Source organism: Phoenix dactylifera, chromosome 3, assembly GCF_051530095.1.
Source record: "Phoenix dactylifera cultivar Ajwa chromosome 3, Ajwa_hap1_PhDact_Kaust_v1.1, whole genome shotgun sequence".
NCBI classification, from domain to species: Eukaryota; Viridiplantae; Streptophyta; class Magnoliopsida; order Arecales; family Arecaceae; genus Phoenix; species Phoenix dactylifera.
In genome coordinates this window covers 53,638,908-53,710,502 of record NC_143192.1, presented here as the reverse complement: position 1 = coordinate 53,710,502, position 71,595 = coordinate 53,638,908, and the positions used below count along the sequence as shown (strand labels likewise).

Below are 71,595 nucleotides of genomic sequence, written 5' to 3'. Positions count from 1 at the left end.
GGGCTAAGGAAATGGTGGAGGCCGTGCCCTGGTCTTTATTTATTATGTTCTTAAGTAACTGGTTTAGATGACAGGATCCAAGATTTCTCCATGGCGGCGTTGAATAGATGCCATGCACCGTCGGGGTCGTTACAAAGTGGGACACTAGATGGTTACTCGAAGTGGCTGCTGGATACAAGTTTCTTTTTTTTTTTTTTTTTGGTAGATGCTAGATATAATTTTCTAAGTGAGCTTTCATACCATAGAGCACACTTCTGCCACGCTCGCTAAATTAAAACTTTTCCGACTGGTTTATATATGTATATATGGAACGACAAGAGAAGGGACTCAGACTGGACGTTCTCGGTACTTACCGTCCCAGACAAAAATACGCAAGTCGCCAAAAAGAAAGAATTTGTAGGAGAGTTGACCCGCAGATTTTTTTTTTTTTTTTAATGATGTAACGATTGCAAGAATCTGATGGTGACCCCTAATTATTATTTTTTTAATTAGATCCAAATGTGTGCACGGTTTGGATTGGACCGGTTTAGAATTATTGTTGAAACCAAATCGACCTATTTAAAAAAGCCAGTTCACACCTAGCTGAAAATTTTAGCTTCTCTCGGTTTGATTTATCTGGTTGATATTTAATAAGTTGGGCTATATGAACTGAGTTAAATCTAAACATGAAAACTTAATTTTATATAGAACTGGTATTCAATAGGCTAGACTAATGAACTGAACTAAATCTGAACATATAAAAGATTTAAAAAATTGAATATATATGCATATATACACATATGGATCAGATTGAATGGCATCGGTTTCTATATATATATATATATATAGGTCGGATCAAATTGATTTGGTTTGAATGTATATATTTATATATACCTAGGTCGAGTCGGTTTGAATTTTTTTGAAAACTCAAACCGAAATCAAACTAATTTATCTTTTTGATTTAAAACTTTCTCAAAGTGACACCAAACTGAATTTAGAAAAAACCGATATAAACCTATAATTCTCACAAGATGGAGTTCCAGTCAAGAACATAGTCTATATTATTCTTTTTTCGATAATAAGTCAAAAATCATGCATACCATTTTGATAAATAAATTTGGGTGGATGTGTCTCACTTCCTCCGTTATTCCTCAGAAGAAGAAGAATAAGTCAAAATCAGTTCATATTAGTTGGTTTGTTGTTCAGCTTTTTTTCAAAAATGTTGTTTAAGTATTGCTAGATGACCTGAAAACTAGCCAAGATCAGTCTGTTGCAGAGTTTGCTGTCATTAATGGCTTTTTCTTCTCTTGGACTCTTAAGAGATAGAGACCAATTGGTAACAACCACATGTTTTTCCTCTCCTTTTCTATGATTACTCAAGTTTTGTTTTGGTGTAAATAATTTTGAAGATTCCTCCCTTATCATTAATGGTCGGGTGGCTTCTTTTGCATCCCTTATCATCACAAAAAAAAACCCTCCCTAATTATCATGTGGTGATGGAAAAGTCAAAGAGAAGAACAATTGGCCAAATTTCAGACACTCTATTATATTAGAAAAAAAAGTCAAACAGGCCATCTCCTATTAGATTAGAATTGACGACATTTACGTTTTTTTCCTCTCCCTTTCCGTGATTACTCATGTTTTGTTTTGGGGTAAAGAACTTTGAAGATTCTTCATCTTATTTCTCTCCCTTTCTGTGATTACTCATGTTTTGTTTTGGTGTAAAGAACTTTCAAGATTCCTCCCTTACTAATAGCCAGATGGCTTCTTTTGCCTTCCATATGATCACAAAAAAAAACTCACTAATTATCTTGTGGTCATGGCAAAGTCAAGCAGAAGAACAATTAGCCAAATTTCACACTCTATTAGATTCGAAAAGAAAAAAGTCAGGCAGGCCATCGTCTATTAGATTAGAATTGATGGCACCCACATCTTTTTCCTCTCCTTTTCTATGATAACTCATGTTTTGTTTTGAGGTAATGAACTTTGAAGATTCCTCATCTTTTTCCTCTTCTTTTTTGTGCTTACTCATGTTTTATTTTGGGGTAAAGAACTTTGAAGATTCCTCCCTTATCATTAATGGTCGGTGGCTTTTTTTGCCTACCTTATCATCACACACACATACACACAAAAATAAAAATAAAAAAAAATAGAAGTTATGGAAAGGCCGGTCAAGCAGTCCATCATACATATTAGATTAGAAATTTAGAGGCTTATAGCTACCAGCAGAGCCAGAGGGCGATGGAAAATTGAAAAGAGACTTTGGGCAATGCATCGATGTTTCATGATTGAGAGAGTCGTCCGTGATGGAGAAAGTCGTCCCTGATGAAAAGAGTGTCCGTGATGAAAAAAATCGCACATGATGGAGAGCAGAGAGGAGGGGAGGGTGACCAGGTTTGATTGGATACTTTTATAATTTGACAAAAAGTTCAGATCTTATTCAATTGGAAACAGATGAAAAGTTCTAAGAATAGCCATAGGAAAACGGTGCTTCTCGGGATAATGTCTTTTTTGGGTACATATCTTATTCAATTGGAGGGCAGGTTGCTTTGGGTTAGGTCTAGCTTATTTGTCTGATCAACTATATGGTCGTCCATTCTCAGTGAGTTTTTCTTGGGTTCAAATGGATATTTCTATGACAGGTTAAGTTGGGCGGAATTTATCTTGAAGGAATGCTAATCGAGGATGACGAGCAGTCTGGGTTTTTCTTTAACCCGTTTGCAGTCTGGGTTATTTCCACGGAGGTTTAGTCCAATCAAGAATACTTGAGCCGATTGCAGTCTAGGTTTTTCTTTAACCCGAGCTATTTTGAGCCCCACACATTGGATTTTGTTTCCCGCCATTGTGGTCTGCTATCTTAATTTACATCGCAGTGTTCCTTTGCTACGAAATTGCTATCACACTGTGCCGGTTGCTTTCCCTACAACTGGGGCTTTTTGTCACCAAGAGGCTAATCTCGGTTTATTTATTTATTTTTTTAGTACAACGGCGGCTCACCAACAAAATTAGAAAACAAAATACCTATTGGCAAAGATGTGTGGTCCACCCATACAAAGCCACCTGAGTGATGAGCCACAAACGAGGCTACCCAGTCGGCATCACCATTTGCCTCCCTATATACATGCGTAGCCTGGTAGGAGCTGCACTCCTTCAGAAGTCTACAAATATCATGAACTATCGGCCCCAATGGCAAAATGGTTGTAGGTCTCGAGATATTGAAATTAGAGCTAAATATGCTTTCTTAAAGCTAGTTAGAGTCGCAAAAGAATCATGTATTTGTTGAATAGGTCTGTGCGACCATCTTAGACTCACATCAGCTTGTATTTTAGATTTTAGATGGTTTCCAAATTTGCAGAAGGATTTGGTAGCTAGGACATCTACCACACTCCTAAGTGACATCTTTACCAAATTCTTAGGGACTTGGATAATACCATAGAGCACACTTCTGCCATGCTCGCTAAATTAAATCTTTGATGACTGGTTTATATATATATATATATATATATATATATATATATGGAATGACAACAGAAGGGACGCGACTGGACGTTCTCGGTTTGAAATCAAATCGACCTATTTAAAAAAGTCAGTTCACATTGAGCTAAAAAAACTAGCTTCTTTCGGTTTGATTTATTCGGTTGATATTTAATAAGTTGGGCTATATGTACTGAATTAAATCTAAACATAAAAATTTTATTTTATATAGGACTGATATTCAATTGGCTAGACTAATGAATTGAACTAAATCTAAATATATAAAAAATTTAAAATATTGAATATATATGCATATATACATATATAGATCGGATTGAATGGGATATATATATATATATATATATATATATATATATATATATATATATATATATATATAGATCGGGTCAAATCGATTTGGTTTGAATGTATATATTTATATATACATATGACCTGTGTCGAGACGGTTTGAATTTTTCTGAAAACTCAAACCGAAATCAAACTTTTTTTTTTTTTGATTCGAGACTTTCTCAAAGCGACACCAAATTGAATTTAGAAAAAACCGATATAAACCGAACCGAAGAGACCGAATCGAATCAGATTCACAGTTTGGCTAGTTTATTGCATGCCCCTAAGTAGACCCTATTTGGATGCAGAATAACTTGAGGATATCTGCACCCAAGAAAGGCGGGATAATGGATTTATACCATAGAAGAGGATAAATAGATGGTCAAAGGTATAATTTTATTTCATTAGTTTGGAAGGTTAATTCAATTCCAATAATTTTGTGCAATAGAATTACATTATGGAGGAAAGGAAAGTTATCCCCTCGAATTACTTTTTTATCCCTGTCCATTTCTATAAAAAAAAGGTTTAAGAAATAACTCCCTGTATCTTGTATGAATTTGCAAACACCTCCTGCATGCCTAATTACTATAACATGCTGCATTTTTCATATTATTTCATCTTGTTGCAATATGACCCATACTCCTAATTAAGGTTGCAAATAAGTCGGGTTAACTTGTGACCCAACTCAACCTAACCCCGCTTAGACCCAATCTGGAGGATCCATGGGGCTGGGTTGACTTCCAAACTTGGACCCGTTCCACATCTCAAGTCGGATCCCAATTCAATTATTATATGGGTCTAATTTGGGTCTTCCAACTTATTAACCGACCCGACATGACCCGATGCGTCCTGACACAAGTTATGTGGTTTTTATGTTAGCATGTAATTGAACAAACTTTATTTGAGAAATTGTTTAACAGAAAAAATAGGTTAAAAAACTGAAAATCATATATGATGGAATCTTTAATTGCCTTTGTTGTTCGATTTCTTGATCTTGTTTCTTGTTTTACTCCTTGATTTATAAAGCACTAATCATAGAACAAGTTGCACAAGTTTATTTTGATTGATACTTTAACCCATGTATAGGTCCTAGCATGTAAGAAATCTATAAACTACATTCCTAAACTTCATCTATGCACAATATGTTAGAAACAAGATTATAGTGCTTGGAATCTCTAGGAATTGTGTGTCAAATGGCATTCATCACATATTATTCAAATTCTATTCCGATTCCGATTCAGATTCTGGCCACGAACCGTTCCAATTCCTATTGCAATCCATTCTGATTTCAATTCCGATTCCGATTTCCATTACGAATCAAATGTCCCCTTAGAATCTTATAGTTCATGTTTAGGTTTAGGTAAAACTATGTACAAAAACAAGATGAATGACATTTTGGTCTGAAAAAGTGGCAACAACCATTCTTGAGAATATAAAAAAACCCAAATCAATTCTACAAAAAATGAAAATAAGGCAGCCATTTTTGTAAAATATCCTAAAGATAATCTACATAAGAGTATAGATGATACCACAATCCTATCCATTGTGGTTTGGTAGTTGAATCGTTTAACTCATCTACTGGCTTTAACATTGCTAATTCTCTGATCATAGTAAATTACCTTGAGTTGAATAAAACAAATTCACTTTTCCTCGTCACGTCCACTATGGAACGAAACACCTTCCCTACGCCCCCTCCCAAGTCAAATCTTAAATTCATAGAAATTTGTTGACCGGCTTTGGCTTTACTTACGGGAGGACCAGGTTGGCCAGATCGGTCAACGAACGAAGTAGCTAGACTCTACTGCCATTGAATAAGAGCACCTCCTATTTTGATCAAAGCAGGGGGCGTCGCCCTACTCTGTGAACATAAGAGGGGCGGAGGGCGCGGCGCCGGCGCCCTTTGCAGCACCACAGACAGTCCTCCTTCTCCACGAAACTCCTCGGTTGGGCTCCGTTCGATAGGAGAACCCCTTGCGCCACCCCCTCTTCCTATCTCTCTCCTCTCCCTCCCTCTCTATCTCTCTCTCTCCATCACACACTAGTTCTCCCCTCCTCCTCTCCGCCGCTTGCCGTGGCATTGTGCCATGGCGGAAGAGTCTGAATTGGCACGTCTAGTTGGATTTTGTTATAATTACAGTTAAAGATCCCAATACATAACCACCTTCATGATTATGAATATTTTTAATATATGTATGTAATATGTTGATAAGTATGATGTAGAATGGATAATATTATTACTTATTTTCACACCATATTAATAACACTTAATTATAGTATACATGAATTAAGAAAGGGAATTGTTTCACAGCTACAAGAACTAAAAAAAAGGTATTAGACCAGCCATGCTGAGTGATTGCTGGTATATGTTAGATTCTCCTTGGAAGTTAGTATTGTTGTTGTTTCCTTTATTAGCAACTCCTTTCGAATCTAGGCGCGAAACTTCTTCGTTAGATTAGCCCAGCAGAAGCAATGACAGACATGTAATACGGGAGATGGAGACGTTCGCATTCTAGGCCGAGATAAACCATCTCCTCAACCTCTATATCAACACCTTCTACTCCAACAATTCCTCCGCGAGCTCATCAGCGTCGCCTCTGATGCGACTTCTTTTTTTGTTTCCAGACTATCTGTTGATCTTTCTGTTCTCGTGTTTTTTTCCCCTCCGTGGATAAGTAGAGGAGTTGGATAAAATTGGATTCGAGAGCTTGATGGACAGGAGCAACCTGGATGCTCAGCCGAAGCTCTTCTTCATCTATGTCGTGCCTGACAAGGACTGCAAGGCCCTTTCCATCATCAACAGCGGCATCGGCTGGTAACCATTTCCCAGCCCCCCATGCCTTGCACTTCTAGTAATTGCTATGTTCTTTGACACTGGCTGTGCCTCTATGATTCTGGCTTCAAAGTAATGGAAACAGGACCTTGAATCTGGAAAATGCAGTAGGAATCTTCAATCGGGTTTTATGAATCTTTTTGCATAATTAATTACCTGGAATTCTAATTCAGGAGAAAAAAAAAATGTGGAGTTAGGAAAGATCATGGTGTTGCAGTGGGTCCAAGAATAATGTGTCAGACCACATAATAATATGCATTGGCATCTCTGATTTCTTTGATTTATTTCAATTTTGATTAGGTTTCCTTATAATTGCTTTCTTTTTTCTTTGAGAATTTCAGAAGTTCATATGGTTCTGCTCTTGTGGAGACTCTGATCCTCCAGAATCGTCTTTTTTGCGGGATTAGAAAGTTTGGGTTCCAAAATTCTGGTCATAGAATCTTTATAGACGATCAAGATTCTATGTAACAGTAACAAGATGTGGTGAGAACAGATGGTTCAATAAATTGTTTGCTTCCTGCCAATCTCACCAACTAGGGATATTTTCCCCTTGGGTCTCGATCAGCATAAACATTATTTTTCTATTTATTTATTTACAATCGATCACCTTGCATTCAAAAATTAATAGGATATGGATGAAAAAGAAGTAGAGCTTTGTCTTTTATGCAGAGTTTGTCTTTGGTTGCTTCTACTGGGAATTCAACTCATTAGAAGAGGCCCCTTGGGGGAAAAATACCCGGAAAAGAGTTTTGGTGTCAGCTTTGTAATCATTTTTTTCTAAGACAATTTTTTTTTTTTTTTTTTTTTTTGTAATATTCCAAAACTTGTGTTACTCTGGTACTTCAGACCTGGCTCCCAATTTGGGAGCCATTGCGTGGTCTGGCACAGAAGGATCCATGCAAGCACTGCAGGCAGGGAATCCCATTGTCACCAGATACTAAGGGGCGAGCAGCTCGGCAGGGGAACGCAGATCACACTCTATCTCAAGGAAGACCGGGAAAAGTTTCTTTCTATATCTGTAAAAGTTCACTTCTATGATGAACTACTTCATATTGTTGGTTCTTATAAGTAAAATTAAACATTGCATTGCATTGCATTGGAATACTTGGAAGAGAGGAGGCTGAAGGATTTGGTGAAGCAGCACTCAGAATTCATCAGCTATCTAATTTAGTTCTAGACCGACAAGACCACCGAGAGGGAGACCAGTGATTATGAAGATAAGTATACCAAGAAGGAAGAGGAAGGTGATGTGGAAGAGGTTGACAAGGAAAAGGAGACCAAGTCCAAGAAGAAAAAGGTGGAAGGAGGTCTCTCATGAGTGGTCTCCCAACAACAAGCAGAAGCCCATCCGGCTTCAGAAGCCTGAGGAAATCACCAAGGAGGAATACGCTTCCTTCTACAAGAGCCTGACTAATGACTGGGAAGACCTTTTGGCTGTCAAGCATTTCTATGTGGAGGGACAGCTCGAGTTCGAGGACATCTCTTTGTCCCAAGGAGGGCACCTTTCGACCTCTTTGATACAAGGAAGGAGCTGAACAACATCAAGCTGTATGTGAGAAGGGTCTTCAGCATGGACAAGTGAAAGGGGCTTATCCCAGAGTACCTCAGCTTTGTGAAGGATGCTGTGGATTCTGATGACCTCCCTCTCAACATCTCTTGTGAAATGCTTCAGCAGAACAAGATTCTCAAGGTGATCAGGAAGAATCTTGCGAAGAAATGCATTGAGATGTTCTCTGAGATCGCCGAGAACAAAGAGGATTATAACAAGTTCTATGAGGCCTTCTCAAAGAATCTGAAATTGGGAAGCCATGAGGATAGCCAGAACAGAGCAAAGCTGGCAGATCTCATCCGCTACCACTCCATGAAGAGTGATGAAGAGATGACCAGCTTGAAGGACTATGTGACCAGGATGAAATAGGGCCAAAGGACATCTACCACATCACAGGTGAGAGCAGGAAGGCGGTTGAGAACTCTCCTTTCTTGGGCAGGTTGAAGAAGAAGGGCTATGGAGTCCTATTCACGGTAGATGCTGTTGATGAGAATGCGGTCGGACATCTAAAGGCCAAAGGAGTATGATGGTAAGAAGCTTGCATCTGCAACAAAGGAAAGCCTCAGGAGGCAGACGAGGAAAAGAAGAAAAAGGAGGAGAAAAAAAGCTGCATTTGAGAGCCCTTGCAAGACAATGAAGGATATTTTGGGAGAAAAGGTTGAGAAGGTGGTGGTAATCTGACAGGATTGTGGACTCACCCTGCTGTTTAGTAGCTGGTGAATATGGATGGACTGCCAACATGGAGAGGATTATGGAGGGACAACAGCATGGGCTCTTACATGTCCAGCAAGAAGACTATGGAGATCAATCCGGACAATGGAATCATGAAGGAGCTGAGGAAGAGAGCAGAGGTTGATAAGAACGACAAATCAGTGAAGGACTTGCTCCTCTTGGAGACAGCTCTTTTGACATCTGCATTCAGTTGGGAAGACCCTAACACCTCTGCAGGGAGGATACACCGAATGCAGGAGTTGGGTCTGAACATTGATGAGGAGGACGCTGGTGGTGACGACATGGACATGCCGGCTTTGGAAGAGGATGGCGATGAGCAGAGCAAGATGGAGGAGGTTGATTAAAGCTGTTCTGCAGGAGAGCTGGTGATGATAATCTGGATCATGGGTTCCTACTCTCAGTTTTGGGTTTATCAGTGGTTCTGTTAATTTTCCTTCTCCAATACTGATTTTGTGAGTTCATTCTAGCAAATTATATCTGGGTTTTGTAGGAGTTAACTATAGACTGCCTTCAACTGATCAAGAAGTTTCTGTATTCAAAGTTATTTGGGTTTTGTAGAAACTCAAATAATACCTTCCAGCTAGCCATTTTGGATGAGGTCCTGGGTTTTGACAGTTTGGATCAGTCATAATGTTTCCTGAAGGTGAGATATTTTGAGCCACTACTGTCAGGGTTGACAGTTGGACAACAAGTAGATCCGATGTAGTTGAAAGGACATTCTTGTTCATTTCTAGTGTTTTATCATTCGCGGACATATGGCAGCTCATACCATGATTAAAACACCCTTGAGGAGGTATCCATATGTCACTCTATTCCCTCCTAAGGTAGCTGCGAATTTGAAAGGATACTCTTTTACAAGGTTCTAAAATTGAATTTAAATCCATTTTGCTGTACATTTCTTTTTCCTGAAACCTGCATAATCTTCCACAAGAGAAAAGAAAATATCATTCTAGTGCCATGGTTCTCATTTCAGGACCTCCAAAGAGAAACAGATCATACTGCCAATGGAATGTACAGAAACTACAATTTTCACTCAGGATCACATGTAGATTGCTCAACAAGCTATTGGATTACTAAGTTTGGATTGCTTTTAGTAATAGTATGTTACTTTAGTAAAATATGCATTTCTTTTGAAATACACCGACATCAGGTCTGGCAGTGAATCAATAGTGGCAAAAAGAAAGAGTTATTCTAGAAGAAGGCACACAAGTAACTGCCAAAATTGGTAAGATGCAATTATCTAAACGATTCGTCATGCACCAAAGATTTACCATCCAGGATAGATTCATTCATCATATGCAAGAAATGGAATTAGATGATAATCTGTTTAAAAAGTAATCCACACCATCACTCTCTGCAACAATTCAACAAGAAACACAAAGGTTTAGTGGTTCGGCAGTTGGTTACTGAATAACTTATTACATTGCAATCCCAACTTTTTAACTTAAGGAGAACTAAGTTTTGCACATCGGATTATACCTTCAATAAAACTTAAGAAACAGAAAAGAACAGCCATTTCTATGATTTCCTAATAGTAGAGTAATTGAGTTAAAAACACTCTGACAACAGTTGAAGAACATCTTAGAGAATGGCTATAGAGGCCGGGAACCAATTACGAGTACAAAGAAAACCTGGTTGGGATGTTTCTGGGAACACATTGATACATAGTAGAAAGGTTTCCCGCTTGCGGCCATGCATCACTGACTCATTATAACAAGTAAAACATTATTCCTTCTTCTGGTGTAGATATCTTTTCATCCTAGTATTTCTCCATACTGGCTGCATTGGTTATGCTAAAAGAGATTCTCAAATAAATGCAAAGTATTACTTTTAAGACATTCTTTGATCCTTGGGTTTCCAATTACATATTTCTCATCTGTAATTATCCCTGTGCTACATGAATTTTGATTTCTTAATACAATCAGCCTAAATGGCAGACTTCTGTCTCGGAAGCAGTATGTCAGGGCAAACTATTGCAATTGAACTAGAGAAAATAAAGAAAGATGCTTATTTTATTGTTGATGTGACTCCAATGTGTCGACTTGTCATTAGATAAAAGGCAGGCTGCTTGTCAGAATTCACCATTCTGGATGGTGTTCTTGGAGATTTGAAAAACCCATGTGAATCGAGAAAGAAATAAATTGGACATGCAATTGGGACCAGACAGGTTTCTTGGACGCTTTCCAACTCCGGATCCAACGTAAAAAATTTAATTGAATAATAGAGGTGGGTTGGGTTAGGAAAGACCTCAAATTCGATGGAAAATAACAGTTCTAGATGCTTTTCTTGGGGATTTTATCCAAATCTTTAAATCTCAGAGAAAATTAAGGTAGATGGAGAGAAAATGGAACTTACAGTCGGAGTGGACCAGAGAAGGGTTTTGGATGCTTTCCGGTTCTTGATCTCTCGCCATCTCCCGCCACGTCGATCTCTCCGCCGTACCTCTCATTCCAAGAATCGAAAGAAAAGGCATTGGGGTAAGAAGCGAAACGATCAATGAGAAAGAGGAGGAAAGAGGAAAGAAAGCGAATGCGGGCAGCGGTGAGTACCTGATGAGGAGTGCGGGGCTGGAAAGAGATGAGACGCCCCACCCACCGCCGGGCGACGACGCCATTGGCTCGCCGTCGATGGGCAGCGGCTTTGGAATGGCGGAAGGGGGAGGGATGGGGGAGAATTTATAGAGAGCTCCGAGATGCACGTAGGGCTCGGACGTGACGCCGGCCTTTTCCCCTGGTTTCGGCTAACGACTTGCGACCGAGTACGGTGGGAGCGATGGAAACAAGACGACCGTACCGGAGTGACGGCGCGGCGAGCCTTTGGATCCGCGGCGCGTCAGAGCGGGGATTGAGGAGTCAATACTATATAAAAAAATATAAAATATATAAATAAATCCATCTGCCATCTTAAATTTTTGGGATAAATGATAATTTCAATATGATATTAGAATACCGAAAAATCCGACTTATATGCAAAAAAAAAATAAAAGTATATAAAATATAAAATATATAAATAAATTTACTTAATCCTAACAACTTAAGTTGTTTTAGGCTAAGCAAACGATGTACCATCTTACAATGTCCATGAGAGCCATGAGGATGTTTAAGATACCCAATACAACATTACTTGTTCACCCATGCTCTCTTTCCTTTTTCCTATTTTGTTTCTTGATGGGTAAAGAAAGTTTATACTACTAGTCTATCAAGGAGACTGCAGGAGCTATCCTATGTATAATGTCCAAGAGATTTTTTGGGAGGTTGAGATGTCATGAATTCACACCCAAGTTGCAAGTATCAAAAGTGGGGAGCCAGCTTACTGTGTGATTGGGTTGTTGTAGATGTGCATAAAGAGATGGTGATGTGGTTAGTTCATACGATGGGAGGTACCAAGAGCAATCTAATGACCGATGGCAGATGCTAGATTAACAAGATCCAGAGCTAGATTATTACATGAGGTCCACCATATGATTAACAAGCAAAACTAATAATGTTGTTGGTTTGCCGATAGCTTGATGGTGTACCAATTGCCATAAAATATCATAAATTGCTCCCAGACATTGGTGTGGAAGAGGATGTAATTTTTTATCAAGAAAAAAGAAAAATTTGACCTACTAGTCCTCTACTGCACGAGATATGTGGCTAGAAAGAATTGCTTTTGCACATAACTGATTATAAGATTCAATAAAAAAAATTAAAAATAAAAATAGTTCAAGCATATATTGAAAGTTCCTAACACATTTTGTAGGTGTATTCATTTTGTGGGTCTAAATTAGATCACCAAACATTAGATGAGAAAATTAAACTTAGAGGAAATTGGATACAAAAAACTTTGGTAATGTACCCAAGTCACGCGAATTGAGTGCTCCATATTATTTTTGTTTTTTCCTCCCCCCCCCCCCCTTCTCCCCCCCCCCCCCCCCCCCCTTCTCTCTCTCTCTCTCTCTCTCTCTCTCTCATTGTGTCTTCTTGCATAGTATAGCGGTGCTACCACAATAAAGGGTTTTAAGATAATTTACATAACATGTAATCTGGTACTAATCATGTCTCCTATTAGATACTGAAAATAATGTCTCTTTAACATGCATTTCTCAATATACTAAATTGTACGAATATTCTCATAAAATTATTATTTTCATGTATACCTTTATAAAATACTTATTTTACATATATATTTTTATTTTTTTAGAAGGATATACATGCCAAAAAAATTCTTAAAAAAAAACTCATCTGCAACATAATTTTGCGTAGAACAGAAAAAAAAAATTCAACTTCATTAGTTAATATTTTGTACTGGATCCCGTAATAATTGGATTCATTTTTTGATTTTTGGAGAAATATTTTCTCCACCTAATTGTCAAAATACAATATGGTTTATTTTCTGAAATACCAATCCAGGCCAATAAGTAAATATAATGCAACGGAAGTAGATTGGAGTGCAACGCAATAATCTACGAAACTAACAGGCAGCAATAGAAAAGGAGAAAGAAAATTATAATAATTAAAAATGTATTTTTCAAAATCCAAATTAAGTTTTTCACTAGCTTCACCCTTTCTCCTACTCCCCCTTGCTAATCTCACACTCCTTCCTCTCTCTCTTCCCCTCGTCTTCCCGAACCACTCCCCCTTGCTAATCCCACACTCCTTCCTCTCTCTCTCTCTCTCTCTCTCTCTTCCCCTCATCTTCCCTAAACCCTTTCCATCTCAAGCTTCCTCCTCGAAATCCATCGAATAATACGAGCAAGCCAAAAGAATTCGGTAATTATTCCCATTGGCATTCGGTAATTACCAGAATTCCCTTTCATTTTGTTCATGGATGAGTAAGTAACAATCCCTCCCCAAGTACAAGCTCTTTTTCTTTTTCCTCTAAAGATGAAGGAAACAAAAAACACCTCTTTTTCCTCTTGTGCCTTTCTTCCAGATCCGAGGACCGTGATAACGAGCCCAAGGACTGCGACGGGCGGTCAGCGGCGACGGGAGAGGCGAGGAGCACCACGAGCGTCCACGTGACGGCGCTGGACGGGCTGGTGAACGTGAACTCGCTCTTCACCATCGCCGTCTTCGTGGGGCTCTCCCTTACCTCCCCGGGACAGCGGAGCCTCGAGGGCAATCCCGCCTGCGACGCCGGCCCGGACATCGTCCGCAACCTCCTGGTGTTCGAGGTGGTCTCCTTCAGCTTCTTCCTCTTCTCCAGCCTCGTGGCCCAGGGCCTCAAGCTCGCCATCAATCTGCTCAACAGCAACGACGTGGACGAGTCCTTCCGGGCGCACATCAACGCGCGGGTGCTCCGCCTCGGCATGCTCGCCTCGGCGGCGGGTTCGGTGATTGGCTGCCTCTTCCTGCTGCTCTCCATGATCAACGTCATCCAGATCCGCCTGGGGTTGCTGTCCTGCGGCAGCACCGCCACCGGCCGGGCGGTGGCCGCGCTCGTCACGCTTGTCTCCACCGCCCTCGTCGTCTATATCTCCACCGTCTTCTATGCCTTCACCCACTGAGTCGCCCTTCTGCAGCCTTCTACTTCGCGGCCAACCTGGGTTTCATTCTTCTTTTTCACCTTCTATTATTTGAATTGGATTAAAAAAACAAAAACAAAACTGAAAATTGTGAGTGGATCAGACGAGATCATATCGAATGATACGGCGGGATAAGGTAGAAGAGCTTGTGATCTGACCGAACTCGAGTTTGAATCCAGGATCTGGTGGTTGGATTGAGAGAGTTGTTTGGGTTTGTGATTCGTTTACTCCTCAGTCCTCACGATGATTTAATTAGGGTCTAGGATTCTGCAAACGCTAATTATATGATCTCACAATAAAGTACAGGAAGATCCTTCACCAGTCATAACTCTTGAGACTTAAGCATTACTTTTATTTTTCTTATTTTTTATTTTCTGTAATTATTCCGTATCGAATCATTTTGAATGTGACACGACACGACTATGCTAGCGGAAAAACAAAATCAGCGGATTCTGGTTGTTGGTGTGCCGTCGTCATAAACTATTGGCTCCATTGCTTACTAATGGCTCATAGGATCATTATTAGGAGGGTGGCAACCGTACGTATGATAAAATATATGCGAAAAACTGATTTTTAATCGAGGAGAACACCGGTGCCTTTTAATTATTCCTCCGAATTGTGATGCCCTTACTTCACATGCACAGCTGGGGTGCAAGAAAAACTTTTTGACTTGTGATATTCGAACTTTTGAGGAGTCGTGCTAGAAGCGGGCTACGACCATGCACGAGGAAAGAAATACATTGACCGGCATCATCTTAACTTTTAATGAGCCTGGAAAATCAACTAATGTTACTTATTATTATTATTATTATTATTATTTCGCCAAGTAGATGAGAAACGGTTACTATAACAAAAACAGAACAAGTTGATTATGACCAGCCTTCACCATACCTGTGCAAGCATGTAGCGGTATCTCATCAAAGAACAAGTCCATCCGGCAATTGCGCTCTTTTCAGCCATCTGTGCGGGGGTGTTCACTGAACCATCTTCAATCATACATCTCGTTGAACACATCATTGTGCTGAAGTTTATCATTTTGAACAAACGCCTCCAGATTTCACTCATAAAAAAATTAAAAAAAAACGGAACAAAGGCCTCCAGACCGGTATGTAATCTGTAATGTTTGAAGAATTCCATGGAATATGGTTCACAGAGCATGCAATATAAGAATTTACGAGTCACCATCAGTACCGCTCTCTCTTATACAGTTGGCAGATTCAGAAGATAAATGCATGAAACGAAAAATTTTGAGAATAGTCGTGAAACTGCAAAAGCGCTGAATTATGCCCTCTTGAAGCAGTGCAGGACCAATAATAATTTCCGACTCCAAAATTTCCGAGCAATTAGATGTCTTCAAGAGGCGTGCAGGAGAGCACCATGTGGCCTACCTTGGCTTAGTGTTTGTTGAGGATCATAAGCAAAACAAGACAATCGCTGATGCATTAATTACCCTCTCCACGAAACCCATCGTTGGAGAGGAGGTTGCGTCTGTCTATCATCCTCCAGTGCTATGATGCCCAGGAGCAAGGGATCCTCAAGCATCATTTTAGCAACCAAGTAACCAGCAATGGACCAGGTTTGGAACTGTCGAGCTTGCTTCCCAACGTACCTCCCTTGCTTTCCATCGTAATATTCAGGCCAGTTATCCTTCAGCAGCCGGCATTCTGCAAGCTCGACAGCACGTCTTGCTACTTGGGGTCGTCCAGTCTTAATGCATGCAGCAGCTACAAGCCAAAGTAGCACTGAAGGCAAAAAAAAAAAAACAGAAGAAAAAGGTGAAATAACTTTTTGAGGGAACCGAACACTATTAAATGAACAGTCAAACAAATACGCTAATTTTTAAGGTCCGATCTGACTACAACTAACAATGATCGGTTCAGACGTATAGGATAATTTCCTTCACTCCTTGGCACAACTACACATAAGCATTGCCACAAATATCTGATAATCCAAGGAAATAGGCCCCTAAATTGATTTTGGGAAAAAAAAATATTATCTCAGTTCACTATATCACGAGCAGCATGTCAAGGAGGACTGGCATTCATCATGTCCTTGCTGCCCAGGCAAGCACCAAGCAGCACATGATCACGACTTCCAATTTACAGGAAGGATGATCTGTGGCTCATATATTTAAATGCTTTGGAAAGCAGACTTATAAGCTACAAATAAATGCATATGTGAGAATATCTGTACAGAGTATGCCATCGTTTGATAGAGATCTTTTAAGAAATTGGAAGTAACCATAATCTATTATCCGGCAAAACCTATTCTAGAATATGAGACTAAGAATGATTTGCATAACAGACACAAGAAAAATGGTGTTTTGTGATGTATCAGTATAAGAAAAGTAATCATGGGATACAATTTCTGGAGCTTATGAGTCAATATGTGGTATGAACCGGCAGATGTTAATATCAAAGCAATTGGCTCACTGTTACCAATACAAAGAAAAAGAGAAAGAAAAGAAAAGAAGAACCAGCAATACATCAGACCAATTTGGACGCCCAGGAACAATATCATATATGTGATTGTATCAAACATGTGAATCAACTATAGTTATTTGTGGCGCTTGTTAATTGTAGAAGGGATTAATATACCACTTGAGAAATATCAATTATGCATTTGAAACTCACCCGGCCAAGATCCCCCATTGTGGTAGCTCCATCTAGTGTTTTTCGGATCACAACCAGTAACTATTCGCCATTCATGACTTTCTATCGCTGGATAACAGACCTTCATAGGCATTTCTCCAACCAATTCTGCCCAACGTTCTTCCAGAAGATCCATAATAGCTGCAGACTGATCTGGTGTTGCTAATGATGATAAAATTGCCATACAATTACCCAAGCAAAACCAACGGCAGTCCATTCTAGCAGGACTAACATTTCCAATGAAGTAACCACCACGGGTTGGCATAAAATCAAATACCCAGTCTGGAAGAGAGTCAGGCATCACATTGAATTTGTTAACTGCCGTATGAGAATATTCCTCCGTTTTATACCGATAAATGTCATTAAGTTGACGAAAGTCAAGCCAAAAGTAACTTCTCAAGTGATAGCTCAAGGCATGAAGGCGCTTAGCTATCCGATCCGCAAATTCCTTCCCCTCTTCATCATGCTTGAGCAAAACCAAGGCACAGCTTAAGGCCATAAAGAACAGTGCTTGTATTTCAATGGGGTAACCATAAATTCCCTGCAGAATGCGTTTTATGTGAAGTACATAAGTTAGTACACTGGATCATCTTCAGGAAAAGCTTACAACGAGAGGTTTATATTCTTTTTTCCTTAAACTAAACATGAAGACTGTTTTTCAAAGAATAAGACTATACCCCTGTTGCTCACTGCCAAGTTATGTTCAACAAAGCATTTGCTTTTAATAAAATGAAAGAGCAGAAATGAAGTGCAAGAAGAAAAAAAGTTGGATGCTACTTTGTAGGCAATCAAAACACTCGGCAATTAAAAAATTACACATTCGAATTTTAGTAGCAAGTTATCAAGCTGCACAACTAATGTTCTCAGTTCCTCTAACAGCCCCTAGATAGACTCGTTAATTATTCTTCCATATTGCTCAAAGGCCGCATGATTAAAAAAAAATGTATAGCCAATGGCATTTGGACTTATGTATTATATATGTAGTTTTAAAGTAAATTTTTGAAACTAATAATGGATTATGCATAAGCAATGGCATTTGGACTTGTTCTGTTTATTTATTTAAATATCCAAGGCATAAGAAGCTAGAGTTTGTAGATATTTTATCATTTTATAGTCACTCCCCCGCAGAGTTTGAGATCTTCTTTAAATAAAGGGAAAAAAGACTATTTGTAATTTAATTCGAAAAATAATTTTACAATACATTCCTCATAATCCAACCCTTTGTAAATCAAATAGGACTGGACATGGAGCAAAACTCCTATGCTGAAAATTCTCCATGGAAATACGAAGCAAATAAGAGTGACTGGCGAACAAGGTTTCAGAAAGCCGACTCAGGATAGCTTGGACGAGGCTTGATTATGTACTGTTCCATGTTTTCAGTTTGGAGAATATTTTTTTCCATACAGGTTAGTATCACATTAACGAATTGTCAAGTCTAGAATTCCTGATTTTACCATAATCTAATAAGGAAAACAATTCCTCCTACTTTTAATAAGTATTTAAAAAATTAATATTTGATTTGGAATCTGTTGATTCTGCCTCTCATTTATGCGTCTACATTCATTTATGCCCCTCATTTTGGTTCCAAAATTTTTGCTTAACTGCAAATATCATGTTTTGAAATCTTTGTCAAATTTGCAGGTTTTCCCTCAGAAGGAAAGTTTCAACAAGTCAGCGATCCGCCACCAAAAATTAGAAACAAAAAGGATACAAGACAGGCTAATATAACCGGAATCAAGCTCAGTCTTAAAATAAATTTTGACAGATATAGACTTGAGATATATTGGGAGGCTCACCATTCTACGGTCTATCATACAACAGCCATCAGCACAGAGTAAAGTGGGATATGTATCAAAACCTTCAGAGAGACTCAAAGACAAAATAAGCCGCATGCCCTTTTGGCATTCAGGCATTTCAGCCAAGGAAGCGTCACCTGTGGATTTTGTGTATGCACGAAGCAATATGATCCACCAAAAGCCAGAATCAACAGGAGCTACTCTTCCGATAGCAGCTTCCCCAAAATCAGCAATTAAACCTTCTTCTTGACGAACTGGGTCATGCAAAACTTTGAAGCTTGCTGGCATTGCACCTTCCCCTAACTTGAAGCAGTCCACCCTTTTCTCCCGTGATTGAAGTTGGAGTGTTTTCAGGAGGAAGTTTTTGACAATTTCTGGCTCCCCATTCATCAGATATGCCAAGCCACTAGAGACAAAATCCCTCACAAACACCTATCAGATTAAAAACAAAGTCAGAACCACCCAACATATACCTTGGGATCTCTGTAGCTATTGCATCACCTTAAACAAAAACAGTTAATTGAACAAAGTTCAGGAGGATGAAGGCACGACATATCCCATTTGATTAAGAGAATGCTCATATAACATTAAATGATGTAACTTGAGCTATGGTGCCATTTACTCCACTATTATAAACTCTAAGACTACCAATCTAGCTGTTTAATCAGTACTTAGAGCAACTTATATAGAATGAGTAATAGACCGATCACGACAGTCAGACGTTTAATTAGTTACTAAATTTTGGGCATCGATCAGATTTCAGAAGAGCAGACCATGAAAGATTCATGTTAAAAGTTGGACAATTTATAGTTCCACTGAATTCTAGCATGTATTGGTGTGAATTCAACATCTCGGGAAACATTTAAGCCTGACAATAAGAAAATGGAAGCCAAATTGTAACAGTATGCCACCAAAGAAATTAAATGCAGCCGGAAAGTGTGAGACAGCACCAGTCTAGCATCAAGGAAATCAGATCGAAGTATCATAAACAACCACCTAATAAATTGACTGTGGGGGAAGCTCCTTACTTCCTCCATATTTATTTCAATAAAAAAAAGACAAAGAAATCAGATAGAAACAGAAAATAAATTTCAGGTGCAACTAAAAGCAAATCTGCTTTACATGTGACAAAACCAAGGGAACTTGATGAAAGAAAACAAAACCTGATTGTAGTTAAGTGCTTCTTCTGTATGGTCTAATGCAGCAATGGTCCCAACCGGTTGGCCTTGGAAGTACACCAATGAGCGGTTTAAGGCTTCCCAACCTTCTGTCGCTATAGAATGGGACTCGCCACCACTGGATGCCCTTGGAGAGGTCGCACCAGACCTTCCACCGGTAGAACATAGATTATCTTGACAGTCATCTGTCCTTAAGTCTTCGAGGATCACAGAAGGATGGCGAGGTGAACCTGATGCAGAAGACAGCTCAGATAAATTCCTCGCCTCCTGAGACATCCGGCGTTCGACGTTAAGTGATGTAACTTCATAATCAAATCTTGAGAAATCCAAAGGACGTGGATCGCTGTCGGTCTGAGTTGGATCCATTGCAACTGAAGGCACAAGTATGAAAAGCCGCAGCTAAGTTCTGTTCCAAAAGATAAGTAATCTGCACTTGCCAAATAAGAACAAGCAGAATAGAGTTGAGATTCATATCAAGAGAAGAAAACAAAATATTCACAGTAGCAAAGTTGGTACACAGGTAACTCTCTAAGCAATGAGGCCTATGACTACTATATTTCAACAATTTTAATTAAAAAAAAACTAGGACTGTATCATCAGTTGCTAGTTCAGTAACAAATACTCTCAACACTAATTCCAGAAGAAGGAAAGAAAAACCAGGACCAGCTTGAAATCATTACTTTGAGAAGAATGGTATAATGCTGAACAAAAGAAAGGCACCGACAGAATTCACCAAAGCTAAAAAAAAAACCTTCAGTTCAACTCAAAAACTGAAGCACATATTATATCCTGGAGAAGTTCCATAAAAGATCTTGCATTCTTGCCATACTACTGGGATTGTGAAGAGACTTCCAATTTCCATTTTGCCATCTAAAGCATTCTCTGAACCCCGGTGTGGTAGCAGTCAGCATCACAGCAAAGGATAAAATTAAAAGTAGTAATTGATATGATTCCAAAATCAAATCATTTGCCGGAATTCTTAACAGCATTTATGAAGCAACCCGCTTTTTTCGTTCTTCTCTTCTTGCAACCGCACATAAAAGTCAAGTACTAATAACAATAACTGCATACGTCCGAACATCAACCAAAACAAGAAAAGTGCACAAGAATATCTACTGAGATCATACATTAATCCATTAAAACAATATCAACATCATTCAGATACTACGGGTTGAGAAAATTCGGTCGCGACAACCAATTTGTCTATTCTTCTTTTTCTTTTTTTCTCTTTTTTTTTTTTTTTTTGCTTTAACGCCTTATGTCATCAAAATAGACAAGATCCACGTACGAAAGACGATTCATATATTGGAGCCTAAAAGAATCATCAATGAGGATCATAAAAATTCAAGAACGGAAACAAGGATAAATAACACTTCATGTTCTTGATAAAAGGGGAAATAATTAAGAAGGGCAGATATTCCCAGAGAAAACTGCTAACGGTAGTTCCTAAAAAAGCACCAAATGGACATGCATTAGACCTAACTCGATCAAAAAGAAAAGAAATTCGAAGAAACCTCGAAGGAAAGGTCACAAAGAAAGTAGAAAAAGAAAATGAGAACAAAAGGAACGAAGGTTGTAATCGAAACCGAAACAGATTATCTGAAAAAAGAGAACAAGATCGAGTTCTTTAGCTCGATTCACCTGCCTTCGGAACAGGAGAAGAACCGAGATGGGTATGAAAAGAACTCCCTCGCCGCTCGCTTTCTTGGAGAAACCCTAGTTCTTTCCAAGAAGCGATGAGCCGTGGGAGAGAAAGGGGCGTTGTGGGAATGGGGGTTTTGTAGGCATTTAATCGACTCCGGCTCGGAGAGCATGGAGCATGAAACCAAATATCAGCGCTGTAAAGCTGGCGAGCGCGAAGCAACAAATACATGACTACCGCTGGGAGGTAACCGGTGGAGTTGTGGGGACTGACCGGCTAGCGCCGGTGGATTGTGGGGTGGGGGTGCGTCGGTCAGCGGATGGAGCCGGTTCGGTTCTTGGACGGTGGGGCGATCGAGAAGGGACGGCTGGGATATTCTTGTGTCCTGGCTCCAGAACTTTCTCTGGCATCTGGCAAAATATTCACTACACCCAACTGATGTGGCCCACAGAATCACCCAAATCGAATCTTGAGGAATAGGAGACGTGGGGTCTACTCGAAATCACGTCTCGTATCGCCTCAAGGGTGTAAAAAGGAATGGTTTTGGTGGGGCCTCCACTACTGTGGGAAGGACGGGGAGACCAACGGTACGGATCTGCCCTGGAAACACGTGTCGAGTACATGATGGCTCGTCAGAGGGGGCCCTTGGCGCCTCTGGTGAGCGGACGCGCGAAACGGCGGTCGCTCTGAGTTTATCTCGACCGTCTCATTAGTGGGGATCTGAAGGATGAAATGGGTTAGAAGGTGAACGTCTTCCGATGGCGGACGGTTCGTGTCATCGTGTGGGATCTGATGGCGGGCCGGTCCAGGCTTTAGCCCAAGATCAACATATTTTAGTTATATTCGGGCCTGGTCAGGCCCATCCTCCAAGTCTACCTTCTAGGCCCAATCTTGGCCTATCCTTCGGGCCCACCTTTCGGGCCCAAGCTGGCCATCCTTCAGGTCTACTTTCCAAGCCCATGCCTGACCTGTCCTTAAAGGCCACAACATTAAAATTAGGCCAACAAAGTTCAAGATAAGCCTAACGAATATAAAAAACCAAAGATTTATACCTGAGCTACCATCAAATCTCGGTTTGTGTGGAAGATGCCACTTGTGATAAGGGACAGGGCTCAACTTCAAAGGATATCAGCACTCGCTTCAACTGTCATGGATATAAATCTCAATTCTGCAAGCAATAACTCGGTTTGCTTAAGGGCTCTAGGTCAAATGGGGTGGGTACAGAATAGAGGATGGGAAAAAGGGGCCTCCAATTCTCACAAAAAAAAAAAAAAAAAATCTAAGCATTGATCCGAAGCTTGATTTTTGATCCCATAAGTTGGCCTAAATTAGTTACAGGGTCAAAATCAAGCTTGACAATTTCATCATCAAGCTATAATGGGGCAAGATTTAACTCAGCGCAAATTGAATATATTGAACTAATTAGGGTTTGGCACTCAACCTGCAAATTAAAAGCTCAGCAAATTTCATTTACAAGACAAAAATATGCTTTGACATGTTATTGTTTACCTCGTAACATCTATTTAATTTATCTCATATCTAGTGCTTACGCATTAACTTGCATGGATAGTCATTTTAGACTAATTAGCTTTTGGCTAACAACAAAAAGATGATATATAACTTGTAAATGAAATAGCCTAGTCATGCACAAAGCCTGCCTGCATGTCTCGGTAATGCTAACATCTTGCATACACTATGTAATTGATTAAGAGGAATATTCAATGATTGTAACAATGAATGACGATGGGTCTTGTGTTTCTCATAATCATATATATATATATATATATATATATATATATATGGGGTTTCAAAAAGGGGGCTCGATCTTTTCATTAGTGTTTTTGGGTAGAAAGAGGCCTATAGGCGCATGGATTTCTTGGAACTTTTGGTATGAGAGCATCTAAACTCGATCATAGCAGAAAGAAACAAAGATAATGAGTCGTAGAGAGAAGCAAACAAGAGCCGAGCCAGTCTTCAGATACTTGGGAAGAGAAATCTAAGTGCTAGGAGATTTGCAGGGGATTTACACCAATTTTTCTGAATCATGAACTACTTACAATTTTTTTTGGATAAAAAACTGATTGCAACTCAAAAATCAAGAATGGTGTGAAGTGCATCTACTTCTTCTGCAATACATGAAAATCCTAAATTCGATGACTCCTATCATTCACTTATCCTTCCATGTCTGCTTGCAATTCCCTTGAGTTAAGGATGAGGAAGGAAGAAAAACAAAAAATCAAATGGCTATATAATAAGCTGGGACTCCATTTTCTTATTTTTAGTGGTAGCTTTAGGGAGAGATGATCTCACATCTTCCAATCTCTGCTTAAAATTGGATAATAAATAAATTAAAATCTAAAAAATACAGGGCCAACATCTCTTGGCGAAAAGAAAGGGCGGAATTTTTAGATAGTATTGAACAGCAATCGCTGGTCGTTACAACATTCATATTTCCTCCCTTTTATTGACCGACAAACATACCATAAGATAACTGAAACTAAATGATAAGAAAATTAAAGAATCTAAGTAGAGACCCTAATATTCAATAGAGCCAATACAATATAGCCGATGCTTTCAACTAGAAGTCAGCTTAATCCCTTCACTGCTTCAATCCTGAATGGCACCATCAATTTCCAGAGATTAAACAGACATAGCAACTGACTGTTTCCCTGTTTCTTCACTTTGCAAGCTCTGGTAATAGCTAACTAGAACCTGCCATCCACCTGGGCACATAAAACCATCAGGGGGGCTCTCCCCGTTTCTTGCATAAGTGCGCATCTGGAACAAAGATGTAGACAACTCAAACACGTTGAATATAATGTTAAAATAACAAATTACAGTGCAAGGTTATTCTTGCTGCATCAAATTAGGTGATACTATCATTTCTCGAAAGGTTTGAACTGTATTCAGTAAATGGTCATAATAGCAAGCATGTCATGTTTTGAGTGGAAAGAGGCAAATCAGAAGAATATGCGCCGTACCTTGGTTCCTGAGATGAAGAGAAAGTCTTGAGCACGAGAAGGATCAAAGAATGCCATCTTCTTTTCCACTGTATCATATGCTGCTACCTGTGAGCAGTAATACATGTGAAGGGCAACAGTGCCATTTAGAGATTAAACTGGTAGAAGAAACCAAATGCATGGAGATCGCATTTCCAATTCTAAGGATCATGCAATGAGAATAACAGCTTTCTCCACTACTCAGAGAGTCATATTGGCACATTGCATTAGCTTTGTCCAGCATGTAAGCCTGCTGGATGCCATCTGATAATCCACTGATGCATTTGTGTTATGTAAGGAATGAATCCATAAAGGTCAGCTCAAACAAATTCTAACTTGCTTATCGCTTTGATACATACAGAGTACAAGAAGCTCCTATAATAACAGTACCAGATTTACAACCAATAGGTTAAACTGGTTCCCATTCAATGATGCTTTAGAAACCAGTTAGTCACTACAAACCAAGTCTAGCTTGTTTACCAGACCAAAATGGCACACCAACATGTTCAACACACTACATCTGCATGATGTCCAGACTGGAAGCATTAATACACACATGTTGTATCAAAAACAATGTCTGTCGCCATGGATCAGAGATCTTTTTTACCCTTGTTATGTGACAATCCATGTTATGCACAATAACTAAGAGCTATACTTACGAAGCACAAAGCAGAATAGAGGGGGAGGGGCAAACCATTCACAAAAGATAATTCTGCTTCAAAGTGAAACAGGTGATGGATTTTACAGCACAATTAAGTAACAAGCTAACAGAACTATTTAGCTATTTCTGCTTGTTGCAACTAGCAAGAACTCAAACTTTCAGATCATTTATAGGTGAAGGAATTACACCTGTGCTCACGAGTCAACAGTATAAATATCATGCATATAATGGCATCGACAGGTTTAACACAAATGGCATGGCTAAAAAGTAAAACCAGTGATATATGATAACGTACCCTGAAAGGTAAGATATTAAGCTTTTCTAAGCCTGGAGCCATGCTTAAAACCTTTTTCCCATGATCAGGGTCATACAAGTCCCTCTTCTCTGTCGGATGACTCATTCCAGCAGGATCGCGGCCTACAATATAGAAATTAGCCCCCGCATTGACTCTTGCCTTAGCATGCCACTGTACTTCTGTTGGTCCTGCATAATGCATGGGGGAAGGGAATATCGCTACAATAGTAGTCTCAGGGTCAAGAATTCCATCTTCTAGAACCTGTATTTAAAAAAGAAAAAAGTATATCAAAATTCACATGGTCTATAGCATGTAAGCAAACAGTAAAGCCTTGCAACAAAGAAAGACTCAGTATCATATAGACCAGGAGAAAGACCTTGCTGTGCTGTTCCATCCTCACAGCCAGAGGCACATCATCTTCCTTGGTAAAACCACCTAAAGGATGAAGTAGTAGAACAGGATTTTTGTAGCCCATTTCTAGGAGGCGCCTGCGAGTATCATTCATTAACAAAGCATGGCCATTATGTACAGGGTTTCTCAACTGAAAAGCAAATACAGCATCAGCCTGGCGTCTGTCAAATTCCTTGCGGAGTTCTCGAGGAGAGAGCCTGTAGTGATCAAGGCCATCATTATATTTGATAGGTTCTAACACTTCAAGATCTCCTCCGATGAGCCACTTTCCAGCTGGGCTAATTACCTTCTCAACATAAGGTAGCCCAGGAGCTGTTGTTCCCCATGTTCTGGCAATTCTTTCTTCTTTATTATGCTTGTATATTTCAATTCTGCATATGAGAAAAGTACACTTAGTTTGTTACATCAAGATATTGAATGAAACCCTTAGCTAAAACAGTATGAAACAGGAGAAATATCCTAAACTTACTGTTCTGTTGCTTCTGATGCAGTAACATAGGGTGGTGAATTATTTATATCCATGTCCTCATATCACCATCCGCTACCATTATAAAATTAAAAATGCAAAATCTGGACTCTTAGTATGTCTGGTAAGTTCTCCTAATACCCTAGTAGACAATCAAGAATCAACTCAAAAGACTTAGAGACTAGATTCATGCATTGTATGCTTAAACAAGTAATTCAAGTTAAAGGCCTTTAGAATCTTCTCCTCTGAAATAGATTTCTTTGAAATATAGTGCAACAATTGTACCATACATAGATAAGAAGTAAAATAATTGCATATATGCATAAATTTGTTACGCAAGTTAAAGCCCTTTGACTTTTGATTATTTAAACCTATATATTAGCATAGAATAGAACATGTGGATGAATACTGGATTCATGGCTCATTACATATGAATTAAAAGCAAAAAAAAAAAAAATTATTGATAAACATTAGATTTGTTTATTGAAGATAAATATTTTTAAGCATGTTTGCTTTTAAAAAGCAAGAAGTTCGAGTAATAAACCAAAAATAAGGTTAAGCATGTTTAAATCCTACACAACTTTCCTTCTCTTAGTTTCTCCTCTTTTATTTTCTTTCCAACATGGAAATTATCGTATAATACAAGAAACCAGCATTACTCCACTATTTCATACAAGTTAGGGGCAATTCTGGCATCGAGAAGCCAGTATCAGGTTCTGGCATGAACAAGCTAGCTTTTGAAACTTGTATTCACTAGATTAAGTTGCCAGCCTCTACATCATCTATTGCCAACTAGAAACCAACATCTGGCCTAAACCAACCTTTTTGCCTTTAATGCTCCATATATAATCACATAAATATTGAAAGTATACACTTGCTCACTGGGGTAATCTTAGATTGGATGGATCTAGGTACTATGAGTTGGAAATAGTGATGTTAGACCTGTATTTAGAACTTGGAGAACCAACTAATTATGCATGAGTGCCTGGCACACCAATTAATTCATTGAATTATGCAAGTTGAGTTATTTTCTAAAAGACAAACGCCTAAATTGGAACATCTGGGCGTCAGCTTTAATATTTTGCATCATTTTCAAGTATGGAGGACAAGGTGGAATTCTGGATTAGTATCGAGTGTTGCCAAGTTGGTACTTCTCATTGACTTGCTTTATCTCATTTGATATGTTCCACTTTATGGACTATAACTATTTTTTTATATACACCTCATATGTTTTAGTTCCTCTGGATTTATTATTTTTGAAATGACCTGATCTTTGAGCATCTGCCTGACACCTAGGTTCTAGATGATTCCTAGGTGCTTGTCCACCACCACTAGTCTTTTAAAATGTTCAGGTTGAAATATGCCCCAGAGTGGCAGCTCAGGCATGGAATGATTCTTAAACCAAGGGCTCCATACTTAAAACTTTAGAAAGGAGAAAATAAAAAAAGATAAATAGAAAAGGTTACAAAGGTAGAAAGGAAACTAAACAAGCCTTCCTCCCAAGCAAAAAAAAAGCCTCCAATAGATTACAAATGCTTACTTCCAAAGTTATGGCCCAAAAGGAATATCTAAAGACAATAAGATTTCAAATCTCTGTTTGTCTGGAGACTTTCATCTCATTTCTTTCCAAATGCCTCACCACATATCTGGTAGGATCTTTTACCGATGAAACATCCTAACAGAAGAGAGTTCCGTGAAATCAAATGAAAGAAAATCTCATAATATTCTATCATTCTACAAATAAACTAGGCATGCGATAAGTCATATTTGATTATCCCAGTACCCTCCTGTCCAGAAGCTATTGACGATATACATCCATCAATTAAACTCTGTGCAGCTTAAGGCATGCCTCAGATGGCCGCCTAGGCATAGATTTGATCATTAAATAGTACCTCACCAAAACTCCAAAAAAAACCAGCACCACCACTTGCAACCCACTCCCCCTGAAGAAGAAGATATAAGAATATTATACCACAAAAAAAAAACCCTCTCACAAAGTGCCCCATTCAGACAAAAACCCACATCTCATCACCTTTTCCTTCCCTTCCATCTAGTTGCTTCAACTTTTGGAGTCAAAATCAGAGGCAATAGAGTACACTCCACAAAAACATGTCCCAGTTTCAAATCACCAAAACTAAGCACAATACATGAATAGAATTCGTAGTGCTCAAGACGGCACCTTGTATCATTCCCCATCAGAATCAGATTTTTTTGGCAAAATAATTAAACAAAATTAGAGGAAAGAAAGAACGAAGCAAAGACGAGCACCAACCTTCGAAGGATGGCGACGAAATCGCCGCCGGGGCCGACCAAAGCGACGTCGGTGGCGGCGTCGCCAATGGCCTCCTTGTCGGCGTCGTTGATGGCAAGGACGATGGGGAGGGACATGTTGACGACGGAGCCGTCAGTGAGGCGGAGGGAGTTGAAGTGGAGGCTCTGGAGGTACTCCTTCTCCCGCATGAACCCCCGCAGCGGGCTGGCCCACCCCTCCGACACCACATGGACCCACTCCAGGTCCACCGGCCCGATCCTCACGGCAGGCAGCGCCGCCGCCTCCGCCCGCCGCGCCGCCCGCTCCGTCGGGGGCACCACCGCGTCCACCAGCGCGCCGCCGTCGGGGTCGATCAGGGAGCTCCGGACGGCGCCGCCGTGCCGGGCGGAGGGCGTGGAGGAGACCGGCATCGGGACGGCCGAGGCGAGGGAGTTGGAATGGTAGAGAGGGTTCGATGGGCAGAGATGCGTCTTTTGGAATCCAATGGCGCTCCTTCTCGAGATGGGAAAGGGGAGAGGGGAAAGGAGGAGGCGGTGGGAGCCGTGGGCTTTGGCGGTAGAGAGAGTGGAGAGAGCCATAAGGCTTGGTCCGGGCTCGGGAGCGTGGTCTCCGTGCGGGCGATTGGATCCTCTTATTCTGGCCCCGGATGCGGAGGCGGCGTTTACACTTGTATCTTTTTTTTTTTTTTTTTTTTCTGAAAAAAGAGAAGAAAGGAAGGAAAGAAGAGGTGAGTGGGGATTACACGTTTGTCTCATGGGTCATACATGGCGTGCGTTTATCGGCGAATTATGGCCATGGGATGGCATCGGAGGAGTTAGGTTTGGAAGTCAAAGTTGTAAGGGACCCACGGTGGGGATCATGATATGATGTCATGGTCATCCTTTATTCAGAGAGGATTGGGTTGTTAAGGAATGCCATTAAAGCAATTAGGCTAATCTGAATTGCTTTCTATTGTACGTAGACTGAAAAGAAGGTCTTGAATTTGGATTTAGATTTGGATTTGGACGTGCTTTTGTTATTATATAAATTATTGGTCCAATAAATTATTAATCATATAAAGATATATTATTTGTTATTATAAAATTAATATTAATATACTAACGTTTTCTATTGTTCTTAATTTTCAGCTTAAGATCATTGCTTTGGCATGATCTTAGATTTCTGACTTCAGGAATAGATATTTTATCACTGGGTTAGGTAGTGATTTGAGAGATAGAGGTGATTCGAGATCATTACCATATAGGATGACAGTGGTCTACATCACTCTATATTAATATACCAATGTGTTTTATTGTCTTCAATTTTAAGCTCAAGATCACTGCTTTGGGGTAATTTTAGATTTCCAACCTTAAGGATTGGATAGTAATTTGAGAAGTGAGGATGATTTAGAATCATGTAGGATATCGTGGCGCAACCAAATGCGGTAATCTCATTATCTCCAGTCACATCACTCTTGATCTTGATTTTGAGATGATCACTCTATATCAAATGCCTCCTTAAGGAAAACAAAAAAGGATGGGTGTTGAGCTTCTTAATTGAATATGGTTTGGGTGCAATTAGACTATAAAGCCCTTGTTTGTGCTTATGATATTATAAGCATGACTGTAATTAATGAATTTAAGGCTAAGTTTTAGTTTCCTTTTTCTTTTTTTTTTGAGGAGGGATGGTGGAGGTGCTGCGGTGAGTTAAAGGAGGATTGAAAATAGTTATTTTGAGAGAAAATGTATAACCTAAGATTTATTAAACTATTTTTTTCAGAAAATCAATAAAATGTTTAGGAGTAAATTAATTTATTTATTTAGGCTTAATTTATTTTACAACCAAATGCGATCTATAAACACAATGAAGGAGCGTCGTTTCTTAGATTTTTGACGGGGTCCTACTTATTTAGAGTGGTGGCGCCATCACATAGATACTGGTGATTTAAAAAAAAATTGGTCTTTTGAATCGGAAAATATTTAAATTGTTTATAGTTTGTCTAGATCCTATTTATTTGGAGCAGTGCTCATCTATTTTATGGTTGTGGTGCCATCATATGGATACTGGTGATTTAGAAATATTAGCCTCTTGAATCACAAAATGTTTTTAAAATGTTAAGAAGTTTTCATTTCGTATACATCAAGTAGAATAATCTATAATATTTCTTCACCCTAATAACGTGGGGAGAGCTCTATGATGTGATTTAGAATAACCTAGATTTGAGAGTCCTTTTGAAGCCTTTAGGATGGATGTTGTAAGTCGTTCCCTTGCAAATTTCCACTGAAAGCACCTTACACTGTAATGTGCTTTTGCCTTCAGAAGCTTGTATTCAGAAGCTTATTACGAGGCATGAGTTTTGATAAACCTCTCGCATTTTTCTCTCATTCCTGTAGCTTTCACCCCGGCATAGCTTATTCTCGTCACCGTCCAAAGCGATCCAAGTATGCTGAGATATATTTAATTCCACATTTCATTAGCCATTTAGAAGCATGAGGTGATCAATTGTTCAGCCAGAAGAATCATGTTACACTGCACAAGCAATACAGACTTTTCGCCTCTCTCAGTACCGAACTCCATACAGCTACCATTCTATTATACTACCGGTATGTAGTATGATATGGAAGTTGTACGGTACAATATAGTATGTTCGGTATAATGCGGTACCAATCGATATAGTGAATTTTGATATATATAGGGGGGTATTCAAAAATCAAGTGCTTCTTCCTCAACCAACCAACCATCTAAAACCATCATCTTTTTCCCTTCCAGACAACGACCCAGAGTTTTTCCAATTTAAGCCAACTCCCATTCAGCTCAAATCCTTAACTGAAAATTTCACCACCCTCTCGAAGCTTTCTCAACCTCAGCATCCATAACATTTGTTGAAAATATTTTCCTAAAAACTACTATATCTTTATTTAATAAAAGTGTTATAAAGGAATAATCTACTAGAATAAAATTAGAATATTGAAAAGTATTTGCCTGGATCGAGGCGTGTGATATACACTTCTTTAAGAACGTGATTCGTCGCCTACGTGCAGGTCTGCGACGACCTTATCCCTAAAGTACTCCCTGGTTCAGTCCGATCCTCCTCTAACGAGTATGATCACTAGGGAAGCTTGAGCCAACAGACTTTTTCAGATGTCCAGAAAATAAACAAAAAGATAAAAAGCAGAAAGTTGAAGGGTGAAAGAACTCTCTATCTGTAGAAGAAACTTTTGAGAGATAGAGTACCAGTGAGAAAGAGAGTAATCGGATTGTTTTTGGATTAATCCCGAAGAAGTCTATTTATAGACTCTATTCGAAAGACCGAAGATACGTCATGTTTCGGAAACACCGTATTTTTTCAGAAGCCGACGTTCTCTTTCGAAGAGTCACAACTCTTCCAAAAGAGGCGTCTCACAAAAAAATATTTTAAAGCATTTAAAATAACTAAAATTTAGGGGATAAGAAATTTAAATCTTTTTTAATTAAAACTCCAACAATCTCCCACAAAATATTTAACTTTTTTGAAAATTATATTAGAATATCTAGGCAACTTATACCGTGCAATAGGTGGGATGTTCTATGGACTTGAACCTCACTTAGTGTTGATAGTATCTATCTGAAGAAACTAGAGTAGATTAGACTTTGAACTAGATCTTTTGACTCAGACCTCTGCTTATCGCACATACAGTATGAATCAATTGGGTCTTTATATGATTAGTGCTATTTAAAGGCTTTGTGCTTAGTACCTTGATTTTTTGTGAGAAGTTTATTAGGGTTAGCCAAAAATTCTAGTCGCGGCCTATACGACAATTCTCACATAGGTAAGTCTTTCAAGGATATTTGTGACCTAATATTCTACGGATTTTCTATCTTGAACTCATTAAGAGTATAACTCGACCTTTCCAATATATTTTTGTCACTGATAAGAGCACTCATCATAGGGACGAGAGGAGATATACTCCAAAAAATATGCTCTAGCACGATCACTCAATCAGCTTTGTTTCTATCATATTAAACCTCCTTCATAGAATCTCCATTCATAGAGGTTAGAAATATATTATCGGTGACCAAATAGTGGGCTTAGGCCCCATCCCCTTCGATGAATCTAAGACTCTACTCATAGACAAATCCCTGGTTAATTCATCTTTTTATTAGTACTTTTATAATTCGTAAGGTTTTGAGATAGATTATACATTTTGAGATAAATACAATAAAGAGCAATAATATCAATAAAATTAAATAACCATACTAAGAAATACAACAAGTATGTAATATTGTAATTTTTGCACATCTTTCAAAGCAATAGTATATATTATGAGAACATCTAATATATGCACGGTTTTTTAAAGCAACAGTAATTTCTACATAGCTTTTAAAAGTGCAAGAGTTTTCTGCATAAATTTTAAAGATGCAAAAAATTCAACACAAAAATTAAAGATTGTAGAAAATAGATTGCACAAAATTTAAAGCTATAGAAAATCTATATGGATTTTAAAGCTACAGTAATTTTTTACACAAATTTTTAATCTGCTTAAAATTTCTGCACAGACTTTAAAGTTGCAGAAAAATTTTTCAAATATTTTAAATCTACAAAAAATTTCTGTATAGTTTTTAAAGTTGTAAAATATCTATTTGCACAATTTTTTCGGAGTAATATGACTTTCTAAAAGGATTGATATATGTAAAGAGAGAAAAAAAACTTTTGCAGCTTTCTAATTCTATATAATTAAAACCAAATTTAGTCCTATGCAATTGAACAAAATTTGATAAACGATCAAATAGCAATTTTTGGTGTAATCAAAATAACATTCTTAGACTGTTGGAAATATTATGCCTAGAAGCTGCTATTTCTTTATTTTATAAAAGTATTATGAAGAAATAATTTACTAGAATAAAATCAGAATATTGAAAAGAGCTTGTTTGAATTCAGGGGTGAGATATACACTGCCCTAAGAACGTGATTCACTCCCTATGTGCAGATATGTAGCGATCTCGTTCTCAAGGTACAATAATCCGGCTCAATCCGATTCTTCTCTAACGAGCATAATCGCTTGGAAGACTTAACCTGACGAATTCCTTCAAATACCCAAAAAATAAAAAAAAAGATAGAAAGCAGAAAATTGAAGGTCAGAAGAATTTTCTGTCTGTAAAAGAAACTTTTGGAAGATAGGATATCAATGAGAAAAAGAGAGATTAGATTATTTTGGAATTAATCCAAGAGAAGTCTAATGCGTCATGTATTAGAGATACTGTATCTTTTCGAAAACTAATGTTTTATTTTGAAGAATCATAACTCTTCCAAAAGAGGCGTCTCATAAAAAAAATATTTTAAAGCATTTAAAACAACTAAATTTTAGAAAATAACAAAAATTAATTTTTTTAATTAAAACTCCAACAATATTGTCATATATGCCGCTTGCCTGGGCGTCAGCCCCTTCGTCACTCCCACCCAGCTTCATCGTGCCTTCACCCCACAATTGGAATAAGCCCTTGTGAAGCATGATCACTCCTCGGCTCACCTTTGCCATGACCCATTGCTGCCGTTTTCCACTGCTCCTCCTGGTCCTCCACCTCCATGGAGATCTCCATGGACCTTTGCCATGATTTAGCGTTCATCTATCTCTATCATCAATATCATTATAGTATAAAGCTACCGAGGCATCAAGAATATTCAACCAGATTTCACTCTATGGAATAAATTGATTTCATAAATTGATTTCCCCGACGCCCTTACAGGTTTTCCTGTTCTCATTTTAATCACCAAAACTAATTCTAACAAAACAACAACAACAAGAAAAAAAAATATGTAAGAGATTGGTGGCTGTTGGTCTCTGGTGGGGATGCCATGGATGGGTAATGTGCGACGCACTTTGGCCAGTTCGAGGCTTCTTTTTTTCTTTCTTAAAAAAGTATCTTCAATATTTCTGCAATCTCGATCTCCCTTCTTTGCTTTGTTTCCGCTCTTGATACATCTCTTGTTAAGTTTGATACACATTTTGACCTATATTTTATAAATTTTTGAGTCGATTGGTTCGCTAACATGGTATTAAAGCTCAATAATGCATACAGTAATTTTTGTTCTTGAGAAACGAAACATATCCAATAGTAGAGCAGCAAGTGTCTCCTTGTTGTTTCTTAGTAAAAATTGTAGAAGTGGATTGCAGACAAAAAAAAAAAATATTCTCAATAATATTAAATTTGATTTAGTTCGAATATGAAATGTAGTTAAAGGAATAAAGAATATTTTCTATAATATACCTCTTGATTGATGCTGATGCCGTCTTATACCTAAATTTCATTGATGCTATATCTTGGATTATTTTTCAATCTATAGTAGCTTTCTAGAAATAGTTTAGATCCGTATTCATCGATCTCAAACCTTTTTATCCTTTAGTCGGTCTTTAAGGTTTAAGTATACGTCATGTTTCGGAAATATCTTTTCGAAAACCAACGTTTTCTTTCCAAGAGTCACAACTCTTCCAAAAAGGTGTCTCACAAAAAAGTATTTTAAAGCATTTAAAATAATTAAAACTTAAGAAATAAGAAAATTTAATTTTTTAATTAAATAATCTACTGAAATAAAATTAGAATATTGAAAAGAGAATATTTGAATCAAGGTGTGTGATATACACTGCCCTAAGAATATGATTCACCCCCTACATATAGGTCTGCGGTAATCTTGTCTTCAAGGTACAACAAACCGACTCGGCCCAGAGTAGAAGAACTCTCTGTCTGTAGAAAAACTCTTGGAAGACAGAGTATCAATAAAAAAAGAAAGATCAAATTGTTTTTGAATTAATTTTAGAGAAGTCTATTTATTGACTCGATCTGAAAGACCGAAAAAGATGTGATGATTCTGAAGATATGTCATGTTTCAGAAGCACCATATGTTTTCGAAAACTAACATTTTTTTTCGAAGAGTTACAACTCTTCCAAAAAAAATGTCTCGCAAAAAAAATATATGTTAAAATATTTAAAACAACTAAAATTTAAAAAAATATATAAAATATATTTTTTAATTAAAACTCCAACAACATTGTCATATATGTCGCTTGCCTCGGCGTCAGCCCCTTCGCCACTCGCACCCCGTTCATCGTGCCTCACCACTGCCTTCACCCCACATTTGGAGTAAGTCCTTGTGAAGCATGATCACTCCTCGTCTCGCCTTTGCCATGACCGTTTGCTGCCATTTTCCACTGCTCCTCCACCTTCATGGAGATCCCCATGGACCTTTGCCATGATTTAGCCTTCATCTATTGCTATCATCAATGTCATCATAGTATAAAGCTACCAAGGCATCAAGAATATTCAACCAGATTTCACTCTATGGGCTCGTTTGGTTCACGGAAAAAGGAGGGAAAGTGTGGTCAGCGAAAAAGTAATGAAATGCCTTCTGTTTGGTTGGAATTTTCAAAAAAGAGAGACAGAAAAGTTGTTGTTCCATGGAAATAGGATTCCCACGTTTCATGAAAAAGTCTTTCCCATGAGAAACATGAAAAAATTACTTTTTCGTGAGCTAGAAATCACTCCATTTTTATTTTTTTCCAAAAAGTCCTTCAGCATTAAAGAGACATTAAAGACCTAATTTTTATTAAGGGTATAATAGAAATTACACAAAACTTTTTCAGAAAAGTGGATGGTCAACCAAGTTTATAAGCACTCTGAAAATCTGTCACTTTTTCATTGTCAACCAAACATGCCAAATGTATTTGTCCAGGCATCCTCTTTTCAGTAATCTGTTTCATAAGAATCATATTCCTAGGAAGAAATTGCTTCCCTATTGCTTTCCCCGATGCCCCTACAGTTTTCTTATTCTCATTTTAATCACCAAGACTAATTCTAATAAAACAAGAACAATAATAACAACAACAAATGCAATAGATTGGTGGATGTTGGTCTCTAGTTGGGATGCCAAAGATGGGTCAGGTGCGGCACACTTTGGCCAGTTCGAGGCTTCCTTTTCATTCTTAAAAAACCATCTTCAATATTTCTGCAATCTCTCCCTTCTTTGCTTTGTTTCCGGTCTTGATACATCTCTTGTTAAGTTTGTTAAACATTTTTAAAAAGGTATTAAAGCTCAACAATGCATACATCAATTTTTCTTCCTGAGAAAGGAAATCTATCGGAGCCCGGGCGGGATGGAAGGGACCATCCTCTGATTCGAGATATTTAGGCCATGGGGATGGATGAGGAGACCTTTCAGGCCCGACATGTATTCAGGGAGGCCAACGGGGCCGCAGATTGGGTAGCAACTTATGTGGCTAGCCATTCGGGCAGTACTCTATGGTCCCGAGAGGAGGAGCTGCCTAGGGCACTCTGTGATATTTTGTTTTCAGATTTTGTTGGGTGTATTCGTACTTATGTAGTATGATGCGCTCACCCTAGCAAAAAATAAAAAAATAAAAAAATCCAATAGTAGAGCAGCAAGTGTCTCCATGTTGTTTCTTAGTAAAAATTGTAGAAGTGGATTACAGACAAAAAAAAAATTCTCAATAATGATTTAGTTTGAATATGAAATGTAGTTAAAGGAATAAAGAATATTTTCTATAATATACCTCTTGGCTATATAAGATCTCTGATTGATGCTGATGTTGCCCTCTACCTAAATTTCATTGATGCTATATCTTGGATTATTTTTCAATCTATTGCAGCTTTCTAGAAATAGTTTAGATCCGAATTCATCGATATCAAACCTTTTTGATCCTTTAGTCGGTCTTTAAGGTTCAAGTATATGTTAATCAGGTCCATGGCATGTGAATCAGTCGAACTTGTAATCTCTCCAATCTAATTGTCTATTCAAAAAATTTGCAATTATCTATTCTTCCAATCCCTATAAAGAGAGGTACCTATTCCTTATCAACTTAAGTTTGCAGTCACCAATAGAATTTAATGTTCTACACTTCTACCTATTACCATGTATAAAGTTTGATTTCACACGAAGTTCCTAAAGTAATTCTAAGGTTAAAGTAAGGATCCGAAAAAAAAATTGCATGGAAAGCATAAAGACCTAAAAGTAAATTAGTGTGCAAAAGGGGCTCAGAGCTAATTTTCTGGACTTGTAATTGAGTCGAGCTGGAGAAGGCTCGTTTGGTTCGCGGGAAAAGAAGGGGGGAAAGTGTGGTCAACGGGAAAGTAATGAGATGCCTCTTGTTTGGTTGGAGTTTTCAAAGGAGAGGAAGAGAAAGTTGTATTCCCATGGGAATGTGATTCCCACATTTTATGGGAAGTCTTTCCCATGAGAAACATGGGAAAGTTACTTTCCCATGAGGCGGGAATCACTCCATTTTTACTTTTTCCCAAAAAGTCCCTTCAGCATTAAAGAAGCATTAAAGAGGCATTAAAAACCTAATTTTTATTAAGGGCATAATAGAAATTATATATAACTTTCCTAGGAAAGTTGATGGCCAACCAAACATAAGCACCTTGAAAATTTGTCACTTTTCCATGGTCAACCAAACATGCCAAAAGTACTTTCCTAGACATCCTCTTCCTAGGAATTTGTTTTCCAGGAATCATATTCCTAGGAAGGAAAATGCTTCCCGCGAACCAAACGAGCCCAAAGAGGAGAGGAGAGGGGAAGAAGGGAGGAGAGGAGGAATGAGATACGGATTCGACTTTTCATGGGAAACGTCTCATAACTTGCAACAAATTATTTTTTCTTAAAAGAAAAAAAGATTGACAAAATGCTTTAACGATATTTTTTGGGTACAGAGTGGCTTGACGACGTTTAATCTAATGTACTTCGATAAAATCTCACAAGATACTCTCGATTCCCTTAAAAGGAAATATGTGTATGGGAATTTTATTACCAACCAAGTCAGTTCCTTTCTCTTTAAACATGATTGGAAAGTCGCCGTTTGAGGCCCCAACTCGAACGGAGGCATCCTCACCATCCACCAGCAAAACCAAAAGCATCAGCCTTCATACCAACCCAAACTTTTATTGGTCATGATGGCAAAGAACCTACCGAAGGAGAGAGCAACACAATAAGGTGCATGGCTTGGGGACTTGAACGGAATTGATGGAGTGCATGCACCAAGGAGAGAGGTCCCAAGTAACATACGCTGGAAAAGCAGGTGGGCTCAAGAATTCAAAACCTCAACAGTAAAAGGAAAAGAGCCATGTCCAAGCCTACTAAACAACAAAAGTAAGCCCGCAAACAACATCAAACCAACGAAGTCTGGAAGAGTATCATGAGGTTGATATACATTATTTTCATGAAGAGCAGGAAGTTGCCTCTCAATCAGCAGGTTGATGGAGTACCAAGACCACCTCTTTGCTTAGGGAACGTCGCCACCTCCCAAGATATGAGATGTAGCCTCCTCCTCTTATCAGCGGTGCGTCCCCATAAAAATGCTCCAAATATCTTTTCCGAGGGTTGTAATACTGAAAGTGGCACGTACACAGATGCCATGCAATAGATACGCAACAAAGTTAGAACCCAAAGGAGCAAGATTGCTCTTCCTGCACAGATTGCTTCCTCAAAAGAAAGGGGCAAACACCCCCAAGAGGCCCTAATTTCTCTTCTTTTACTTTTTTGAGAATTTGGAATCGGCTGTACTTTATGGGATCTAATTCTCATAACAAGGCACAAATCCAATACCCATTTCTTGGTGACCGCTAATTATTACGCTACGTGCTTGTGAGCTTAAAACAGGGTAACACCAGGGAAGATATTCAACATAAATTGACAGCATGTAAGAAAGCTAACATAGAATGAAAGTAAGAATAAGCGACAATAATTCATGGCATGGCAATAATAGCATACAATCCCAACCAAATGAGCATGCAGAGAATTTACATTTTATGGATTGCATCGGGGTCTGAAGCTGCCAAATCTGGAGACAATGTGGAAGCTGAATTTGTTGGAATCCCATCCTGAACAATGCCAAGAGAGAAGCCAAGCTCCCGTTTAATAATCAATGCTTGCACATCCAACGGCTCAAAGGAGAAAGCTCTCTCTTTAATTTTTCTTTTTCCCAGACAGAATGCTATCCCCTGATTTAAGGGGAAATATAAACCTTGCATTATCAGACCAAAACTCAGGCCAACATGCTGCCGGTCGTTCTTTCTCAACTCCAACATGAACAGGGCCATCAGCATGCGATACCGTATACACACTACTACTCGAACGACAGATTATTGCTGTTGCGAATGCTGCGCTGCTGATCAGCTATTCCTTTTGCAAGGCGAGTTGGTGTTGGGATCATTTCTCCTGGTCTTCTGGCCAAAGTTGAGCCAGTGAGCTTTGGCCTAAACCACCGTCTTAGAGAAAGACCAGTGATTCTCATCTTCCCATATGATTCGTCTCCTTGATAGCGAACTCCCAATCTCCTCAGCAAGGAACCAACTGCCTGACCAACCCTGCATTGCATTTTGAAACAAGTCAATAGGAGCATAAATGACTTATTCAAAATTAACAGTCTATTTATGTCAAATTAACACTGAACTAGTGAATCGTGGACAGATAGCTTGAGAAGATATTCAATTATTTTTTCCAGTGGATTAAAAGAAAAAAATTACATGTTGGAAATGGTTCTGAGAATCATCAGAAAGCTACTAGATTATCATTTTGATATAATGTACAGAAGATAAAAGGAGTGGCTTGTGCACAAGACTCCCGCCATTGCAAGGTCTGGAGAGGGTTAGATATATGCAGCCTTGTACCCCGTGCAAAATGGCTATTTCCATGTTTTAAACCTATGACCTCTATGGCGTAATGGAGCAACTATTCCATTGCACGGAGGCTCAACCTCTATATATTGTATAGAAGATACGAAATCATATTTCACAAAATCTAAGCCTTTGCTCCTTACATGAAGCATTTGCAGCTAAAACATCTTGTAGAAGTAAGGTAACCTTTCTTTCTGGGCATTGAAACACAAGGTGTGGGGCTTTATGTTGAATTAAAATATGCAATTGAAAGTATAGTAGTCACTTCACACCATGTAGCTGTTTATCAACCATCTTTCTCCACCCTACCACATGGATTACATATAACAAAGTTGGCACATTATTTCTATACAATGTAAAGTCTTAGAGGGTGTGACTCCTTCAGATAACTAATAGGAAACACCGAAACAATGCACTCACTATGATCCAAGTTTATAAATGGAATGCCAGGACTGCCTTCCCGAGACCTCAGGCCTTAGCAAAAGCTTTAATGCTGTAAAATTACAGATCTGCAATCTTATTCATTATTACTTCAGACTTTTTACTTGCCATATTCTTCCATTATAATGCAACCGTAGTGAAAAGGCAACTTGTTTACTTCTGGTCAGTCTGTTTATGTGCTTTAGTTCAACATCTCTTGAGAAGTTCAAGTCAGGCATTAATGCAACTTCTTCCTGCCGTGCTTTAGATCAACATCTCCTAACAAATTCAAATCAAGCATTGGCTATGCCAGTCAGTCAACAGAGTCCAGAAACAAATTTCAGATACATTTTTCTCCAAAATACTATGGGCTAAGAGCTCTTTTATATGAAAAGTAACTTCCAGTCACCTTCGAATGCTAATGGTCATTATGTCTTTGAAGTTATGACCAAGTCCTATACTTTATTTGTGTTGTATATTTAGTTTATTATGTTGTCTTTTATTTTTTGGTGATGTCTTCAGGTTTCATCTTGTGACGACCCCATCCTGTCAGCAACTCGGTACCTGTTTCAAGGACAGGAGGCAAAAGTCTTCATTCCAGCCTTTTGACAAGTGTTGCAACAGAAGATTTCGTATGTAGTAACCTGGAGCAGTCTGCGTCCACATACACTGTAAATAGTCCAACACCAGATATGAGATGATGGATATATTAGAACCAAATCCTGGCAATCGGCAATCAGGATGCTGGATTGCAACACTATGGATTTAAGGACTGTCATACTGGTCTTTACTAGGCAGACTATACAATATTGGTCGATTGATACTTGGTATGCCTCTCGATACTGTACCATACTAACATATACTAGTTGGTGTCATCTTCACTGTGCCACGAACAATTAAACTACTGTGTTAGTATGGGACCATATGTACTAGTGCTGTCTTATACTGGTATCCAACTGGCATATGTACAAAATGGTAATGTTACATTATACAGTAGTTCTCCAAAGTTACCAAGATATTCCCTGGCTTTAAAACAATACAACTCAAGAAGCAAGTCAACAAGGGCTACAATAAAACAAGAATTTGATGATGCAAGAAAAGAACTCAACAAGTCTAAAATAAGGATTCAAGTCCCAGCACGACATTCTGTGGGACATAAGGATGGGGCACCATCCCAAGTCCGAGCTTGTCCCACCATGGCCCCAGTGTCTTGTTCGGCATGTCACATCACCTATCCAAAGTGTCAAGATGGGGCAGGACAGATAGTCCTACGGGATTTGAATCATTGCTCTAAAATATGATTTTTCTTGTTTAATAAGGGATTCTAGTCTATACTGTGTGAATAAACAATAAAAATTTCATGGAGTTGACTCAATATAAAATTTCCAACTCAAATAAACTTAATTATTTTATGCTTCGATGTCATCAATAAAGCTATGTTGTTTAATATCATAGATATCTTCACCAAACTTTTTTTTAATGTCCATTAGGTACTTTACATAGACTTCAAATAAATTTCATAGATAAGGATTAATAAATTCTAGAAGAATATATCAAAGAAAAATGTGTTTTACCTTCCAGCAACGATAATTGTTTTCTCTCCTTCGCTAGATTGAATCTGTGTTTTTTCTGTAGGTAACACTATGGTTATGTTGGGTAACCTTGCACCTGCACAAAATCAAAGGGTTCATTACAAGAGCAACTGTAGAAGTCAAATTTAACCTATATACTATCGTTCTGATGGAGAAGATAGGCCAGTCAACTGCTCCTTGTGGCTTAAGTAATTTGTTTGTGCATCTTTTGCTCTGGTTATTACAGGCACAAGAAAAGTTTCTCATCTGGTTATCATCTTCTTTTTTCCTCTTGTCTAAACCTAATCTTCCATATTTAAAATTCATCCCTGAATTACATGTATTTCTATATAATTACAATGACTCTTATTTTCCAAAGATCTTATTTTCCAAGGATCTTCATATAGCAAATTATGTAGCTCTAAAAGCAGTTGAACTAATGAATTTTTAAAAAGAAAATTAGTATAAAAATTGAGGGAGGAAATCAAGCAGTATCATAATAGTATGATTACCAGCAGCCAGCCGATGCTTCAAACCTTTCAAAATTGTTAAGAGATACACCTGACAGATTTTCAAAAATAGAATCAGTTGTTTGATATGGAAATATAATTTTTTGTTGTCTTATAAAATCATCAATTTCCATTTTTCTTCAAATAAAAAAAGTTTCATCAACAAAAGCAATAATTCCAGACAAGCATGTAGTAGTGTATATGATCCACAAGCACCCGATAAAGATAATAACATCGACCCAAAGTAGAGGTACGCACCTTCTAAGTGACAGTTAAGGTTATTCAGCAGGAATAGTCATAAACCGACATAATTCCTACACAACTCCTTTTCTTGTGATGTTAAATAGAAAAGGCATACATCAAGCAAGGATGTTGTAATTAAACTTGTTGGAGAGTGGGATAGTCCCACATCGAATAGGCAAGGAACTTGGTGGCCTTAAATACACATAGGCCCATCCTCTTATCAGATTAAAGTTTTTTGGGCTGGATTGCTAAGTGGTATCGAAGCCAACTATCCCTTGGCTATCCATTTAGTTCCCTTCTCCCCCCTTGCTTTCCACATGTCACCCTTCTTTGGGTTTCGTCCTGTGGTTCTCCACGTGTGAGAGGGTGTTGGAGATTGGAATAGTCCCACATCGGATAGGTGGCCTTAAATACACATCCCATTTCTCCTATCAGCTTAAGCTTTTAGGCTGGATTGACCACAAAAATATCTTACTACACTTTCCATCATCTGGTTTCCTTTGCAACCATTCCCATTAGTGGTATTCTAGATCTCATTTTTCTCCTGAACATCCACAGATTTGATCATTGGTCCTAGGGGCCTCTTCATGTCTTCATTGCACGTCTATACCACTTCAACTATATCTCCATCAATTCGTCCTTCACTGGTACAACTTCCATACCTCCCTTGACATACTCATTCTTCAGTACTATTCCTAAATTCATCACGCGTCCAATTTGACATTATCATTTTGCCATTTCATCTTATTAAGTTAGGCCCTTCTTATTGTTCAACATCCAATACAATGCAACTTGATGATCTTATTTCAATCCTATAAACTTTTCCACTAGTACAGAAAAGCACGCATCTGTCATAGCACCCCAAAAGCATCTATCAACATCATCCACCCGGCTTTCTTTATACGAAAAATGCCTTGATCTATCCCTATATCCTGTTGAACTACTAATCTCAGTCAATTAAAAGCATCATATGATTGTTGTTTGCCCGCCAATTTTGAGTAGGCCTGATTTTCAGTTTTGCAACTCTTGAATTGCCTTAGTATACGTTTATACACCTCTTCACATCTGAGTACCTTGGAAAATTTTACATGACATATTACTAATGATTGCATCTCCCATATCTTCCACCTAATAAACATATAACTTTTCAACTTGACCATAAAATGAATTTTCAAATAAATTTCATTGATGAAATAAATGACCATAGTGCATTATATCAATCTATTTGCTTGAGTAGATAAAGCATAATACTGAAATTAGGAAAAATGAAAACCAAAAACTCAAAATACCAATGAAGATATAGCAGTTTATACATTTGGGAAAATCTTACCTCAACAGTATGTATCTCTAATTTCCTTGCATCGACAAGAATTGGACTTTCCTTGAACGAGACACGTGAAACCACTCCCAGTGAAGCAGCCTCCTGTAGTTCAATAAGTGTCAGATTATTTTTCCGTAATAATTAGATCAATATAAGTTAAAAAGTCACAAGTTTAAATTCCATTCAGTTGTTCACACACCTCAAGTATGGAGAAGGAACGGGTATCATATTCTCCAAATCCATCTAGCAATGAACTTATGTTTGAGCACCTTGAAGTATCCAAGCTGATTCCTAAATTCTCGATAATCTTTTTTCTAAATGAAGAATCACGAGGAAACTGCAAGCATCCCAAAACTTGAGAGAAAACCTCAATTGTGGGTTTTACACCAGCTGAAATTGTTTCACGGTAGACCTTTATTGCTAATGACGTCCTGCCAGCAGATTAACAATTGGAAAATACTGCATGCAGTTATTTTGTTTAGCCATATTCTGTATCATATGATGATTAATAATGCCACTGTACGATATTTTATATCAAATAGAACCAAGACAACATGCTATCACTCTTCCCTTAAAACATGCAAAGAGTATCAAATTACCAGCATTACCTAGATAATTGGCATATGTGCCAGAAGCTCATTCGTTCACGAGTGTTCAATATACTTTAACCACTAAAAATTCTGTCATAGGAGACTTCCACACAATACAATTTGCTAAAACAGAATATGAATATCTTAAAATATGCTGATGACTAGTATAAATTGAGTCAATAATAATTTTACCTAAAAAACTTAGATTTATGCAATAATGGCAATAAAGATAAAAAATAGGCGTCATACTTTAATAGAAGAGTATGGTTCCTCTAGACTAATATGGGATAGTGCTAGCATAATTGGCACGTGTCATTAATTGCAATAAGGTGTTCCAGTAATTTCTACAAAGGTTCTCTAAGACCGGCCTTCCCTTTTTTTGGACCCTTCAACACAAATGCAATCTCTATTTCTGGGCCTCTCTTTAAAGTTGTTCCACCATCATATCATTGAAAACTATTCTATATGGAAATGCCTAAAACTGTTTGAACGTACTGATTTTCTTAGTTTTCTCTCTACTTTCACCGAAGAGCCACCTTAACATTTTTGTTTCCATCAAACTTGTCTGGCCTTTTGGAATCCTCTTCATCATGCAACATTCTGATCCCTTATTTTGAACTAGCATGCATAACTTTGGACATATTTACTAACATGTGAATTGATCCCATCTTGTCATTCATGTTTCTGTAGCATAAAGGCAAAACTGAGAAAAGCAAGAAAACATAAAACATATCACATATCATTATCATCCATTATTGTTTAGGTCAAAGTGCACCTCTATGTTATCATTTTAAGGGACAGTATAGTAGCTTTTATTATGCTAATCTATTATGACATATTCTTGTCGATACACATTTAAGTTTTTTTTTTCAATTTTTTTAATGCGTTTGTGCATGTCCAGTTTACATATAGGTTGCATATATATATGCAGCACTGGTTTCTTCATGAGCTCATTTGTGTTTGCTTTATAAGACAGCATATTTGATTGAATGTGCTTATGAGCTTTGTCGCCCCTGTAAAAACTTTTTTTATGGGAGTGTGGCATCAGAGCTCAAATCTGTTATATATTGTTGATCTCCTCCTAATAGCTTAAAGTTTTTGGTTCAAATTGTTAGTCAACATGGTATCAGCATATAGGTTTGCTGGAGGACAAGAGTTTGAATCCCCTCCATATTATTTATTTATTTAATTATCGTGGTTATAATATTGACTTGTTTCGATTTCAATCATTATGGTGCCTTTACATGCGTCGCCCAAGCCACACGCGAGGGGGGATGTAAAGGCCTGATATACATTATGGGCCGCTTCCCTAATAGCTTAACCTTTTGGGGTCCATTGGTTAGTGAATAAAATCAACATCTCGGGTTTTTTCTGAGGTTTCAAAGAGACCTACAGTAGGAAATAGGCTCAACTATTGCCAATTCCACTTTCTGATTGGATCTATACCATGTAATAAGTATTATTGTGCAACTGAAGGTTCCATTCAACTGGATATTGGCAAAGACACTGCAGGCTGCTGGCTTGCTGACCCAGGAACTTGGGGATTTGGATGTCCTCAAAAGGAGTCCATCGTTAATTATCAGCCACCAATGAGCCACCACTCATACCAGAAGCCAATAAATTGAAGGAGGCCTAATAAATTGAAGAAATTTGCAGGCAGGTATGCATAGGCTCAGATATTGCTTGCTGTTTCTCATTGCCAAGTAGGGCCAACCACTTGGGATGCAACTGATTACAAATAAAAACCTAGATGAAAATTTGCATGCATTTACTAAGAGCTCTAAGAACTTTAAAGGCTTGTGAATGCCCTGACAAATTATCTGAGCAACATTATATGCTCATATGGCGAATGCAATTGGAGAAAAGAAAAAGGCAAGAAGTTCAAGAGGCCAAGGAATCGAAGGAGGCTTATGTTCCTAATATCCCTAAATTTTAGGAACATGGAGAATCACCTTTTCATAAAATTAGTATCCCAAATTTTTGGGACTGAGAGTATCTATAACCTCCCATGATGCCTTTAATTTCTTTTTCCACATGCCCTTTGTTCATCGACTGCCTTTCATATTTGAAGCTTAAGCATGAATAACCTCATCCAGAGTCCAAACAGGCCCTAAACTTTGGTGTCATCAAACCATGTATAGTTCAAAAATTATAGTCAAGAAGTAGTAAACAAATTAAAAAGATAACAGCTAGAACATTAGAAAAATTAAGCATATCACCAATGTCAATGCATCATATCATGAATTCAAGAAGCTTAACAATTGCAGACTGGTTCGAAAAATACTTTGATGAGAGTAATATCATACCATTTATTGTCAATTTGGGGTCTTCCATAGTTGAAAGCCACAATAGGCTCACCACCTGAACAGGCCTTCTCAAAACTACGTAGGCACAAACCTACAAAGAGAGCAATTGTATGATGATTAATCATCAATATCCATGAAAAAATATTGGGACAGACCATAAATGATTAGATATAAGCTCGTTCCAACTTCCATCCACGTAAACAATATAAAGCAACAGTGTCTACAAATTGCCTTCAGGTAATCAAGCATTTTTTTCTTGTAGTAATCAAAAATAATGGTTTAAATAGTTTGATGAATTTACCAGTCAGGCAGCGACACATTATGAGATTAGGGAGAATACCATCCGTTTTGGCTTGTCCAAGGAGTGTAAAACCCAATTCTGCTTCACCAGCCCTTCAAGTCCAGAAGATGAGATTCAGGTAATGATCATTGAAGTAAATGGTAGAAAGTTTAGAACAATTACTTTTCACATTCTACTATGAGGACCGAATATGTGATGACATTTGGGCACACGCCTAATTTTTTCACTTCATCAAGAACTTCAACGGACTTCAAAATTTGGTCACCATCACCTGTAAATATATTATATAATTGGACTTAGAGTCTAGGAAAACCACCTTTCCAATAACAAACTTGAGTGACAATGAAGGCAAAAGGTTTGAAGAATCAGCAGAGGCAGAAGGATTTTGAAATTTTCAAGAGGCATTAGTGGTATATTTCTTGGATCAGAACTTTACGTTATATTGATGAATATGCAACAAGTGATGTCCTGCAGTCCTGCTTAAATTTTGGTCTCCAGGGAAATAGAAATTTCTTTCTGGTTGCAACAGAGATTAGACAACTAGTTCAAGATATCCTTCCAAACATTGGTTTCATGGTAGATTCAATTTTGAGCATTAGATACTGACTCCTTACAGTAAAGATGCCTTAAGAAGCAACTCCATGAACATATCCTATTTGCATCATTAGGTATTTTATGTTTTAGATCACAAATCTTTATAATATGCTGCTAATTTGAATTGAGTGCTTAAGATGTTCAGTCTTTTTTGAATTTTCAGGGCATCTATTTGATATCAATATTTCAGGATGCTTGCTAATGCTTAAGAAACAATTTTCACTAACACTAATTTCACTTTAGCCTTTTCTATCCACAAATGTATAAGAATTAGAATGTGCATATAAGCAATTTGAGTTACTTCACCTCTTGTTGAAACCATTGTTTTCTGATTGCGATTAGATTCCTCAAGATCCAATCAGACGGAAGTTTGAAATTCTTCCTACATCAAAATCAACTACCAAAGTATTGTGTGCCAGTCTGCACAGTACATAGCCATGCTCTGCTAAGCCGTGGCAATGCATGGCACGCAATGGCACAGCAGCAATACCATGCTAGTGCCAGGTGTTGTAATGGTGTTGGATAAATATCACGCCTTGGGATGCTGACAAACACCTACCATACTTACATGTTGATACTTTCAAAGTCTACAATATTTCAACAGCAATAGTTAGCAATAAAATATAACCTCACCTAGGGTATGTTGAACCATGCCAAATCGGACTGGTTTGGGCACCAACACGGTTCAGCCACTAAATTTGAGACACCTCTAATGGTTCGGCCCAAGATCTAAGAAATAATCCCAGTTTAAGCTATTGAACCCCTGGTCCATGCTATTAAGAAGTTAAGGCCTCGGATCACGCTTTTGAGAGGTTAAGACCTCGGTTCATGCTTATTAAACACCCCTCCCCCCTCACACACCCACTCGCGACAGTTTACCTCACTCCACCTACGAGCGTCCCCTCCCACCGCTAGTGAACCCCCCCCCCCAGCCCCACAGCAGCCACTCATGATGGTACTTATGCGTTTCCGGTAAGTCCTCTCTCTCTCTCTCTCTCTCTCTCTCGCTCGCTCCAAGGGTTAGGGTCTTCCTCGACCTTCGCCCTTCTTCTCTCCCTCCCCCTCTCCCAGACCCCCCTCTCTCTCTTCTCCTTTTCCCACTCCCTCTCCCTCTTCCCCTCCCTCTCCAGCTCTCTCTATGTCGGTACACCCCGAAACAACACAGTACGAACCCGTAACATGCTGATTCAGTCAACAGCTGATACCCCCTCCAATACCAGTTCGACGAACCTTGACCTCATCTTTAGTAATAATACTATACCTTCAATATAGCAACAAAGCAAAGTTCACCATCTCAGTACCAAACCCTGCATGGATTTCATGCTAATATAATGTTGGTACACCCGGTACGGGATCGGTTTGGTGTATCAAGACTTGCTAAAGAAAAAATTGGAAAATAAAACAGCAAGTACAAAAATGAGTAATAAACCCCAGTATAGATTGGTATGATTCAATTCAACATTTTATTCATTCGGGTTTGATTGTGTCATAACTCTATAATTCGAATTAGGTTCCCAAAAAGCCAGCCCCGGCCCGGGTCAGCATAGAATGAGGGGAACGGCCCTAATGTTGTATTGGAAAAGAAAGCGGGTTGCGGGCAGATAAAAGCGGACATGGGGACTCGGGTTGGAGCGCAGTGTAACTCGACTCATGATTTAGTACTGATATACGATATGCCCGTTACAGGGCGAGACTCACCAATATGGTGAACCTTGCAACAAAAGACTTAAATACTTATACAGTCATACCATACTATACTATATCATACCGGCAAGATATATCGATACCCTTCATAGTAGTCCATACTGACAAATATTACATCATATCAACTGACAAATGTTACATCATATCATTTTTCTTGTCTTCACACTAGGAGACATATAATGTGTCGGTATTGTAACGCACCATAATGGTAAAGTATTTGTGATAACCGTCACCGTTTCTAAGAAAAACGGGGGGAGGCCATCACACCAAAGGGCAGGCGTTTGGGTTGCCTGATGGTGGGCGGTTACAACCGGCCGCCTTCCCCGGCATTTAGAGCCTACAAAAAGCCCCGATCGGTGGAGCATTTCATCACCCTCTTCCCTCTTCTCTACTGTCTCTCTCTCACAATCCTCTCCGATGGGCAAGACCCGGTGTTAGACCCACACCGCTGGAGCAGAAGGCTGCATCGCCGGAGTAGGAGGCGAACAACCATCTTTAGATCAGGTAAGCTCTAATCCCTTTCCTCTGCAATTTATGCTTTGTAGAGTAGATTTAGTTTAAAAATAAAAATTAAAATGGGAAGGGAAGAAGAGGGAAGAAAGAGAGATGAAGAGGGGGAGGCAGACTGTAGCCACCGAGACTATCGTAGGCACTGGCCGCCGACCTCAGGCCGGCCCTCTCCCGAGCCGATCTCCCTTCGCAAGAGAAGGGGTAGGAGATAAGGAAAAAAAAAGAAAAAAGGGGATTAAGGACTCACCTGGGAACGCCGATCGCGGGCGCCGGCCGCGGCCGCAGACCACCCGTCGCCCGCCGCCCGCCGCCCGCACGGCCGCAAGCGCGACTGCAAGCGCCATAGGCCCGACCAAGGGGAGCCGCCGACCAGCCGGGGGGGTGCTGCCTGGCTTCTCCCGAGCCCTCCTTTTCCTCCGTCACGAGAGAAAAGGAAAAGAAGAAAAAGAAAGAAAGAATGGGGGAACCTTCGAGAAGAGAAGGAAGAAGAAAGAAGAGAAAGAAAAGAAAAAAAAAGAAAAGAAAAATATATATATATACATAATTAAATAGTCAATAATTAATTAGAGATTTAAGATAATAAACAGATATAAATAAAAATAAAATAATAATATTAACCTTCTAATTGGATCAGACCTGAACTAGATATTGGGTCAGATCTAAACTAGAAATCTGATCAGACCTGAACCAGAAAATTGGTAAAACCTGAATCAGGAATTTGACTAGACTTGATCTAGAGATTTGGGTCAGACCTGAACCAGGAATAGATTAGACCTGAATCAGACATTAGACTAGATCTGAACCAGAAATTTGGGTCAGACCTGAGCCAGAAAATTGGTTAGACCTGAATTAGAAATTTGACTAGACCTGAACCAGAGATTTGGGTCAAACCTGAACCAAGAATTGATTAGACATGAATCAAGAATTTGACTAGACTTGAACCAAAAATTGAAATTGAACCAGGTTAAGAACCCGATAACGAAATTGAGTCCTATGGATGGAATGTAAATGGATTAAATAAGAAAGAATGTAAATAAATGAAATTGAATGTGCAATTAATAGGTAATTTGATGATGTTGTTAGGTAATTGAAGAATTGGCACCTAAACCTAGGAATTGGTGAGCAAATTAAGATAAGTGACCCTGACATAATCTTATGTTTTATCAAATACATGTGATTATTTGATTTCTGAAATTGTATATGACTATTTATATTTTCACAAGATTAGGATCAAGCATGTGTTAGCAAATGTTGCATGATTTTAACTGGATGACATTCATCATGATTATCATGCTATGTACATAAATTTATGATGATATAAAAGTTGCACGAAAATCAAAGTTTACAGCATGACCATGAAATTCATGTCATGATGCCATTATTCATTTTTCAATATATCTATAAGATATGATTTACAAAAGAAATGATATGATTTAAGAACTCTCAGATGGCTATGTATAACCCCTGCCAGTAGGTAAAAGTAACTTGGCTTTATGACCCCCGCCGGTGGAAAGAAATAACTTGCCTTTATGACCCCAGCCAGTGGGTAAAAGTAACTTGGCTTTACTACCCCGTTAGTGGGAAGAAATAACTGAAAGATGACCCTGCAGTGGTAAAGGCCTTGCCGGGGGAATAAGAGCGGCCATAGCTACACTAATATCTGAGAGTATGAATTTCAAAGTATGGAATAATAGCAAAAGTTTTATGATGCATAACCATATTTATGACACTGCATGATTGGATATGCATTGGTTTTATGACTGGTTTGATTATACATTGTATGAAATACTTACTTTGTTACAACTGTTAATTTCTTAAAATGATGCACTAGTATGTAAAACATTATGCTCGATCCGGTAAGATTATACATGATCACTTACTGAGCTGTGTAGCTCATCTTTTTATCTATTTTTTTCTTACAGATGACTAAGACTACTAGGAACATGGAGCTTGATGTTATTCAGGGTTGGGATAATTGAAAATGATATGTAATATTCAAATTTTAAAAGCTCTGTATCGCCCCTAACTGTTCAAATCATGGTATGCCGAACCGGTACGGGCTGGTCCGGCCAGGTACCGGTACGCCAGAGCCGTGAAAATCGGTATAGGACGGTTCTGTGCCGGAAACGAAGAAGACGAAGAGAAAAAGAGAGTGCGGGGAAGAGGGGGGAGACCACCTGTGGCCGCCATCGGAGAGCCGCAGAGGGCGAGGAAACCCGCAAGGGCGTGGCAGAGGCCGAGGGGACGCGACCGCGGCTTTTTAATTTGAGGGTTTTTAAGTGAAGTCGTCATATCGGTTGCCGACTTCACTTAAAAATCTCCAAATTAAAAATCGGTTGCCGACATCACTTAAAACCTCCAAATTAAAAAGCCGCGGCCTCCGCCGCGCCCGCTGCCCCCCACCGGCCTCCGCCGCCTCTCCGCCACTCTCTGATAGCGGCCACAGGTGGTCTCCCTTCCTCTCTTCCCCGTGCTCTCTCTCGTTTTCTTCTTCCCCAACTCCGACGGAAAAGAGCTTTCCGGTTCGTACCGTCCGATTTCAGTACGAACCGGAACCGTACCGGTCCGGTAGGCAATCGATATGCCTACCGGACCCGGTACGGCGGACCTTGGTTCAAACACTTTGACATTCATAAACAATATAGTTCATTTGGATATAAAATTTTATATGGCTGCGTGCTATTGCAGGCAAAGATTTGCAATAGTACGACCGTGTCATGATTCGAACTTGGGGCGTGACAGTATTGGTGTGCAAACTTTTGGAGTCAGCAAATGAGTGTGAACTTTGAAAATTTAGCATTAGCAGGAATCAAAATCTCTTCGAATACATGACACAAAATGTTGGATTCTATTATCGCAACCGTACCCGCTTAGCACATGAACCAATACTCAGCAAAATAAATATATCCTTCTGATTACATAGATTACATGATAAAGCCATGCATTAAACCAAGTTTTTTGAACTTATAATGGAAAGCACGTCAAATGCTTTAATCAGTCTAGAAGATTATTTCAATATTAACACAAAATAAATGTTATTCATCAAGCTCTGCTGTAGTTTTGCTTTTAAGGAGGAGCGTTGAGTAGCAAGGTCCGTCGTACCGGTACTGGTAGGTGTACCGGTCGCCTACCGGACTGGTATGGTTCGGTTCATACCGGAACCAGTCCAGTACAAACCAGCAAGCCTTTGTTTTTATGTTTTGGTTTTCACGTCCGCGCACGGGCGCGCGGGATAAATGCCACTCTGTGGCATTCCCCGTGCGGGCGGGGGAATCACCGGCATGGCGGTTCACAGCGCAGGGAACCGTGCAGGGCGGGGAATCGTGCGCCCGCGCGCAGGCGTAAGGCCCACGCCCGTGCAGGGCACTCTACCCGAGGAGCACGTGGCCCTTTCGACCATGCGCTTTGCCACCACACGTAAAAAAAAAAAATTACGTATCAGACCGGTACCAGTGCGAACCGGCCGGTATGCATGCGTACCAGTCGGTACCGGCCTGAGAATAGCTGGTACCGATTTTCACGTTGTTCGAGTATCGGTTTCCATGTAGTCCGGATACCGCTTCGGCAGACCTTGCTGAGTAGAGTTGGTTGGCCAGAGAGGTTCAAGAAGTGGAGGTAAGGACCTATGTGGAAAGTATAGCAGAAAATGACAGCATATGGTTTGTACCAGGAAGCAAGAGTGGAACAGAATCTTTTACAATGACAAACAATTCTAATATGGGTTGTTAGTAATGGTACCCTCATGTCATCAGAGAAACTAATTTAATTAAAAACAACATACTCTCTACTTTTCTCCTGTTGGTTTCTTCTGGTTACAACTAGGAACCTGCTTCAGAATTTCCCATAGTGACCAATGCAGAAATACATCAGAGGCAGAAAGATTGCTTATTATACAGATGAAAGAGATAAATAGTCTAAGCGAAACTACTTATATTACAATAAAAATTCATTTATCATTAGTAGGACTTATTATTCTTTTAGATTTAAAAGTTCAAAAATCAAATACCAATAAACACATTTGGCACTGCATACTTGTACCACTGCAATAGTGATAGAATTTTGAGGGGCCTATATGTAGCTTTTCCAGTTGAGGATCCATGGGAAGAAAAATGACACTATGATATAACACAATTGATACAAACAAAGAAAATAATTTTAAAATGATCAGCTATTCAGTTAGCTTCTTCTTATAGCTTTTTCAGATTCTGATTTTATTTTCTGAATGTAGTTTTCTTTGTTAGCAGAGATGACTCATGCTGAAGGTTTGTATGGTCAATCTTTAAATATATTTCTTTTTTTGTTACTCTTATTCTTTTCTCCTTTGATATTCAAGTCCCACCATTAGAACAAATCTTTTCAGCTATGGTTGTGGTTGTTGAAAGTAACAATCTAGTTGGATCAAAACATAATGATACTTGAGGTTTTGCAGAAAAATATCTCAATCCATTTTACAAATTAAATGCAGGTTTAAAATAGAAATCAAAAGAATCACTAGTAAAATTACAAGAAATAGAACTGGTTTAATAAAATATACGAATCTGAAGGAATCTAGTAAGTAAACTAAGATATGCTAGGACTGACATGTATGTGGTCCAAATAGAACTAGCCTACAAAGGTCTACCAATGAAGACATACATAAGGAGGTGATCAGAGCATTCAGCATCGAAACTGTTGGAAGCAATTTGATTGCCTTAATCTCCTCATATAGCTCCAGTGCCTTCTGCCAGTTTTTTGCCTGAAAGAAAAATTAGGTAACTATGGTGACATTCTGGCAAAGGCTTTGCTTGTAGAATTTTCATCGTATTCAATGAAAATGAGAACCAATCAAGCAAAACAGAAGGCAACTGTTATATGCACATAGAACCAGATAAATGCAGGTTAGGTGTGAAAAAGTGCAAGCAAAACACAGAATCTGCTATGGTTTAAATAAAACTAGCTTGTTCAGGTTTGCGAGAGTATAGAAACAACAAGAAACAAGACAAAGTTGCAGAGCAATGGTTGCAAACCTACAAATCCATACAAATCAACAATATATGTTTATCATAAAGACCACATATATATTGGCATACATTGCAACAGGCCCCCATCAAGGAGCTATATGAAACATGTCCAGCTTGTAGTCCTTTGTTTTTTGCATCCTGCAAGATTCTAAAAGCTGCATCAACCTTCCCAGCATGCCCAGCAACATCTATTAGGGTGCTAAGGAACATCTGCATGGAACGAATACCAAGAGCTTTACAAAGTCAACGTTTTCATTAATTTAAAAAGCCAGGAACTAAAATCAAGTAATCAACAAGTCAAATGAGTGAATCAAACAAGCTTTGCAAATTGTCCATCATATACAGTTATGCACTGAATCTAGGTTGATGTTCTGGAAAAACTAAATCAGCAACATAGGAAAAAGAATAAAGAAGATTTTGACTAACCTGGCTTTGATTAATTTAATTTTCTTGTCCGCATTTATGCAAAATTGCAAACTTTCACAGATTTCGCTACTGCTACGTTACCACAGAGATGCGATTGATTAATAAGTAATATTCAGAATGTTGATTGACCAGGGATTTAAGTGCCTCTGGCACATGCTGTGCTATGATGTGCCCATGCACATGCTGTGCCATGCCAAAAAAAGGTCTTAAAATTAAAATTTCTTTTTAATTAAAATGATAAAAAATTACGAGTATGGTGCCTGTACTGATAGTGGCCTGGCATGTAAGCATAGGCTGGCACCTGCAACCTTACGATCACACACTCCATGACATTACAATAACCATGATGAAATGCTAAAAAGTGTAATGCATTTGTATAGAAGTCTATTTTCTGGGAAAATTGTTGTAAAGTTGAAGATTCTTGGCAGAAAAGCTGATTCCTAATTATTGTATGCAGACATTTAGGTATTGATGTATCATCTCGTGTTTATACATTGTTTCTCTTGAGGAATAATAGTCCCAATATCGGATACATTAGGGACTCTTGAGGTGCTTATATACTCTTGGACCTATCCATCTAATAGCACAGATTTTTAGATAGGATCTTAACATGGTATCAGAGCACACCAATCCTTCTTGCCTACCAAAACTTCCATGCTCCCACTTACTAATCCACGTGTCACCCCTTGTTCCGAGTTTCGTCCCTCAAGCTCTAAACAAAAGAGAAGGTGTTGAGGAATAATAGTCCCACATTAGATAGGTTAAGAACTCTTGTAGTGCTTATATACTCTTGGGCCCATTCATCTAAAAGCCCAGGTTTTTAGATAGGATCTTAATAGATTTGGAAACTCATGAATCCTATACAACATGAGAGAGATCAAGCGCAATCTATGTAGATACTAGATAGAGAACAGCTAAACCTACACGCATGTGTAGCTCTCCTTCATCCACACGCCATGTAGGTCGGACACATGGCATTGTTGACCAGTCAACAACTTAAGCTTAAAAGGTAACTGATAGGATAGGTTTTAAGCAATTATACTTCCCTTTTATTTCAAATTCCTCCACCATCTTTTACCGTCTTCCCAGCTGCTTCATTCTTTGGTCAGCTCCACCTTCATGCCCAACTCCTTATCGACCTTTGGTGTGGCCATGGGTGCGTCTATTTGACCATAGGCTGCCAACTAAGATGACATTTCATTCCTAAAGATGAGTAGTGTGCAGCAAACCTGGATCCTTTAGTTTTTTTTTTTTTTGTAATTATGGGATTAGGGCATTATTTGTAAACACTGTTGAGCTTTGAGGTTCAATTCCAAGGAAGAAATCCGCTGGAAAATTGATGTAGATATGGATATGAGGATGCAAATTGAATTGTTTTAGGATGGATCCTATGGGATGGCTAGTACAAGGTAGAAACCATGGACGGTATGATTATAATCTATTTAGTTTGATTGCCAGAACTCAAATAATAATCAATTGTTCATAATGGTTCATGGGTTTGACCATGTGGTCGACCTCTAATGGGCATCGTCACCTCAGCAACTCTCCAGCAAGCATCACTGATGATCAGGAGGCAGGATCAATGTTTGGGCATAATCGACTTTACATTCCCCTGACAGAGATCATCGACATCCATAGGACAGTCCTGGCGCACCTCCAAATGGGATCATCGATGACTATATAGGGCATGCTCAGTGCCTGCCATCATACTCATCCATGGGGCATCATCAACAAGAAAGGGTGGGTCCAGGGCTCCTTTTTTTATGCCACCTTCCAACAACAGCATCTCCCTCAATCCAATCTAATGAACATGGTTGAATGATAATGAAGTGGAGCTGAAGGTCAAGGCATAGAGAAAGGTGGGAATAGAGGAGGAAGGAGGAAGTAACAAAGAGGGACGGGACAACAGAAGGAGGAAGTGAGAAAGAGGGACAAACACAAGGGTTTCAACTTGTTGAATCCTTTTCCACAAACACTAACCAGTTATGGTGCCATGTGTCAGTTCTACATGGCACGTAGGCGAACAAGGCCTACACATTCATGTAGATCTAGCATCCCTATTGTATGTTTAGCACCTTTGCCCTCAACCACAACTTGCTTTAGTTTCAATGTATCAGTGCTTCTGGATTGGTGCTCTGAGCTTGCTGAACAAACCTAGATAGATACTGCAAGATAAGCTCATACTCAACCAATCTCCCATGTTGTATAAGAAACAGGTGTTAAGATCACGTGTAGGCACTTCTACTTGTAGCATAAGTTGCAGCTGATTACCAAGAAACCACAATTCATCCCATCCAATCCTGATCAGACCTAAGTTACACCACTTAGGAATGTCAGATCTAGAATCAGATTACTGAATTTTTGCCAAATTTAGTAAACTTAACAGATCTCCCAGCCGTTTGTCTGTCCTTTACTGTTCAGTGGCTCTTTAGATCCCGATAACTTTCAAATAAAGAAACTTGGTTTTTCAAATTTCTTCTTTTCATCCCCTTTTCTTTCTATGGCTTCATTGTTGAAAGCATTATAGGGGCTACATCTAATCCAAGATTACATCCATTTGGTTGCTTCAACCCACACATGCCACTAAATCACTCAAGCAACAAAAGATTTATTTTTTTTTGAGAATATTTCATTTTTTTCCTCATTTATTTTACCAAAACGTGCAAGACAATTGTATGGTTGGATTATCAGTCCAAAATCTATTGGTCTTCATATTTAGCCCAATTATCCAAGACAATTGGTGAGCTTTTTTCCTTTCCTTGTTAATATATTATGGGCTATACGGTGAGGGTTTAAGAATCGGTCATACGTATGCCGATACCTTACTAGTATTGTACAGTACTGTGCCGGCACATGGAATGTCTCTTGGTACGACAAAGAACGTAGAGGTTAAAAATATCATGAGTCGTTTACATACTGGTATGGGGCCATACCAGTATCAATACCCTATTGCTATAATTCGCCGTGGCAGCATACACTGGTACTTAGATCCTTGGTCCTTTTTGGATTTTGGATGCCTTTTATTCTTCATTTAACCTTTTTTCCTTAGGGATTTATAACGGAAATTAGCACTACCTAGATATTTTGTGGTTGTTAGCCCCTGCTAATCAATACTCATCCTCCTCAATGTTTTTCTAACTTCACACAATCAGCTTTCTATCTTCTGCATCTTGGGCTTCTTTCCTTTTGGTGACCTTATCTGCCCAGTAGCCTACAGGTCTATGTTTGAGGCCTTTCTACTCTCAACACTCTCTTTCAATGCCCCAGCCCATCCTCTACATGATGCCACATGCAAACCAAACTACTAAACTGTATTTTCACCTCGAAATTTAGAAGTTCCAAAATTAGGTTTTAAAAGAGTCACTTGCTACCAAATTGTCCATGCAGCTTATTTCAATTAAACAAGCCTCTGCGTACCATTTAAACAACAAAGTAGGATTGTTATTTCATTATGATAATGATTATGATTCAGCAATAAAAACAGCCCCATTAAGTGACGGGATATTTGATTAAGCAAAACTTCCTTCCAATGTGAGAGAACTAAGTTGTAATTCTGCAATTTAGATCGGATGGCAACCATTTGTATGAAATATAACATAGTTTGGTAATAAATTAAATTATCTTTATTGATGCTCTTTTATCACACCATATGAAAATTGCTTGCTATGGAAGGTAATTAAAGCTGCCAAATTTTCCCCATGTCTTGTAACTAGCTAATGGAAGTAATTTCAAAATACGGTCTACAGAGAGGCTAATGGAGCTGCAGATTGAGTGGCCTCGTATGTGGCTGACCACTCTGGGGGAGCCCTTTGGGTTGGTGAGGAGGAGTTGCCTAGAGCACTCCGAAACTTGTTATCTTTTAACTTTTTTGGATGTATTCACACTAGAAGTGTACAAGTTGTCCGTTGTAGCAAAAAAAAAAAAAAAACGGTCACCTAAACATAATTAAGCTGCTAAATGCAGCTTGTAGAGTATGAGGAGTCCGGCATCTTTAAAACAGCAATGCATCCTACCATGCATGGGATCTTAGTGTGATTTTATCTCGAGGGAACTGCAAGCACTATCACCACAAACATTTCTATATTGAGGTATGAAGGCAGACTAGTCCAATGTCAGCTTGGTATGTACAATAGTACACTACTACATCTACTCATGGTTTACGGGATGGTACAGCACATGAAATGTCCTGGTACAACCTGCAGTATGGGGCAGTACATACTATGCTGCAGCCGTTTTTTAAATACCCTTGAGAGAAATCAATGTTAAATCCTTTAATGACCATTTCCATTATGCAGCTTGTTGCCAAAACAATCCTCAAAATTAGGGGTTCTAAAATCTATAATTTTGTAACAAAACTCAAAAAGAGCAACTAATTCATTCTAACAGGCCTCACCTCAAAACTCTGTACTTGTGAATTATACTCCCATGACCTAAAGTATGGAGAGGGTTTACGCCAAGCTTCGTTGTACCGGTACCGGACTCTATACCGGTGCCATACTAGTATTGTTTCAGTACGGTACGCGGCATTGATACGGTATGGTAAGGTACGCAACGTCGGTACGTCTGGTGTACCAAGTGTTGGTACACCATCGATACCGACACCGAACCGGTAGGTACGGTACGTCCGGTACTGTCCGATTTGGTGCGGTACAACATACCGTGGTTTACGCATTGTGATGATGCCTCTCGATCAACAGGTTAAGAAGAGTGACTAATGGTTCAATATAAATTAAGTCCCAACTAAGTTCAGAGGTACAATGAACCCAACTTGTAAGGAGGACTGAAATCAAGTACATTTTGTATCAAGCTCCTTCATTATCAAAGCCTTAGGCTAGCTAAATGGATTAAAACATGATACCAGACTGAAACAATTAATTATTGGGCACAATTTGGATCGCTTTCTCCTCTTTCTTAACATCAACCTTGCCATGGTTAAGACTAAATTTCAACAAGTCTTTAGTTTTTCAAAATTTACGAGTCCGCCCACTTCAACTAAATTTCAACAAAGTTTACCTTGGAGAAATCAAGCCCAAGGCATGGCAAAAAGAGCAATAATCTCAGCTAAGGGCATAGTAGCACAAAAGATAAGTAGAGCTCACAGAAAGTAGGGTTCCCAAGTAAATGGGTCAAAAGAGCAATGCTCTTACCCATGGTCTACTATGCCGGTACCGGGGCACTGTACCAGTTGCCGACGGCACGAGACAGTACAGGGCCAGTGTCGTGCCGGGCCGGGCCTGTACTGACACAGGAGACCGTGGGAGAGAGAAAAAAGAGAAAGAAGAGAGGAGGGAGAGCGGAGGCCGGCGGAGGTCAGTGCTAGTGCAGGTGGTGGAGGCCATGGCCGGGTCCCTGCACCGGTTGCTCGGCGGCACAAGTCAGTATGAACCCGCACCATACCATGCCGAGCCTGTACCGCCACGAGAGAGAAAAAGAGAGAAGGGGGAGAGAGAGAAAGGGGAGAGAGAGAAGGGTGGGTAGCGGAGGCCAATGTTGGTGCAGGTGGTGGAGGCCACGACTGAGTCTCTGTTTCGTTCGAAATAGAGGTCCGGACGCTAAAAATATTTTACGATTTTTAATTGAAGTCGGCAAATCAAATTTCACGATATTTAAGTGAAGTTGGCAAGTAATTTGCCGACTTAAAAATCATAAAAAATTTTTAGCGGCCGGACTCCTATTTCGAACGAAACAGAAACACGGCCACGGCCTCTGCCACCTACACCAGCGCCAGCCTCTGACGGCCCTCCGCCGGCCTCCCTCCCTTTCCCTCTCCCTCCTTACCCTGCTCTCTCTCTCTCTCTCTTTCTCTTTCCTTCTCCTTCTCCCACTCTGGCGACAGTGTCTCGGTTTCTTTACCCGAACTATCTTAGTCCACCGCCGATACGGCTCAAGACGCTACGAATCAGACGGTTTGTGACGGTTCCACTGACCTTGCTCTTACCTAAGTGCTTAGCAGCGCACAAAGATGAGCATAACTCAAAGAAAACAAGGCCCCCAAGTTAACAGTCAGAGACCCTGGCATAAGCAGTGCCAAAATTGACCTCTGGATAAAAAAAGAGGGCATGCCCTCAAGATAAAAAGACAGCAGGGGAAGAAAAAGAGTGACAGAGATGAGCTGAAGGACAGCCCTCTCTTGGGGTACTAAGTTTAAGGTTTTATCAAGCTGGGTGTCCCTTTCTAGGAGAGGAGTAGATGCAAGACCTTATTTTTGGCCTCAGGGGAGCAGTACAGACAGCTGACAGATTGCAGGTCATTGGGTTCTGGGATCAATGTCTGGAAACAGAATACCTGTAAGCTTAAAGGGCTTCAAGCTCACTAATATGGAAATAAACCACGGATTCGAAAATATGAATTCTTTACAAACATTATCTCAGAATATTGTCAAAGGTTCTGATTCAGAAAAGTACCTCATCAGGTACCACGCCGTTCCTTTCCATATCATCGTATATTCTAAGTGCAAACTCCAAATCACATGTCTGGCTACAACTCTTGACAGCAATTGTGTAAACTTCTGGCGTGCCTTTTATATTATACTCGTGAAGCATTTTGTACACTTCATGAGCCCGATCAACCTAAAGTTGGATCACATATTAATATCTTTTAAAGCAGGGACAGGAGTAACCAAATCTGATACCTACTACCAGAATGTAAAAATATTAAAAGTGAATCAACAGACTGCTTTAAAAGCTCTAGTATATACCTGACTGGCTTGAATGCATGTCTTCATCAGAGCACCAATAGTCACATGATCAGGATCTATTGGTTTAGGCTCTGCTCTCATCTCTGCTAAAACATCAAATGCACGATCAACTGCTCCTGACTCACCACATGCAGTGATCAGGGCATTGAATACAACTCGATCAGGCTGCACTTTCTACTGCAAATAAGACTTTGTTAAGAATAAAGAACAACTTCAAATGTAGTCAAAAATAAAAAACAAAAATATATAAATAAATGAAAGGGCTGCATCTCACTACAGTCTGTAAGTATTTTTCAAGTATGAGATAGCATATGAAGTACAATTTTTTGTAAGAAAAAAGCATTTGTTGGAAACTTATCAGCAACTATACCTTGGATCTCATAATTCCATAAGCACCAAATGCTTTTGCCACTTGTCCAGCTCTGGCACAACCATCTATAAGTGCACCGTATGTGTTGACATTTGGCTCGATTCCAGCATTCACCATTTCATGGAAAATCTAGGAAGACAAATTTCTGAGTTTTCCAACAAAACCAATAACGCATAAGAGAATATGAACAAGTGTACTGTAATAACAACTACAAGCAAGTACATCTGACTTTGACTGACAATGCATTCAGTGCCTATGACAGAAAAGTTGTTTCCTGCTCCCTAATTCAATCAAGACAAGATAAAATTAGGCCAAGCTGATGAGGGTCCCTCCACTGTGGAGTCTAAGGAGGTTAGATATACGTAAACTTGTTTCCGTGTTTCAAACCGATGACACCTAGGTCACAATAGAGTAACCTTACCGTTGAACCAAGGCTTTCTCTCTCAATCAAGACAAGATACAGATTCAAAAACATGGGCCAAGTCAAAGGCGCAATGGATGACTTGCACATATTAACAAGCATTTTTGTATGCCAAATTTCTATCTATTTGATAACATATGGAAAAAGTTAGTCATCTATAATCATTAACAAGAAGACAGGGCCTCCTATTATCATCTTGACAGCTCCAGCTATGTGAACAATGTAATTCAACAATTTTCAATGCTAAAAACTCATATATGTACATATCTAGACACACGTATCCATAACCATCAAGCCTTATGCCCCCACTATTTGGGGATGGCTTCATTGATCCTCATTCACCAAATATTCTGGTGCCACTTCTGACATTATGTCCTTTCCCAAGCTTCCAGCTCTTTGATGGATGATCCTAAAGAACATTTAGCCAGATTTTAGTCTCGGTGTGGAGAAACTGCAGCCAATTGGAAGCTCCTGTATCCCTAAAAGTTTCTTTTATTTCTATACTATGATTTAAATGACAGCTTCAACTAGGCTCCACTTAAGAGAAGGTATTGGGTCTTAATAAAGATACGTGCTTGGTCGCCAAACTTTGAAGAAAAGATTCAACTTATCTTTCCTCACATCCTCCCCTTCTCTCACATCGTTTAACATAAATTAAAGTACCTCTTATTATGGGAGGTTCCTCAAAACTTCATTGTACATGTCAATTCCATCTCAATCAATTCTCCATCACATTGTCGTTTATAACTCCAACAGCTCTTCTAGTATACTTTTCGATCTATCCTTTCTAGTTTTTCCACAGATCCATATTTTCACTCTCATTTATGTTACACTCAATTTGTTTTCTTGAACCTTCTTTATTGCCTCACAATCTGAATCATACAACATTGTGGGCCTTATCGCTATTCTACAATTTTTTTAAGAAAGTTAACAAGGTGTGCCTCAATCACATGATACTCTAGAAACACCTCTCCACTTTATCTAATCAAACATAATACTATTATATTTACCTTCATCTATCTCTCCATTATTCTATATAATAGTTCCCAAATGATGAAATCTATCACACAATGGTATCTCCATCTTAATTGGAACTCCATTTTCATTTCTGTTATTACTAGAATTGCATTCGATATACTCTACCTTAGTTCTATAGATTTTTAAACCCTTACCTTCATCAGCTTTCTTCCACAGATCCAATTTGGCTTTTAAGCTTCACTTTTTCTCATGACGTCTACAAATAGCATACACCATGATACATCTTACTGAATATTAGCTATAAGTTCATCTATAATTAGTGCAAGAAATACATAAGATACAACACATGCATACATACGTCCATACATACATCCACAAATTTATGTTAACCTCTCTTTATGCTAAATTGTTACAATCATGACTATTAAGCAGGTAGTTAGATGCTCAAATCATCTGTTTAGTTTTTTAATAGCTTGAAATTCAGATTTGTTGCAAATTTTGATAGAGGATTTCACCAAAACTTGAAAATAGTAAATATTGAAAAATTAACAAAATGTACTGCAAAACATTAGAACTAACAAGCTATAGAACTTGGCGACAAAGCTTCTCTCAAACATGCACACTTATGGAGATAAACTCTTTAAGGCTCACACCACTGAGCAATCTTTAACCAAACTTCCATCTGTACTTAAATATTAATCCCATTTGCTTCAAGCGATCTGAAGCATAAATTGCTCATGATGTCAAATAGTACAAATCAGCAGTTGATATTGACTACTCATCCCAATCACCTTGCCACAAGCTTACGGTACCATCATTGACTATCCTAGAAACTACTGACCATTAAAGCTGCCAACTTTCTAGCTAACATTGTCTCCTACACCATCCAAGGTTTCCCAGAAACAGCTGAGCTGCCCAACTTAAATTTCAATCAAGGACAAGATTATGTCAAGCACACATAATGATAGCCATTTAACTAGAGACAATGAAGAACTAAAGGAAACATGAAAAACAAAAAAAAGGAGGAATTCCAAGTAGTATTTTTTTCCATCTGTTTGATATCCAATTTGGAACCCATAAATATGCATTTCCATCTATATTTATCATATTTGTTTGCTTGCCAATAAATCAAAAAGAATAAAAAGGAGTGGGAGAAAATCATCAGTCTACTAATAAGTACAATAACCAACATTGCTGAAGGAATTGAAAGTGCAGTTATCTCCCGGCAGAATTATTCAAGTCAATCTCTAAACCAGGTCTTCTAAGGAGATAATTCTAAATATCTTATAATCAAGTCTTCAAATGCTATATGTGAGGACCCATGCGGGCGTGTGTTTAGTCCCACATCGGTTATTCGCTGGATAGATATTGAGTACTTATACAGGATCAAGGAACCCAAATAATACCTTCCGGCTAGCCATTTTGGGTGAGGTCCTAGGTTGTTACAAATGGTATCAGAGCCGAGAACGACTATTGTTCGATGGTGGAAAAGGTGTGAGGCCCAATAGTCCCACATCGGAAAGACTCGTTCCAGAGCCTGGGCATATGAGGCGAGTGTCTCCAAATCCTGCAGACGCGTTTTGGGTGGAAAACAAAACCGAGGAGGGGTGAAGGACGCTTGCGTGAAGCCCCGAAATCGGACAATATTTGGCAGGGAAGCCCCGTGTTTCCCCCCTCATGTGGCCTCCACATGGGCACTAGGCGCCTTACCTGCTCCGCGGAAGCGGGGGCGTGATATTTAGTATCAGAGCCGAGGACGGCTCTTGTCCGATGGTGGAAAGGGTGTGAGGCCCAATAGTCCCACATCGGAAAGACTCGTTCTAGAGCCTGGGCATATGAGGCGGGTGTCTCCTAATCCTGCAAACGCGTTTTGGGAGGAAAACAAAATCGGGGAGAGGTGAAGGACGCTTGCGTGAAGCTTCGGAACCGAACAATATCTGGCAGGGGAGCCCCGTGGTCCCCCCTCATGTGACCCCCACGTGGGTATTAGATGCCTCACGTGTCCCGCGTAGACGGGGGCGTGATATTTGGTATCAGAGCCGAGGATGGCTCTTGTCCGATGGTGGAAAGGGTGTGAAGCCCAATAGTCCCACATCGGAAAGACTCGTTCTAGAGCCTGGGCATATGAGGCGGGTGTCTCCAAATCCTGCAGACGCGTTTTTGGTGGAAAACAAAACCGAGGAGGGGTGAAGGACGCTTGCGTGAAGCCCCGAAACCGGACAATATCTGGCAGGGGAGCCCCGTGTTCCCCCCTCATGTGGCCCCCACGTGGGCACTAGGTGCCTCACGTGCTCCGCGGAAGCGGGGGCATGACATTTGGTATCAGAGCCGATCCGGCCCATAACCTATGCGGACTAGGGAACACTGCAGCACGGATCCATTGGGGCTGACCACGGGCCAATCATGGTGTTTGTGATTTGATTTGAATAGACATGAACCCTTAGCCTGACGAGGACATAAAGGCTTGAACGAGAGAGTATGTGAGGACCCATGCAGGCGTGTGTTTAGTCCCACATCGGTTATTCGCTGGGTAGATCTTGGGTACTTATACAGGATCAAGGAACCCAAATAATACCTTCCGGCTAGCCATTTTGGGTGAGGTCCTGGGTTGTTACACTATAGAACATATTTCCTTTGCAACTTGAAATAAACTTATCATATATTAGAAAAAAATGAATCAAGTTGTCTACAGTGACTAAAGATGCTTCTTCTAAAAATTAAAAACTCACATTAGATGAGAATAAGACCACTGCAAATATCACCTCCCTTAATGAATGAGCCTAACAACAATAATAATCTACCTCTGACACATGATGAGACATAGTTGACCAATCAACTGTAAGCAGCAAAGGACATCAAACTATGAACATGCCATTGATTATGGAAGCTGCTCAAATTAGATAAGGACTCAAGTTGGGGTGCTTAGATCATAAAACACAGATGAACATATATTTATAAATACAACTACGTAAATGGTAACATGTCCTATTGTTTCTATCGGAAACAAACTATTGTAGCACATGGAAAGGTAAGAAATAGATGAATATGAAATATATTGTAAGCTGTAATAGTATAAATGGCTAGGTTACCATACTTCAAACATGGCATCGACTTTTCCACTTTTAGCACAGGTTGATATCAGTGTGGTGTAAAGTTTACAATCAGGCTTTAGCCCAGCCTCTTTTATTAACAGCATAACCTGGAAAGCTCCTATACAAACAGTTTTGGGATCAGGAATAAGGCATTCAAGTGAATGAGAATGTTCTGTCATTTATAATTTTACAGCAGACCTACTTCCAGAGGTGAATGAATTACCATCAAAATCTTGTGAGCTTGCACATACAGATAAGAGCATGTTAAAGGTGCTCATTGATGGATTCCTAATTAATTTACAAAAACGAAATGCCTCTTTTACAGCTTTCTGACTCTTACAGGCCTTCAAAAAGCTGGTATGATGGACCTGAAAAAATTGACAAAAGTCAATAAGCAAACACACTGGAGATAAAATACAGGACAAAGGAATCACCTTGTCCATATCCAACAATCCCTTTCTTTCCATACTTTCCAGCAAGTCTACACAATCTCTCAACCTGCTAAGCCCCATATAAATGAGTTTAAGATGAGCAAGAGGGATATGAGAAGGAGCGACTACTCATTAGGCTGCATCACTCTTGTTAATTATTAATTTTTCATCTCATCATTATGAAAATCATTGAGAATGCAATTTGATCTATAAGGTTTTCTATGATATGAAACTAAAGTAGGAATTTTTCAATTTAAATGCTGGACATGAGTGATACCTTCCATCTCTCAACAAACGATCATAGGCTCTTAAATAACCCGATGGATAATTTGCGCCTTTTACAAGATTCCCATTTGGCTCAGGAAATCCAGACAAATTTGCATTATCTTCATTTCCATGTCTGAGACTTCTTTCCATATCCCTTGTGAATCCATGGTGTTTGCCTATTTTTTCTCCTTTACTAGTATGGCCTTCGTTGAAGCATGCACTAGGCTTTTGTCCTTCTGAAGACTCAGAAATTTAGCAAACATCATTTATAAGAAGCATGTGCCCTTGGAACTCAGAAACAAATGAGTATATGTTGCTCAAATATCATGGCCTCAAAGAACAATGGTTAAAGAAAATAAATTTCACAAAAGATATATTATTGATTTAAATGCATGTGTTTGTGGCTTAACCTGCTGAAAGAGGAGAGATTTTTGCATGGATGCCTCCAAACTTCACTGCATGCCTTAATCGAGAGTAAGAGCTATTGTTATCTTGAAGAATGAGATGAAGAGGTCCTGCACTCAAACTTTCGAAGCATGATATAGACCTCACCTCAGGCATTTCTTTATTGTAAGCATAAACTGCTTTGGCATCTTGTTTCATGAGCCCATTACAGCTTGAGGGACGAAGTTCACTGCCTTTCGCTACAATGCAGTCTAGCTCAATGTCTTGATTGATTTCTGTTTGTTTCTTCTCCACTAGGACACTAGAACAAAATCTAAATGTAGGTTCAACTATTATATCAGGTGCATCAGAGACTCCTACAGCTTGCCTTTGTTTTCCAGGCAGCAAATCTGGCAATTTCTTTCCAGAATCATCTTGCTCTAATGCATCAATTTTGTGAACCTCAGAAGATGAACATTCAAACTCTTCAGTTCCAGTTGTTTTAGCTGATGCATTGTCTGTAAGAATGAAAGCAGGAAGTTTAGAGGCTGGCTGCACTTCATTGCTTAATGTATTGCTGAATATTTCTTGAAGTTTTAACAGTTGAGCATCCTTTATGTCAGAAGCACAGATCTCAGGAGACACATTTGCTTGATCTCTCGCAATTGTACTATTTTCTTTGTACATTATGGGCTCTGCATGATGGCTTTCACTGAGTCCAACATTCACCATAACATCAGGGACTTCATGAATTGCAAACTAACAAGTTGGGACAAGAATTTCAAGTTAGATTGCAGCAAAAAGCTGAGTGCATATCAACAGAAATTTAACTGTAAGTGAAACAAACAAAATTAAAAACCTAAACTTACTTGTAATGCAAAGTCTTATCCATTTCTGCGTAAAGCAATTGACTAACATAAGCACAGAAACATGACATAGATATCTGAACTCTGAAGTCTTTTTCTGAACATAATTCAATTATAGTTCTTCTATGTAAGCTTCTAGTATTGCTAATTACCAACATCATTGCATGCTTGAAATGGGTTTAACCATTATACATACATAAACTTGAGGTGATTCATAATGCAAGACCCTTTTAAACATGATAAGCAGATAAGATACTTTCAGACCAAACAAGTGTTCAATAATAATAATTTAAATAAAAACCTTGGTAGAAAATTTTGGTTACTTCTAATTTTTCCTTAGAGCATCATAAATACTTTCTTTCCATCATTTTGTCATTCTCAGCACGTAGAAATTTTGAGCCAACAGCTGTTAGCTCAGCTGGTTGTACCACTCTCCTAAGGGACTGCCATTGGGGGAGCTCCAGTGTTCAAACCCTGGTGGTGGCACTTTATGCCGCACTGCATGGAAACGCAGACAAAAGAGGAAAAAAAAAAGAGAGAAAGCCAGTGGAAGGCTGATATGGTACTTTATAATATACAAACTTTCAGTTGAACAAAAAGGGAATGATGAGAACTTTAAAACATGATTCACACAGCATTGTCATCCTTAATTATCTTTATCCTTGACATTTCCTGTCCCAATATGTGGCTATCATTCAACAGTAAACATACCCACCCACTCCATCAGCTCCATTGTGTAAAAGATCAGTTATTAACTATCTTCTTATTTTTTTCCTCAGGGAACGGGGTATCTTTCAGCCACAGATTGTAACTGAGGCCTCACTACCAAATATAACAATTACCACAAAACAAACCATATGTTTGTTTTACTTCATCTGATATGCCGGTTGGCTTTGTGGTAAAATATCATCCTGTCTCCCAGATACAAGTCCTCGGTTCTCCTCTCAACAATTCACCTACAACTTTTGCTTTATTCTTCAGTTATTATAGCCTGTTCATTGGAATACACGATTCTTGATCTATAAGAGGGGGACCACTATACCAGAACTCAGAATCGTTCTCCCTTGGCCGTATGGTTTCTTCCAAAAACCAAAGATTCCAATAAGTTGGGCCCTATTGTCATGTCAAGAATAGCTGCTAAGCCCTACTGGAGAAAAAACACCAATCTTTTTATGATTGTCCATATGGAAGGCCTTTTATCGACTACAGTAACCATGTAGAGAGACTGTTGATCCAATCTCGCGTAGGTTTCAGAGATCTAAGTCATGCATTTAAATCTTAATCATCTTTTTATGGCCGAAATCTGAGATATCAGGGAACAAGTCCATGTTATAGAGGCAAGAATCTAGACACTTACCGGCAACCTCATAGCTTTCTTCTCAATGTGGGTATGGTTCGTAATCAAGAACTGGATATTCTTTTTCTTGTTTAAGGTAATAATCAAGAACCGATCTTGGAAAGCCCAAGAAAATTAAAGACCGAAAGTTCCAAGATCCAAGATTCAGTCACCTGGGAAGATTCACGCCTCTGTCTGCTATACATCACTTGGAGGGCCGCCGCGAAGGTGGCAACTGCGGCAGCGGCCACAAGAACGGAATTCTCGCCCAGAGAGTCCTGGATGAGGCACCTAGGAGACTGAAATTGGAACCCTAATTTCCTGCATCTCTTTCGAGATCGGAGGCCCGAAGGCCTCCGCTGGCTCCCGCACCCGGGAAATTCCTTTCGGATGATGGAGCTGGGGAGAGGGAGGTGGACGAAGGAGGAGGAGGAAGTGGTGGTGGAGAGAAGGGAGAGGGATGAAATTAGGGTTTGAGATCTGGGCGAGAAGCTGATATCCATGGAGAAGAGGAGGGAGAGAGAGGAGGGAAGGAAGAAGGTTGAGGACGGGAGTGGTGGAGCGCCAGAAGAACGGATAAAAAAACTGCCTACCGCTGACGTGGCGGCCTGCCTTGGTTTCGTCGCCCGTTTCGGCAGATACTTATCAACGGGATCGGTTAAGGTGTGCGGGCCACACACACATGTCCTAGTGCGCCCAATCTTGAATTGCCACCTAGTGACCAACCGATGGACCCCATCCCATTTAATTCTTACAGGGACGTCTCTCTCCGTTGGAGGGCTCGGTTTCTGCCACTAAGGTGGTAGCTCAGTAGAACTGGACCTTACTT

General features: G+C 39.1%; 4 protein-coding genes, 1 long non-coding RNA gene and 1 pseudogene across 30 annotated transcripts; 2 read left to right on the top strand and 4 right to left on the bottom strand.

Moving 5' to 3' along the window:
* Positions 1 to 5,955: 5,955 nt before the first annotated feature.
* Positions 5,956 to 11,747, bottom strand: LOC120105120 (uncharacterized). Its single transcript, XR_015976708.2, has 2 exons — positions 11,268 to 11,747; positions 5,956 to 6,726 (listed from the first exon to the last, which is right to left on the bottom strand). It is a non-coding gene; the product is annotated as an uncharacterized LOC120105120 (long non-coding RNA).
* On the top strand, positions 6,288 to 9,497 carry LOC103715454 (heat shock protein 82-like; annotated as a pseudogene).
* A 1,560-nt stretch (positions 11,748 to 13,307) lies between the features above and the next one.
* On the top strand, positions 13,308 to 14,924 carry LOC103715455 (uncharacterized). The gene is made up of 2 exons (XM_008803072.6): positions 13,308 to 13,725; positions 13,827 to 14,924. The coding sequence occupies exons 1-2, from the start codon at positions 13,718 to 13,720 to the stop codon at positions 14,398 to 14,400; spliced, it is 582 nt and encodes a 193-aa protein (XP_008801294.4). The 5' UTR covers positions 13,308 to 13,717; the 3' UTR covers positions 14,401 to 14,924.
* A 606-nt stretch (positions 14,925 to 15,530) lies between these two features.
* LOC103715456 (putative alkaline/neutral invertase F) lies at positions 15,531 to 22,646 on the bottom strand. Of its 2 annotated transcripts, XM_088719124.2 has the most exons (5): positions 21,685 to 22,646; positions 20,029 to 20,470; positions 18,866 to 19,297; positions 17,052 to 17,610; positions 15,531 to 16,160 (listed from the first exon to the last, which is right to left on the bottom strand). In XM_088719124.2, the coding sequence occupies exons 2-5, from the start codon at positions 20,407 to 20,409 to the stop codon at positions 15,865 to 15,867; spliced, it is 1,668 nt and encodes a 555-aa protein (XP_088575250.2). In that variant the 5' UTR covers positions 20,410 to 20,470; positions 21,685 to 22,646; the 3' UTR covers positions 15,531 to 15,864. The 2 variants fall into 2 exon arrangements, with proteins under 2 accessions (XP_088575250.2, XP_008801295.3); XM_008803073.6 differs by having other exon boundaries at positions 20,029 to 22,646.
* Positions 22,647 to 23,996: 1,350 nt separating this feature from the next.
* Positions 23,997 to 29,436, bottom strand: LOC103715436 (ATP sulfurylase 2). Its single transcript, XM_008803051.6, has 5 exons — positions 28,790 to 29,436; positions 26,017 to 26,422; positions 25,641 to 25,901; positions 24,667 to 24,753; positions 23,997 to 24,463 (listed from the first exon to the last, which is right to left on the bottom strand). The coding sequence occupies exons 1-5, from the start codon at positions 29,365 to 29,367 to the stop codon at positions 24,326 to 24,328; spliced, it is 1,470 nt and encodes a 489-aa protein (XP_008801273.4). The 5' UTR covers positions 29,368 to 29,436; the 3' UTR covers positions 23,997 to 24,325.
* Positions 29,437 to 39,443: 10,007 nt separating this feature from the next.
* On the bottom strand, positions 39,444 to 71,376 carry MRL1 (Pentatricopeptide repeat (PPR) superfamily protein). Of its 25 annotated transcripts, none has more exons than XM_089929821.1 (20): positions 70,940 to 71,363; positions 68,591 to 69,323; positions 68,191 to 68,416; positions 67,917 to 67,983; positions 67,685 to 67,850; positions 67,485 to 67,600; positions 62,992 to 63,120; positions 62,622 to 62,795; positions 62,329 to 62,493; positions 55,568 to 55,708; positions 55,134 to 55,233; positions 47,853 to 47,961; positions 47,691 to 47,782; positions 47,390 to 47,480; positions 44,693 to 44,924; positions 44,503 to 44,595; positions 42,933 to 42,981; positions 42,424 to 42,517; positions 41,414 to 41,518; positions 39,444 to 40,120 (listed from the first exon to the last, which is right to left on the bottom strand). In XM_089929821.1, the coding sequence occupies exons 1-19, from the start codon at positions 71,267 to 71,269 to the stop codon at positions 41,419 to 41,421; spliced, it is 3,207 nt and encodes a 1,068-aa protein (XP_089785947.1). In that variant the 5' UTR covers positions 71,270 to 71,363; the 3' UTR covers positions 39,444 to 40,120; positions 41,414 to 41,418. The 25 variants fall into 25 exon arrangements, 18 of the variants coding, with proteins under 18 accessions (XP_089785947.1, XP_088575242.2, XP_088575244.2 ...); XM_088719116.2 differs by having other exon boundaries at positions 67,706 to 67,850; XM_088719118.2 differs by having other exon boundaries at positions 67,706 to 67,850; positions 67,917 to 67,980.
* Between the last annotated feature and the right edge of the window lie 219 nt (positions 71,377 to 71,595).

Excerpts from the sequence above, each read along its gene's own strand:
- LOC103715456 (XM_008803073.6), bottom strand. The coding sequence starts at position 20,409 with ATGGATCCAACTCAGACCGACAGCGATCCACGTCCTTTGGATTTCTCA. Across the intron at positions 19,298-20,028 it reads AAGCACTTAACTACAATCAG|GTGTTTGTGAGGGATTTTGT; the intron begins GTTTTGTTTTCT and ends TTAATCTGATAG. Across the intron at positions 17,611-18,865 it reads GTATGATAGACCGTAGAATG|GGAATTTATGGTTACCCCAT; the intron begins GTGAGCCTCCCA and ends CGCATTCTGCAG.
- LOC103715436 (XM_008803051.6), bottom strand. The coding sequence starts at position 29,367 with ATGGCTCTCTCCACTCTCTCTACCGCCAAAGCCCACGGCTCCCACCGC. Across the intron at positions 25,902-26,016 it reads GGATGGAACAGCACAGCAAG|GTTCTAGAAGATGGAATTCT; the intron begins GTCTTTCTCCTG and ends TTTTAAATACAG. Across the intron at positions 24,754-25,640 it reads TTAATATCTTACCTTTCAGG|GTAGCAGCATATGATACAGT; the intron begins GTACGTTATCAT and ends TACTGCTCACAG.
- MRL1 (XM_089929818.1), bottom strand. The coding sequence starts at position 71,269 with ATGGATATCAGCTTCTCGCCCAGATCTCAAACCCTAATTTCATCCCTC. Across the intron at positions 62,494-62,621 it reads CATGCATTCAAGCCAGTCAG|GTTGATCGGGCTCATGAAGT; the intron begins GTATATACTAGA and ends ATCCAACTTTAG. Across the intron at positions 47,481-47,690 it reads AATGTGTCGCTGCCTGACTG|GTTTGTGCCTACGTAGTTTT; the intron begins GTAAATTCATCA and ends CTCTCTTTGTAG.